Source organism: Dama dama, chromosome 2, assembly GCF_033118175.1.
Source record: "Dama dama isolate Ldn47 chromosome 2, ASM3311817v1, whole genome shotgun sequence".
Lineage (NCBI taxonomy): Eukaryota > Metazoa > Chordata > Mammalia > Artiodactyla > Cervidae > Dama > Dama dama.
This window is the reverse complement of record NC_083682.1, coordinates 5,276,265-5,348,146: the sequence shown is the minus strand read 5'-3', so window position 1 is coordinate 5,348,146 and position 71,882 is coordinate 5,276,265. Positions and strand designations below refer to the sequence as shown.

The following is a 71,882-nucleotide window of genomic DNA, read 5'->3' as shown; positions in this document are numbered from 1 at the left end:
AGGGTCTGAATCGCTCCTGGGCAGTGGCATCAACTTGGGTACCACTCTTTCTGCTGCCGGAGGTCCTGGATAACCACATCTCTGTCTTATGGAGAGGCAGGCACCGGCTTTGCCCCGAACTGATGGTCTGCCCTGCAACCTCCTCCTCCTTTCCTTTCTCCAGGAGACAGGTTTGACACTTGCTCAGGGACTTCTGAGAATTCCAGAAAAACATCTACTTCTGCTTCATTGACTATGCTAAAGCCTTTGACTGTGTGAATCACAACAAACTGAGAATTCTTAAAGAGATGGGAATCCCAGACCACCTTACTTGCCTCCTGAGAAACCTGTATGCAGGTCAAGAAGCATCAGTTAGAACTGGATGGAACAATGGACTGGTTCAAAAATTGGAAAAGAGTATGTCAAGACTGTATATTGTCACCCTGCTTATCTAACTTGTATGTAGAAAACATCATGTGAAATGTCAGGCTGGGTGAATCACAAGATGGAATCAAGGTTGTCAGGAGAAATATCAACAGCCACAGATATGCAGATGATACCACTTTAATGGCAGAAAGAGAAGAGGAACTAAAGAGCTTCTTGATGAGGGTGAAAGAGAAGAGTGAAAAAACTGGCTTAAAACTCAACATCAAAAAGCTAAGATCATGGCATCCAGTCCCAAACAGATGGGGGAAAAGTGGAAATAGTGACAGACTTTATTTTCTTGGGTTCCAAAATCACTGCAGATGCTGACTGCAGCCATGAAATTGAAAAATGCATTTTCCTTGGAAGAAAAGCTATGACAAACCTAGACAGAGTATTAAAAAGCAGAGACATTACTTTACCATCAAAGATCCATCTAGTCAAAGCTATGGTTTTTCCAGTAGCCATGTATGGATGTGAGAGTTGGACCTAAAGAAGGCTGAGCACTAAAGAACTGATGTTTTGGAACTATGGTGTTGGTGAAGACTCTTGAGAGTCCCTTGGATAGTAAGGAGATCAAACCAGTCCATCCTAAAGGAAATCAACCCTGAATATTCATTGGAAGGACTGATGCTGAAGCTGAAGTTCCAGTACTTTGACTACCTGATGCGAAGAGCTGACTCATTAGAGAAGACCCTGATGCTGGGAAAGATTGAAGGAAGGAGGAGAAGGGGACGACAGAGGATGAGATGGTTGGACGGCATCACTGACTTAATGAACATGAGTCTGAGCAAACTCTGAAGGACAGGGAAGCCTGGCATGCTGGGGTCAAAAAGAGGCAGACACGACTGAGCGACAGACTAGCAGTGACATGTGGGGTCTTCCTGGGGTTCACCCTCCCTTGTGATGCAATTCTCACACCTGCCGATTTCCAAAGGCCAGGGCGGGGGTATAGCCTGCCCTTTACTCCCCCAGTGTTTCCAATGGTTTTGCAGCCCCTGAGGGCCTGAGTTCAGTCCCTCTCTGCTTGAAATCTTATTTTCTTGGTTGAAACTTACCTAAGACAGAACCTGGTAAGGAAATAGTTGGGTGAAACGAACACAATCTACTTCAGTTAAAAAGAAAGGAAGTAGTTGGCGACACACCGGCTTTAGAACAGAAAAATCAGGGTTCAAAAACCAGCTCTGTCAGTTCTGTGGGTCTGTGGTATTTTGTGCGTACGTGTAATTTGACCCAGTCACTAAAGGCATCTTCTTCACTCAGAACATGCCAGGGGGGAGGTCCACTGTACAGGGCTGTGGGGAAAATCAGGATAAGATGACAAATGGGAAATGCAAGCCCAGTGCCAACATTTAAGTGACAGCAGGCAATCAGCTGTGATGATGAGGATTCCCATTTGGCAGATGAAAAAAGTGAGCCTCAGAGAAGTGACATCATGTATCCCAAACCACACAGCCAGGAGATGGCAGGGTGTGGATTGAAACCCAGGAGTAGCAAAGGCCCTTCCTGCTGCTGTGCATGCCCAGGCCTGCCGTGGGCAGCGTCCCACGGGAGGTGCACCCTCTGCCAGCTGTCCGCTGTTCTACCCTGGGGCCACCGAGTGGAGCTGGGCAGCCCTGGCCCAGGCCTGAGAGCTTCACAAGGCAGGGGAGGGAGTTGGCTGTTGGCAGAAGCTTGGAGCGGTCATTGAAGGAAGTAGTTGGGGACACTGGCTTTAGAACAGAAAAGCTAGGGTTCAAACCCCGGCTCTGTTTGTCTTGTGGGTCTGGGGGTTTGGGGCCCAGTGCTTGGCCCTGGGTCACGCAGCAGTTCAGTGACCTGACCACCAACCTCCAACCCCATCACCAGGCCTGTGCTACTTGCCCAGCACAGTAGCGAGGTGTTGAAGGCCTGGAGGATCTGGGCCACGGGCCCAGGTACCTGGGGTTGCAAAGCCGGCTGAATCCAACGTCCCCCCCACCCCCAACAGCCTCCCGGCTCCCCTCCTGCTGATGAAGCAACCCCGGTGGAGAGAGAGTGCCCCTTGCCTCAGGGTGCTGGCCAAAGTCCCAGAGTTGTGTTTTGTTGCCCTAACTTGGTCATAGTTCCCGGGGACAGGTCCTCTGATTGGCCAGCCCCAAAGTCAGGCAGGGATGTGTGGTCCACCCCGAGTCACATGAACTCAGAATGTTCCAAAGAAGGGGAATGGCCTCACGGAGGGGCAGGTAGCAAGTGACCCTGACAAGGCAACCAGGGCCCCTGCCTGTCCTGTCCCAGCCCTGCTGACAGTGGCTTCTTTGCCCCCTGGGCAGCAGGGGCTGGTGGACTTTGGAGGAGGCGGCCAAGACGTGCCGGGGCAGCTGACCGTCAGCCCAGGTCCGGGAAGCCGTGGAGGAAGGCATGTCCTCTTGGGGGAGGGCAGCATTTGGTCGTCTCCCTGCACACAAACGCTGAGTGCCCCGCCAGCCTTCGTTGCAGGGGCCTCCACCTTGGGGAAGGGGGACCTCTTCCAACAGCCAAGGTCTGGGGCTTATCAGGAGCTGAGCAAATGCCAGGCACCAGGCTAGGTGTGAGTCCCTGGCGGCTCTGACGGTAAAGAAACTGCCTGCAATGCAGGAGACACAAGCTCAATCCCTGAGTCAGGAAGGTCCCCTGGAGAAGGGAATGGCAACCCACTCCAGTATTCTAGAGGAGCCTGGCCAGCTACAGTCATGGGGTCGCATAGAGTCAGACACGACTGAGCGACTAACACTTTCACCTTCATGCTAAGTGCATGAAGCCAGTCCTCTTATTTAATCCTCCCCCAAGCTCCGCAAGCATCCGTTTTACAGATGCGGAAACTGAGGCTCAGAAAGACAAAGGTTGCAGCTGGCACGTGACTGAGCCCAGGCTCAGAGCCAGGTCTCTCTGACCCCAGAGCCTGGCTCTATGACCGGCCCCCCCAGGCCTCCCCTCTTAATATTTTTGAACATATCTTCCATATGTCATAAAAGCAGAGGTCGGGGGCCATGTCTGAGGCCTCTGCTCTTCGCCCCGGGAGGGGGCTGCTATGGGGGTGCGGTGAGAGGGTGGGAGGGGTCTTCCCTCTTGGAACAGCTGAGAACCCTACCAGCCCCTCCCCTAAAGGACACTTCCTCTGAGAAGCCTTCCCTGCTGTATTCACCACTGTCCCCTGTGTACCTTGTCCCCTGGGCCGCCCTCATCAGAGCCCCAACCAGAGAGTGTCCATGTGTGTGTGTGTATGTGTTTGTCTGTCCCTCTGTCTATCTGTCTGTGGACTAGGAGTTCCCTGGGAAAGGGCAGGGACAGGGGATTCCCAGGTGCCCAGGGTGGCTCAGCAAACACCCCACGAGTGTAGGAATGATGGTGGGAGGGAGGCATCGCATCACAAAGCAAAGGGGTCTGGCAGGTGGTCTGGGGCTGGCAGGGGCCAGAGTCCAAGATTAGGCCCTTCTCAACCCAGCTGACTCCGAGGCCTTTGGAAGCCACGTGGCCCATAGCTTGCTGCCTCCCTGGCTGCAGTCTGACCCAGGGCCTCAGCTCAGGGCAGCCCAGCCTTCCTCTTCTTGGGCTGAGAGCCAGATGCCAGCCCCGCCGGCCCCCTGTCCTCAGTCTGCCCACTGTCCGGAGGGCAGGCAGCTGGCAGGAGGGGCGGAACTGCCCCCAGGGCCTCTGGGCAGCCCGCCACCTTGGCCCCCTGTATTCCTTATCTCTGGGGTGGGCAGCTGAGGTGGCCCATCCTCTCGAGCGTCCAGCTTGGCTTCGTGGCCAGGATGCACTTTCTTCCCCGTGGGGAGGGCGCTTGGCCCGAAGAGAGAGAGTCAGGCCCTCCTGCCTGCCCTGCCCCTACCGTGGCAGACCGTGGCCTGCAGGGGCCCCTCTCTGAGCTTCCTGGCTGCCCCTAGGCTGATCTGGAAGGTTCGCTGAAGCTGGGTGAGGCTGGGTTTGTGAGCTCGGGGCTCGCAGGGCCGCGTGGGAAGCCCTGGGAAGCAGGTGTTTCTGTCTCCAGAGCTGGGGGCGGGGTGCGGCCAGGGGACAGCTTGTGCCCTACTCTCCTGCTGGCCCCGGCTGGCGGTGGCAGCTGTAACACGTGGAAGCGGAGAGGCCGTGGCCTCCGCCCACGTCCCTCTTGGCCAGCGGCCCCCCCAGCCCAGACCCGGGGGGGTTCCAGGCTCTGCTCCCCACCACCCCCGCCCCCCGAGGCCCTGCGTAGAGTCGAGCGTCCTGGGGCCACGTCTGCTTCGGCCCCAGCCCGGAGGGAGAGGCTGGCCCAGCGTCTCATGGCTGGAGGCAGCCTGAGGCTTTGGCTTTGTGTGTGTGTGTGTGTGTGTGTGTGTGTGTGTGTGTGTGTGTAGGGTAACCTGACCCCTGCCAGCCCTCCTATGGGGACAGGAAGTGGGAGTAGGTGGAGGGGGTGGAAACCCCTTCCATCACCTGTGTCCCCTCGCCCAGGCCTTCTTGGGGTTGATACCTGTCCGGCCATGGGGACCCCTTAAGGGTACCAGGGCTTGGGTTGAGCAGAGAGGAAATCAGGGTGGGGTGGGGGGCAGAGAGGGGTACAGGCCAAGGGAAAAGCAAGCAAAGACCGCCAAGGGAGCCCCAGATGGGACTGACAGAGTCCCACCCTGTCCCCATACCAGCGCCCCCAGCTCAACCAAACCTCAGCCTGACCCAGACTCCAGTGGGCTTTTGTGAAGCTGGTCTACTCAGCAACCCAGGCTCCTCCTCCTCCAGGAGGGCAACGAGGGCCCCCTGTTGCCTTTGTGTGTCTCTCCCAGAAATCCAGGAGACCCCGGGAGGCCTCACCTCCCCAAGGCCAAGGCCCACTCCTGCCTGGGGGAGGGGCAGAAGGCTGTGGGCCCAGCACTGGCCTGGGGTCTCACTACCCAGCTTCCCCACCTGCAGCTCCAGGGTTGGAGAGAGTTGAACATTAACCCCCTTGGCAACTGGCCCCGGCCAAACAAACACCTGTTATCACATGTCAATAGGAGCCGTCTCGATGGCCGGGCTGGCCGCTGACTCAGGGCACAGGGCAGCGGCCTGGGCACTGCCTACCGCGGCCAGCGTCGGGGCTGATCTGCCTCTACCTCCCCGAGTCCAGGTCCTGCCTCTGCCTCTTGTTTGCTGTGTGACCCCTGGCAAGGCACGGTCCCTCCCGGGCGCAGTGTTCCTCTCTGTAATGATGGCCTCCTGGGCTGCGGGGCCACAGGTGGGGCTGGGGTCCAGAGGAAGACTGAGGAGGTCTGGACTGGACCTGGGTCTGACCAGCTCCCTTATTCATATTAACTGTATCTCATTTGGCGGACATACAGGTATCCGCTCTACTCGTCTCGCGACTTTCTGTTTGAAGTTTTTCAAAACAGACATTTGGAACCACAGGGTCCTGGCTCTGCCATCTTCCTGCATGACCTTGATCAACATGCAGCATCTACTGTATTCCCTCAATTGTAAAATGGGGAGAATTGGACTCCAAGGAACCAAAGCATCCATCTGTTACCGATCACAACGCGTCTTTCTGCTCCATAAGCTGGAGCGTAAGTTCTCCATTTTACAGAACAGGAGACAAAGACTGGGAAATTAGGAAGTGGTGGAGACAGAATTTGCCCCAAGGATGCCTGACCAGAACACTGCCCACTCACCCTACCAGTGCCCTGTCTCCCTCCCACCCCCACCCAGTCTCCTCGGAGCTACGGGCTGGGTCCACCTCTAGTATTTCCTTGAAACTTTCTAGATTGGCCACACTGAACTGCTCATCATCCTTCCCGGAGGACACATTGTCCTTCCTCATCTCTAGGACTTTGCACGCATTGGCTGCCTGTCTTCTCTTTGAGTTTATGAACTCCTATTCACCCCCTCGGGGCCCTTCTTAATCTTGAGTCCTCCTTGAAGCCCGCCTTGATTCCCCAGTAGAAGTGGGTCCCCTCCTCTGTACTCTATCAGACTACTCACACACCAGTCAGGCACTTCTCATCCTGACTTGCTGTTTGCGTCTCTGCTGCTTGTGGGAAGGGCTGGGGCCCCATCACTCCTGTGCCTTTGGAGTTGGGGTTGGGGTCTTCATGTCTTCAGTGCTCAAGGAGGGAGGGGCGTCAAGGGAGCAGGTGGACCTGAGACCCTATGGAAGCCTTAGAGGAAGGGGGATGGATCAGGGTGAGCGAAGGGAGGAAGGACTGGGATCACCTGGCGCCATATTAACAGTGGAGAGCAGTGGACACCAGCTCCGGCCACCGGTGTTTTGAGGCTGGGGTGGAGGAGGTTGTGATTTAGGCCCTCTGAGCAGGGGTCAGTGGGCGAGGGGGCCTCTCCCGTGGCTCAGCGGTAAAGCATCTGTCTGCAATGCAGGAGATGTGGCAAGAGCCATGGGTTCCATTGCTGGGTCGAGAAGATTCCCCTGGAGAAGGAAATGGCAACCCACTCCAGTATTCCTGCCTGGGAAATCCCGTGGATAGAGGAGCCTGGCAGGCTACGGTCCATGGGGTCACAAAGTCGGACACGACTCACTCAGAGCCTAGACAATAACAACAGCTGGTGAGGGCAGAGGTCAGAGGCCATTGAGGGCAGGGGGTGACACAAAGGCTGTTGAGCTGGCACTGTTGCCTAGGGTGCCAGGCGCCACATGAAGGCCCAAGCGGTGTTCTCACTTAACCCTCAAGCATCCCAGAGCCACGTGTTACCCCCTGGTACAGGAGAGCGGAGGGCGCACGGAGCCAGGAAAGGGGCTGCCTCGGAGCCGTGTGGGCAGCCTGGGTGGTGGGCGGGGGGTGGGAGGCCAGCTGCGAACCTCCAGCTGTGACCCCAGACCGGGTCACTTCTAGGGCCAGCTCTAGTCCACCTGGAGGCTGGCAAGTCATCCGTCCCTCACCCTTGTACCCCAAGAGGAAAAATGCGGTTTAACTGGCAAGAGCAGGAAATCATCTTCTGTTTGGTTTTCTAGGAGAGCGACTGCGAAGGCCTCCTCCACCTGCCAGAAGTGGGGAGGGAAGGTAACAACAGCCTTGGACTTGAGCCCGGGGACCTCTGCCAGCGGCCGTGTCCAGCCCGCAGCCCCAGGGAAGGCCAGGGAGGAAGCACAGAGCCCGACCTCCCCAGGCCGGGGGGCCGAGCCCAGGCAAACCCGCCTCCTGGGTGGGCTTCAGACACAGAAATCAGCTTTCTGTCCTAGAATGGAGCCCAGCCGCCCAGGGCTGTCATCACAGCGTCCGAAGTCTGTCCCGTTAGAGGCCAGCTGCCCGTAGGATAGCACAGGTGTGCTTCAGGGAATAACACAGAAACCTGCTTGTCGGATCTGGTCCTTCCTCCCCACCTGGACATTTGTGTGCATTTGTGTGAGGTCATTGTCACCACTGCAATCACAGGCTTTCCAGGCTGGAGGAAACCCTGGACTTTTTCTTCTGCCGTCTGGAGGCATGTATGATTCACTTTTTCACATGCAGACAAGCCTGCACCCCTTGGGGGCCCTGCAAACTTGGGTGGGGGCCTCACCCACTCTGGGCAAAGGGGAGGTGGTCACCCCGCATATCTGCACGATAACCTTTGGACAAAGCTCTCCCGGCCCCACGGAACCACGTGGAAATGAAGGTAAAAAGCAGTGATTGCTATTTGTCAGCAGCCAGGGGAATTCTTAGGAAACAGACGCCTGCAGAATTAACCCGGAGAAGGTGGGGCCTCCAGACTCAGGCTGGAGTGACCCTTGGCTCTATGACCCTCACCGGCCAGCACGGTCCTGGCTGGACTCCACCTGGAGCGGTGTCCTGGGGCCACAGCGGCCACTTGCCACCAGCCACGTGGCCTCAGGCAGACTGATTCAGCCTTTCTCTGAACTGTGGTTACTGAGCACGTACTACCCCAGCTCTGGAGGTGGACAGGGAGAGTCCATGAGACGCCCCTACAGCCTGAACACGGTGCCCCCTCCCCGTGTTTGTACCCCCCCAGGCTCGGCTCTGTCTGGCTTCAGGAGTGCTTGCTTGCTTCCCAGGGCTCACAGACATGGCCATCTGCTGCCATCTTGGCTCCCTTGGTTCTGTTCAATGTCCTGGCGACTCAGGACCATGACACTCTCCCCCAAACCCCATGAAAATGCAACTCTTCCAGCCTCGAGAACCTGCCTTCCGACCTCAGGTTCTTGTCCAGCTACTGCTGAGCTATTCTGACCGCAGGAGTACCTCCAGGCCTTGGGGAACTCTACTTTCCCTGGCCAGGGGCCCACTCTGGCTGCAGACTCTTTTTCCCTAACCCGAGTGCAGGCCAGCCATCTTCATTCAAGCCCTTCCCCGCCCCCTGAAGCCTCCAGCCCTGCTGCCTTCTGAGGTCTCCCACCTGGCTGAGAGCCTCACCCCTGTGCTGAGAAGTGCTGCCACCAGCCTTGGCTCCCGTGGGTTCCTACAACACTGACTGGTACCTAGACTTCTGTGATGCTTCACACTGGGCTTCTGCAGTCAGCTCCCTTCCCCTTTCTTGATTTCAAATCTTCTTCATGCTCCTGAAGCTTTGGGCCCCTCATCTCCTCCCAATCAGATGACCTCACCTCCTGTGCTGTGCTGTGCTTAATACTCAGTCGTGTCTGACTCTTTGAGACCCCATGGACTGTAGCCTGCCATGGGGATTCTCCAAGCAAGAATACTGGAGTGGGTTGCTATGCCCTTCTCCAGGGGATCTTCCCAACCCAGGTCTTCGGCATTGCAGGCAAATTCTTTACCAGCTGAGTTACCAGGAGGTCTGACCTCACCTCCTCAGTTCAGTTCAGTTCAGTCTCTCAGTTGTCTCTGACTCTTTGTGACCCCATGGACTGCAGCACGCCAGGCTTCCCTGACCATCACCAATCCCTGGAGCTTGCTCAAACTCATGTCCATCGAGTCACTGATGCCATCCAACCATCTCATCCTCTGTCGTCCCTTTCTCCTCCGGCCTTCAGTCTTGCCCAGCATCTTTTCCAATGAGTCAGTTCTTCCCATCAGGTGGCCAAAGTATGGGAGTTTTCAGCTTCAGCATCAGTCCTTCCAGTGAATCAGACCTCACCACCTACTTCAGACCAAACAGAAACCTAGTTCTGGAACTGGCTCCCCCTTACACGGACCGTCTCTTTTCCTCTTGTTGCCAAGACAGACCTGTAATCCTAAGACCACCCCTCCTCACCGACTCTGAGGAAACCACACCCCACCACCAGCCTCACCCTGTGGAAGTTTTCTGTCTCCATGGTCAGACCTGCTGGTCCCCACCTCCTTCCTATCTTCATCATTTCCACCTTCAGTCAAACGTCCTCTCCGCCTGCTCTCTCCTCAGCCTGCCTGGCTCCTCCTGGAAGGGCGTCCCCAGACTGGGCTCCCGCAGGTCATGAGGACCACAGAGAGACTGCACCTGCCACTCTGGGCGGAGCCCGCTCAGGGGCTCAGACCAGGGCAGCCCTCCTGCACGCCTGAGCAGACCCAGCAGTGCTCTGCTTCCCCTTAGCAGGACAGGGTAGGTGACCCCCAAAAGAGAAGCCACTGTCCACTGCAACTAAGCAGGAAAACTCACTAATCTGACAAGGAGAAAACAGGGTAAAATAAAAACTTTACCAAAGGTATTTTGATGAGGCTGCAGACTCTCTTCTGTCTTCCAGGACAGCAGCTTTCCAACTGCTTCCAAGAACGAAAGCTTAACACCCTGGGACAGTGCGAGGGTCAACGTGCAAGAAGGCAGGTGGAGGGAGCTCGAGCGGGAGACCCTCCCTCCGCCTTCCCAATTCTGCCCATCCATGTAGCCTGCCCCTTCGGGAAGAGTCAAAACCCACTTTCCCTCTGGGCCCATCACTAGCAAACACAAGCGATGCCCAAGCTCTGTGACAGCAGGGAAGGAAGGAGGCTGGAGACCTTCTCGTCCTCCCTTGCAGGAGAGGTCACGCTTCCCAGTCCTGGGGTTTACCCGAGGTCAGCAGCAGGCTTGCACCTTGCTAAGTGCCACTCCGAATACCGTGGGAGCACGTTCAGTCGGCACTGGAGAAACAACTCACATGAGGCCTCTGGGCGGCAGGCCACTGGTTATGGAGAAGGAGCAACTTGCTTCAGGGCAGACAGCAGACTCGAGCCTCTGAAAGCAGCTGTGGATTTACCAGGCCACCTCTTAGCTTTTTGTCACACTGGGAACCCAAGTTCATGGCCTGTTTGCAACTCTCACGCTGACTGCCCGGAGAGTGGACGCGGCTCACCCTGCAGCTTAACTGGCAATAGGACCAGGTGTCCACGCTGACCTACAGGTGCTGCAAAGAGGTGGTCTGGGGGTGAACACCTTGCTCAGGGTCACCCACATGTTGCAGAGCTGGGCAAACTCAGGTTTCCTGATTCCTAAGTCAGTCTTTTCTCGACTAGGTTTTGCTACAGAAACTGGGAAAGAGGGACCCACACAGTCCTATTTGCGCCAGTTCTGTCCAGTTAAATGTGGGAAAAGACCAAGAAGTCAGGAACCATTAGTTAACTTTCTCAGGTTCAAGGGCTGGGAGGGTATGCAGTTTACAAGCGGTCTCCCCACTGAGAGGAACATATGCTCACCCCAATCTAAACCAAATGGCAAAAGAGCAGGAGATCAGGGCTCGGAAAACACAACATGCAGAGATACTGAAAAGCTTCAGCAAGTGTGATTTTTACAAATTCTACTCTAAATGAAAACCTTGTGGACAAAGTCACCACTTTGATCTTCTCAGATACAGTGAACACTGGCCAAACTGTTTTAATTTCCGAATTTATTAAAATGATTAACCTCAATACTGCAAGTGCATGTACAAAATATTTGTAAAAAATGTTTTTTAATGAAACGTTAAAGAACTTACCTCAAATGCTGAAAAAGTCCTTTTTTTTTTTTCATTCTTTCAGTACAAGGAATACATTGTATCTCAAAAGTATTACAACTCAGCAAAACAATTTAAAACAGTAATTTGAAAAATGATTGAAAATTGAATACTTTACATATATTTCTACGATCGTTTCCTAATTCTTACAATGCCACAATCTTTACCAGTCATTGCATAAGCTCAGGCTAGAAGTTTTATTGATTGCAACCTTTTCCAAGTGGTCGGCAGTGTGTGGACTTGGCCGTTCCACGCAGTCCTACAGCATAGGCAGGCCAACACCGAGGCCCCTCACTGTAAAAACGGAAGTCAGGTTTCCCTGGAAGGCGTCGGCCATGGCCGCCGAGCGCTTGTGCACACAGCCTCCCGAGGCAGTGACCGCCGGGCCTCACTGCTCCGGACCCACGGGAAGCTCAGCCCCCAAAGACGGGGCCTCAGTAAAGTTAAATGTCATAAATAAATTACTAAAGTTAAGCTTAAAAAAATGGAGAAAAGTGGGAAATGTGGTATTGTTACTTTTTCCTTTAAGACTGAAATTCCTGAAGTGGCTATTGTTGGTATTCCAAAAGAACGGTTCAAGATGTGGTCTCTGAACCTCTTCCAGACTGCAAACTAGGTGGGGTTCCCACCAATCAGGGTGACTCGCTGTGCTCCGGTGCCTCCCGGACGCAGGGTCTAAGCGTGACCTTCTTGGTGCGTGAGCCCCCCTGCCCCCTGCCCCCCACGGCCACCCGGAGACTCGGGAGGGCTGGGTGAGTCTGTAAAGTGCTCTGCGTGCTCGGGGACAGACCTGTGGGACCGCCCTATGTCGAGAGGTGAAGATGCTAGATGGAGTGAGCCGAGGGGGTGTGAGTGGGCGAGGTGGGCCGTCTGATCCCACGTTAATACCTGAGGGATGTAACTGCACCGTAACAAACAGGGACGAGACGAGAGAGAAGACCACGGAAGTCATTCCTTCAAGGACGGAAGGAGCGGAAAATTTTAAATTAGAGAACCTTTACGAATATTACCAATTTCTACTTGGAATCTACTAGCAACAGTTTTAAGGAACTTAATTTAAATTATCTCCTCAAGAACCTAGAAGCTGGCAGGAATCACGAAGTCCTAACAGCAGAGGTTTTCCCACTGGACTGCTCATTACCTGCAGAGGCCTTTCAGTATCTCAAGATATGGGCTACTCTTCTAGACACTACACAAATTCCCTAAATTGATTTTACTCAGGAACACTGTATATCCAAAAGCACATGTACACATTTCCCAGAAATAAAGAGACCCACTGGTGTCAAACACCTGCTACAGATTTATATTCTCAAATTCTTTTTCCAATGATTTGTAAAATAATCCAGAGAAATGGAAGGTTGGTATTGAACATAAAGTAGTAATCAAAAATTTGCTCATTAAGTTACTTAAACATTAATTTCTCTTTTCAAAGTGCTTCAAAAACAAATTAAATCTGACTCCTCTTTTTTGTTAACTGATAATATAGTAAAAAAAAAAAAAATCTTTGATATTTTCAAACATAAACTAACATAAGCCAAGAACTCCCACTGATGCAGTGCTTAAAACTATATATTTATAATTTCCTATTTTATTGGCATGAATATTTCTAAACTTAAAAACCTTCCTGGTAAGTTCTTTTAATTTCTTATGACAAAAATTTCTCACAACACAAATATTTACAACATATACACTGTTTTCAGTTCTTTACACTGAATTTCAAAGACGAACATTTTTATAGGTTACCACAGAACAAAAGCTGTGACTCATGTTTTTATTTCATAAACTATTATAAGTTAAAGTGAATAGTTTTTTTTTTAATATTCCTTGTAGCATTTTACAAGTGCAACAGAAAACTCGAAGACCCAAATTAAGAGAGCTGTAGTTCATTAGATAAATGTTGCTTGTTGTCGTCACATTGTTCACAGCAAATTTTTTGAAAAAATAAGCACCAATCATTCTTGCAAAGAACAATTTTATCTAAAAGGATTGAAAAGTGTTAAATACAAGGTCTTTTAATTTACATGACAAGCAATAAATACGCTGTATCGAAACTCATCCTGCACACTGCTACCCTTGTACATGTAATGTACTGAAAATTAGCTGTCACGCGTGTAATTGTACTTTTTTTTTTTTTTTAAAGAAACCAATTTGAGTCCCACCCAATGGTCTGCTATTTAACCAAGGTCACAAACAGTACACCTGGGCCAGCAAACAGTGTGAAACTGACAGAACTCCAAGGGGGAAACACCTAGCAAATAAATCAAAAAGCCAAAGATCATTGCTGGTGATATTAGCATATACTAGAAAACCTTAATATGCTGCTGCTATGATTTGTTTTAAATTATTGTTTAGTCATATATTAAAGAGCCAGTTGATGCTTTTAAAGTTAAAAAAAAGGAAACTGTGTAGCCACATTATTGGTTTCAATGTCCTGTGTGGAAAGTTGCTATCACTGTACAATTTTGCTTGAGCCTTTATTTTACAACAGGGCTTTACCTCTAACTCAGAATTGCACATAAGAAGGCTATTTAAAAAGTACAATAAAAATTTGCACAAATCAGACTTTTTTAAGAAGAGTCAGTACGCTGTACACTTTCTACAGTATTATGCTGATAAGTGATGAGACAATAGAAGTGCTGCCACTAAAACGTTTTCAGTTGAGGAATAATTGACTGGAATTTTTTATTTCTTTAAAGTAGTTATCCCGGGTCAAGTTAAGACCAAGAGCTTATTATGCGTTAAGCCTCAAAGACTGATCTTCTCTCCTCCTGGAAGAAATGTCAATATCTATAGAGTCTTTCCCAACTATGAGCCTCAACCGCTTGGCCGGAGGCAGAGGGATAAAATCGTCTTCAAAGTCATCGTCATACTCCTCATCCTCGTCGTCTCCCTCTGAAGAGGAGGAGTCGTCTGTGCTCTCCTCCTCGTACTGACTGTAGTCATCCACTTCCATACGCGACTCCAGGAGGGACAGGGGGTCACTACAGCACACCCCGTTCTCGTGAAGCCCCTCTGCATACGGCCCCCTACTTTCCTCCTCCCGCTTTAGCTGGATTTTTAATTTTGTTGAACTACTGCCTGATCCTGAGTTAAATCCATTGTTGAGCTTTGCTACATAGAGGTTATTATCATTTTCATGGTCTTTACTTAACTTGATGCTGATTTTTGAAGAATTCATCCCATCGCTCTCTTGGTCATTTGTCTTGCTGCTACTGTCATGACGTCTGCGAAGAGTCAACTTGGGAATCCCAGAGTTATTTTCCAGGATTAACTGTGCATCATACCTCGTGATCCGCCTCTTTTTTTTACTTTTCGCAGTTCGGAAGCCGTCTTTTGTTTTGAAGCTCTCTGATGTCACCAGGGATGCACTGACAGGCGAAGGGGCCCAGTCTGCATAGCTCCCGGGCACGCCCTCCACGCCGCTGTGCTCGCCGGAGTCAGGGTGGGCCCCCGCTGCCTCGGGCCCCGTGCCAGGCCTGCCCGGGGACTCATGCACGGGACTGGCTTCCTCTGCCTTTGCCAGCTGCCGCACCAGCTTCGCCGGCTGTGTCTTCTTTTTGGACATGCTGCTGTCGCTCTTAGGACACCTGGCTTCCCCCTTCTGTGCAGCTTCGTGGGCCAGCTCTTCGTCCGTCGCTGCGGGAGCGAGCTGCTCGCCACCATCTGGGCAAGGTTCTGTCAAGTCACTTCTATAGCCATCCAGCGTATTTGGTTCAAGCTTGATGTCGGAGGTCTCCTTCAAGGTCATCCTCGTCCTCATGGACCGCCTAGTTGTGTAGGTGCAGGGGGCGCCCTCCGCAAGCGAAGGGGTGCCTCGTTCCGAGTTCTGTCTGTGCTCTCTCGCCGCGTGTCTGGTTAAGCACCCACTGGCCACCGTGGCCTCCACTGGTCCCTCTGGCTCCTTCTCTTTTTTAATGGGCAAATTTTTGTAGAGAACGACTTTAGGCTCTTTCAGTACCAAGTTTCCCATTTCGAGTTTTCTCGAAGCACTCTTCGGCTCTAGCCGTTTGCAATGATTTCTTAATTTTATCTTTGATAGTAAAGGCTTTGCAGGTTTTTTCAGTTTCTTTGGTACCCTGGAATTATTTATAGGAGTTAGCTTAGATGAGGTAGAGTTGGAAGAAGCTGGAATTCTTGATATAGATTGCCTTGTTAATGTTCTGCTCTTGCTGTTCTTTTTTACACCAACTGAAGATTTTCGATTAGAAGCTGTAAAGTTAAAAGAAAAAATAAGGGTGAAAAACAGTCTTGGTAACCCAGTAATGTTCAACAAAACAATGCCAACACCCAGATGATTAGCTGTGAAGTGTTTCAATTCCACACACAGGTGGTACACAGGCCCCAAGTGAGCTTCTGTCTGCACACAAGCAATTCCTACAGTTTTTCTTTACGTTATCCCTCTAATTTCTGCCTCTAACTTAAGAAGCATTGATTCACGTTCCAGGGAAGTAAACTCAGGGTTAAAGGGTTCTTATAGCACAGCAAGGACCTATATTTCATTCTAAGCTTATCAGGACACTAGTCCAAACTGAGAATTTCTTTTCCTGATTTAATATTTTACTGCAGAGAACATCTGAAGTAAAGCTAAGCAAAACCAGTATTTTTTTCGTTCACAAATTCTTCTTAAACTCATCATTTAAAATGTTTCCATTATTCATTAACTCAGAGCATAGTACTTGACCAGTAATCCAGAACAGCAACAGGTGACTAAAGGGCTCCAGGAGACAAATTCTATTACAATGTCTTCAACTGAGAAAGAGATCCTAAGAACCATACGCAGAATGCCAGGCTGGATGAATCCCAGGCTGGAATCAGAAGACTGCCAGGAGAAATATCAACAACCTCAGATACACAGATGATACCACTCTAATAGCAGAAAGAGGAACTAAAGAGCCTCTTGATGAGGGTGAACAGGAGAGTGAAAACACTAAGACCCAACATTCAAAAAACTAAGAACATGGCATCCAGTCCCATCACTTCACGGCAAATAGAAGGGAAGAAAAGTGGACACAGTGCCAGATTTTCTTTTCTTGGGCTCCAAAAACACTGTGGATAGCAGCTGCAGCCATGAAATTAAAAGATGCTTGCTCCTTGGAAGGAAAGCTATGACAAACCTAGATAGCATATTAAAAAGCAGAGACATCACTTTGCTGACAAAGGTTTGTATAGTCAAAACTGTTTTTTCCAGTAGTCATGTACCGATGTGAGAGTTGGACTATAAAGAAGAGTGACTGCTGAAGGATTGATGCTTTCGAATTGTGGTGTTGGAGAAGACTCTTGAGAGTCCCTTGGACAGCAAGGTCAAACCAGTCAATCCTAAAGGAAATCAACCTTGAACATTCACTGGAAGGACTGGTGCTGAAGCTGAAGCTCCAATACTTTGGCCACCTGATGCAAAGAGCTGACTCACTGGAAAAGACCCTGATGCTGGGAAAGATTGAAAGCAAAAGAAGGGGACAACAGAGGATGATGGTTAGATAGTATCATCGACTCAGTGGACATGACTATGAGCAAAACATGGAGGACAGAGGAGCCTGGTGTGCTGTAGTCCATGGGGTCTCAAAGAGTTGGACACAACTTAGCGACTGAACAAGAACCACATACTGTCACTCCCAGTAGATATTTACCCCAAATATCACACTGTTGAAGCTGTTCCCTTCAGGGCTGTGAGCACCTGCAGAGACTCTGAGGCTGCAGGGTTTAGCACACCCCATCCCTCCAGTGACTGCCCACTGCTGACTAGACTGAGAGAAGGAAGAGTAACACAGCTGGAGTCACACTCGGGACAGGGGGGACCCAAATTCCTCCCTCTGGACAAGGATCCCAAAAGGCTGTAACAATCCCCATGGGGACAAAACCTGGAAACTAATATGACAGCTGAAGGGCTTCTCAAAAGGCTTACACGTGACTCAAGGCTAAGCTCCCTCCATGGTGAACCTCTGACCTTGCCGCTGACTTTCTGCCTTCTGTTTTTCTCTCTGCTTACACACTGGATCTGTATTTATAGTGTTTTACAGGCGCCCTTTTCTCCAAGACGTCGTCTGCTTCCCATCCCCCACCTGAAGACCTCTTCCCATCAAAATACCTCTTTAAATCATTCACTAGGGATGTTGAGATGACCACACTAATCCTCACCACCTCTTAGCAGAAAACAGAATGAAAACCAGTTTACTATGGGTAAGCCCAGTACATTTCCCAACAAGACTATCATTCATTCCATGCTGGGGGTCGCCCAGGGCAACTGCTGTTCCTTCTGCATGGCTGAGCAAGTTAGGTTACCATTAACCTAACCTATCGTTTTTATTGAGAGAGAAGCAAGAATGCCTAACAGAGTTCCCAAAGTATCAGACCATCAAGAATAGAAGTCTCTGTACTAAGGAACTGGTTCATAAGTGGCTTTGGGATCTCCAAACAGCAAAATCCCAGGAACAATATCCCCTGACTGAACTAAGAACACACTTCTCCCTGCAGGCTGCCACCAGCGAGGCAACTTATTTTTGGAATAGTAGTAGCAGTAAAGTTTGGTGCCACTCAACTTGAGAACCATGGTATCATGAACTGGAATTACCCAGAACTTGCCAGAAATAATTTTTAAAGTATAAGGATATCCAGGGAATCCTTTTGCTAAAAGATTTATTTATGCTCATAAGACTTCCTACAAGGTGAATGGAGGTGTGTTTATTGATGGAAATGCACCAGTGTGCTGGTGTTCGTCCTTCTCAATGTGGTTGCTGGGTGACCTCTCTCCATGGCTCTTCAAGGACCGTTCTATGATCAAGCTTCTCGTTTCAGACCTGCAATCACTCCTCTGCAATGATCACGTACTTCTTGTATCCTTGACAGCAATCCCCCTGCAGTTTAGATCCAGTTTATCGCCCTCAAGAGAGCGCTTTGGCCAATCTCTCTCACAGCCTCGTTGCCATGAAAACCCATGAAGATGTTTCAGCTGGGACCTTTGCTGTTTCTCTGCAGAAGGAGACACTGCTAGCCACTCTTCTTCCTGAACGGCCCTCCTTGGCTGTTCACAAGAGCCATCCCCTGGCTGTCCCTCTGCGTCCCTGGCAGGCTACCTCCATCTGCCCCATGGCCTGTACTCCGTGACCTGGACCCCTTCAAAACTGTCTCCCAGGGAAAAGTGGCCCCTCTGTCCCGGCTGTTCACAGTGACATGCTGGCAGTTCCCATGCCATGTTCTCTAGCCCAAATCCCTCCTTAATTAGATTCACCTTACCCCTTGGACCTTGATCTCCCTCTAAGGTGGTCTCATAAGCCCCTCACAAGCCAACATGCCCAAAGGGAACTCACCACCAAGCCTCATGCTCCTCCTCCTGTTCTCCATCTGGTTCAACACCACCACCAGGCAGTCAGCTGCCTGAGCAGAAACAGGGAGGTCATCCCTGATGCCAGCTGCCGCGTCTCAAGTTCACTCCTGCACTGTCGCTGGACCCACCTCCCCCTCCATTCCCAATGCCACCGTTTCCTGCCGTAACTCTGGCACCAGCTCCTGCCTGTCCCTGCCCCCTACTGCTTTCCCAGCATTCCACTCCCCACTACAGCCCAGGGTGATTTTCCTGGGACTTCTGGTCACCTCTGGGCTTGAAACCTTCCTGTAACCTAAGACCGAAGAATAAAGTCCAAAATCTTCAATTCCGGTCACATCCCTTCTCTTCCAGCCTTGATGACTCTATTGACTCAAATCCTACACTGGTCTTCATGTCCTCATTTGGGACGGTCCCTCTGCTCTGAGCACGGTCCGCTTGGCCAACTTCTCACCCCCTTTCAAGACTCAGCTCAGCAAACACCTCTCTCAGGAAGCCTTTCATGACTTTCTTGACAGGTTACCCTCCTACGACTCCTCACAGCACCTGAGGTTCTCCACACTCGGCACTTCCTTTTAAGCCCTGGATGAATCTCACTGTGTGGTGATTCTGAATCTCGGCTCTCCCCCTTGCACCCCTCCTTTCAGGAGGCTGTTAGCTGACTGCAGTGAACCACTGACAAAGCATTTTAATATGTCTGTGTTCTAAAGAGCACAACAGAGACTGTAGGCGATGCTACATCTTTTTGCCGTAGAGTTCACTTACATATATATGTATTTATTGGTGTATTCTCATTTCCTTTGAAAAGCATTATCTTATCAAAAGCCCAGCTCAAAGGTGTGCTCAAGTCAAAGGACAGAAATAGCACAGCTGGTAAGACAACTGTGAGTAACAGGACTAAGTGCCCAGGGCTCTTCACTGTCCCATGGAGGCGCCGCTACCCTCTATTGCATGGGGAGTGCCAGCAACAGCGGGCTGAAGGAGAGTCGCTGAACTAAGAAGAGTCTACCAAGAGACTAAAGATGCTGACACAGTGGAGGAGGGCAGGGCAGTGGCTCCCCTGGCTTCAGCACTAACACCCCATGTGGTACCCTTCCCTCATGGGGGACAAATCCCAACCGCATAAACCCAGACAGTGCTTTGGGTTGGAGACACACACCCTTAGCCGTTAGTATATACTAGGTACAGTGCAGGATGGCCAAATTAGTATGACCTGAATCCTAATAAGCATTCTTTGAGGTAAGAGCTATTTACCCTAAGTGAAAACCATGGTCACGTGGACTCATGTGCCTGTCAGGAGTGTCCATCTGGTAAGCGGCAGAGATGGGAATTGAACCGAGGTTTCTGGCTCGATGGGGACCACACTGTCAGGTGGCCTCTAAGGCACACCACAGAGCTGTCATGGGGCCAGTGCCAGCTCCTGGTAAAGGACCTGCGGTGTGGCCATCATGGCGACCTCAGGGTGCCCTCAGAATCATCAGGCTGCTCTGCGTGGGCCTCAAGAATGACAGCCAGAAACAAGTGCAGGGAAACAACGCCAAAGCACCCCTATGGTTTGGGCTGCATCTATGCTCTGCACTGGAAGAGCCCCAAAAACACACACAGTGGGACCAGGGGAACATGAGGCCTCACACAGCTTGAGATGTTCACAACAGGGGGTCTAAGGACTTCAGTTCAAGGAATTTATCAGGCACCACAAGCAGGCTCCACCTCACGGGACCACCATGGGCATGTCTGCCTGGAACAGGGTGTTGGAAAGGATTAGGAAGCAGCCTGTAGGCTCAGCAGAAAAGAGCATTCAGATTCACTAGTGATGTCTGTGGCGGGACAGAGAGTGACAAGTGGTGGCCCAGTCCGTCTCCAGGATGGGTGCTCCTCAGTCAAGCTGAATGAGATGATTCTGCTGGGGGGAGTCCTTTGGGACTTGCACTCACATCCTGAGGCAGCACTGTGGGGAGCGGCCTAACCACTGAGGCACAAGAGCCAAAAAACCCAGAATCTTCTAGTAACAGCATATAGTTCAGGTCTGTGGACTGATTCTGTGAAAATGGATCTCTTGTCTCCTCTCTGGATGCTAAAGCAAACAGTCAAGTTGTGGTTCTTGAGAAGACTCCAAAACAGGAGCTGCATGGAAGGAAGAAGTAATTTTTTCTTCCAACTAGGCAGAAATGTTTTAAGAAGAACATGTATGCTGTTCAAAGAAAGCAGTTCCTCTCCAGCTGTGAGCTGCTGAACTCTAAGCAAACCGTGGGATGAGAGGGGTACTTCCAGCCTGTACACCTAGGATCTGCCCATGCCACCCAGGAGAGAGGCTGGGCAGCTCCGGCCTCGCACCCACTGCAGACTCAAGGGTCCTCCTTTCAACAGGCAGAGGAGCACGGTCAAGACACAAACACCAAAAGAAATACAGCCTAAAAGAATACTTGGAAGAGCCTGAGAAATATTGCTACAAATATACTTAGTGAACAAGGTTCTCAGAGATGGCTGGAGTAAGCCTCGAGCTCCTTCAGAGCCCCCGGCCATGTCCAGTAACTGTCTCGGGACCCTCACAGTTACTAACGCCAGCTCTTGAATTACTCAAGACAACCATTCTGTAGAAAGGTAATCTGAATAAAGGAAGCACCCCAATATGAGCAGTCACAGTAAAGTGCTAGTTCTAGTCTGTAATGCTGAGACTACTGCTCAAAGGATTACCTGCTTCCTCCAGCCTTTAGGAAGTGGCATGTAGTCCTCAGAGTTACTGTGTACTGGTCCGGTTCTGGAGCTGAGGCCTGAAGTCCCTGACAGAAGGGCCTAAGCCTCACGCACTTTTCTATCTCTTTAACAATAGCAGACTTTAAACACGTATTTGGTTTATTAACATATATTCCCTAGATGGTCACATAAGAGAACACTCAGCACCTTCCAAAATTTTTTTCCCGTTTTGATTTTTTACACTAAGTGGTGTACTGAGTTCAGTACCTGCACATCAGTAACAGAGTTAATGCATCAGAACACGAAACACCCCAGCAACGCCACAGAGCTGTGTGGACAGCTTCGGGGCCATCTCCATTCGCGGGAGCGGCTCGCTTTTAAGTGTTATCATGTAGACACTTTATACAAGGGGCTTCAAAGTCTCCAGTTTCACCAAGGAACCAGACTCAGAAAACAAAATGTTGATTATGCTGCATTTATTATTAAAACCAACAGTCAACAGTGAATGACAAACTAACTGCTCTTTTTGGTTCACTCTGGACGTTAAAGACTGAAGAGGAACAGAGTGCTGCCTCCCGCACTACAGAGGGCAGCCCTGGCCTCCGACTCCAGCAGCAGGCTGATTCAGAAGCTCGCGGCAGCGACACTCACCATCACGGGAGACACCGTCCCTGCTCTCTGGGACTTTCTGTAGTGGAGAGCACCCAGAGGGGGCTCAAAGCATCAGAAGACAGGAAAAAAGTCTCCAAGAGTCAGACCTCAGAGGGTACTTACTGCTCAGAAGTATGTATAGACATTTATAGTGCCAAAATAGGCATATTCTGGGGACTATCAAGTTAAAACTTTAAAATTTTATTCCTATCAGAGACAAGACAGACTGAAGAGCCTACTGCTTTAGTGGCCACTAGAGCAAACTGGTGTCACCCAGATGAAAACCAGTAGTGAGCAGAATGGTTCCAGGATGTCAAAGCTCCACAAACATGATGTGTTTTCTTATGCTCATTTGGGATTTCTTCTTTCTTTTCTCTTTATTCTTCATTCTCTTTTTCCAGTTTCCATTAGGTTTTGCCCCCACAAGCCACTGGGATCTTAAAGCTTCTCCCCTTCTCCTTTCCATCTCTCTTCCCACTTTTGGCAGTGGCTATGACAACTCGTCACAGTACACTGACATTCAAACTGCTGCTCTACCACAACTCTGAGTCTGGGGACTGGTGGCTTGGCAACTGGGTCAGTTCATTCTGAAAATGGCAAGTGGGTAGTAAAAAGGTGGAAGCCTTGAGACCAGAAGCTATGAACCCCCCAAGTCCATCATCCATGCTAACAGACTGGTCAGTGCAGAACAGGCAAGTGCCTGTGTGCTGCTGCCCCGGTCTCTGTCTTCTTGCAGACCTAACAACACCGTTACAGAGACTAACACCGTGATAGCTTTCTGTCAAACATGACAACCCTGGAACACATGACGAAGAGATTCAATGTCCCGTTACCAAGTATTCAAGAAAAGCAGACAATTCAGTACCATCTGAAATCTGGAGGCATGACAGAGACTGCTTTGTGCTTGAATCACTTCTAGAACCTTGCAGTGCTGGTGAAGTGCACGAATCCCAGGGCTGCTCTCAATGTTCAAAAGATCAAAGCTACTAAAGCATGCTTTAGAAAGCAAACTCTGTGAAAACACTTAAGAAAAAAAAAAGATATGCTTATCAAACCTCCCTTACTTACTTGCATGGTTTTTTTCCTGAGTGGTATCTGCATCAGTGTTAGAGCTGACAGATTGACTGTCTGAATTTTTGCTGCTGTCACCTAACTTTTTAAGCCTATTTAAACGTTTATCTGTTTCTCTGAGTCCGTATTTGCTATTGATAACAGGAGCAGGCGCAGGCAGTCCCACTCTGGATTTAAAAGCACCAGTTCCCCGTCTGAAAAAGAAACAGCACAGGTTACACAAACAGCATACTCACTGCCGTCAGCCTGGTTGCTGAGAGCACCTGTCCACATCAGGTCAGCAGGTGAGATGAACTGATGAGGTTTAATCATCATTGCAAGCTGCCAAGTCTAGGACTCTCAAAACAAATTCTGAGATAAAATTAATGCCCCAAAGCCCCAGACTTAAAACACTGTTAAGACGATTGTCAATCACCTGAGAAGGTATTGGACCCTGCAGAATTTCAAGTGTAGGTAAAAATAACCCACCTGTTAATTATACCCTAGCTTTGTTCTGCATAATTTAATGCTCCATTACTAAATATTGAAAATGAAGGAATTAAAAGAGAAACTAGAGAATTTCCATAAACTAAGCCATTACTTAGAAGATAATGTTAGAGACAAATAAATTCTAACAAATTTTATATTAGGAAGGCTAGGCTATCTTAGTGAAAATCTCACTTCTGGAATAATGAAAACTGTAAAATTCCTCCTTTAAAGTTACTGGATGAACACCATTAAGTTAACAAAATGTTACTAAATAAGAGACATTTAAAGACCTGCTTTTACCACCAGCTAAAAATGATTTGTAACCTGCTTTTATTATTCCTATCGTTGTTTAGTCGCTAAGCCATGTCTGACACTTTTGCGACCCCATGGACTGCAGCCCTCCAGGCTCCTCTGTCCATGAGATTTCTCAGGCATGAACACTGGAGTGGGTTGCCATTTCCTTCACCAGGGCATCTGCCTGGCCCAGGGATCAAACCTACATCTCCTGCATAGGCAGGTGGGTTCTTTACCGCTGAGCTAAAAGGAAGCCCAAGATGGGCCATACTTAATTACAAAACAAATAATCGTGGGTAGAATTATCTGGAAATTAATTTTTTAAAGTAAAATGACTATTCACCTGCTTCTCTACTCCCCTGATTTCTTCTTTTTAACTTATGACAGTGATATGCGCTTGCTGCAACAGGTGAGGCCACCTCTGGCTCTGCCTCCCCAAAGCGGAAGTTCCCCGAGCTCCCAGCCATCTCTGTGTGCAGAGCCCCAGCACCTGTGTTAACCACTGCCTGCACCTCATCTGCTGCTCTGCCGCAAGCTACACACCTAGACCCACTGCTGCTTCTCCTTAAGTGAAAAAAAACCCCAGATAGGTAATACCACACATTCCACTCAGGAAGCAGCTTTCCTCCTTTCCTCCTACCCCAGCTCTCTTATCGCTATACTGTGCACAAGCATTTCTGAACTCAACATGTTTTGAAAGCTGTACCTTTTACACAGACTAAACATACCATAATCTATTCAAGCACTAGATGGTGATGACTGAAACCTGTCGGTATTTTGGTGTCTGCTTGCCACCATGAACGTTGCTGCTACGGTGCTCTTGAAACCAAATCCACACTAACTCGTGCTCCTATCTCCACAGGACAGATTCTTCCATATGGAATTGACTGCCAGATAAAAGGGGGCTATTATTTTGAACAAATATTGCCAGAAGGAGTTCCCAAAAGGTTAAAGTACCTACAGCCCTACCGGCATTGTGTGAGGGCTGGCCTCCCCACACCCTCAGCCGCAGCACAGAGGGCACTTTTAAGCGTTACCAATTTGACGGTGAGAACGAGCACCCAGCTGCTGTTTTACTTACCTCGTTTACAGCTGTCATTTTCTGTGTGGCACCCTCCATACCCCTCTCTTCTCCAGTGGCGTCTACCTCTTCTTTATGAGCTCAAGGAGCTTTTTGTCCTTAGGATATAACTTGGCCACATGTGTGCTTTTTCCTCCCTTCAAGTTTATCATTTATCTAACTTGCTTTTGGCTATTCAAAAATGTTCATATTCACCATTTCTTACACTAACTTCTTTCAGAAAATTCCACTACCCCAAGTTTAGACATAAAAGTCTCCTAAAATTTTTCTAATCATTTTACATAATTTTTAAATTTAAAATTTTAATCTATTTGGAATTTATCTTGTATATGGTATGAGATGGGAGGTGAGCTTGGTTTTCTTCCAGACCCATCATGAATTATACCACCACCTTTTATTAAAGAATTCATCATTTCCCTACACATGGTATTAAGATCTCATACACACCGAGCTCTGCTTCAAGACTCGTTCATGTCCTCTTACCTATTTGTTCCTATCTGAGCCAATATCATTAGGTTTTGAACTCAATTATTTCACAGTAATTTTTAATACCTATTAAAGCAAACTGCCCCTAAGTATACTTCAAAATGTGGTTGTCATCAGACATACTTTCATACACTTTAAAATACTTCGGTCCTTCGTATACTTTTCATATTTTAAAATACTTTGGTACTTCATATTCTTCAATCCCTCATTAGATTTATTCTTCAAATTCTCCAGTTACATTTGCAGTATCTACTTATGAATGAAAAGTATTACTATTGTGTCAGGATGGTTACTGCCCAGAAGCATGCATCAAATATCTTCTGGACACTGCACCCACGATGTCAAGGCCTGGTAAACACTCCCCTCTCCCAACCTCACCGGCCCCGTCCTCACCCCTCAGCAGCCAGCACACCGTGTGTCTCCCTTCACAGCACTGCTCTCCTAGCTGGCACTGTGCGAGCCTCGCTTACCCTGCCTGGACGAGGTCTAACCTGAGAACTATTCAGCACCTCGGAGATGAATAACTGAAAGAGTTCCTTTGACTGGTCTCATTCTCTCGCCTAATTTCTGCAAAGGCAGAAACAATTTGTTCCTGAGGATTTCAAGAATATTCCCAAAGAACCTTTAAATCAAACTCCCCAATAGTCTGATAATAGCTGTGCCTACTGTTCCATACAAGGCCTTTCCACTTAAAAGCGATTTGCACATTTCTATTTATTTCTTGCACTAACCCTGTGGAGTAGGCAGGAGCAGCCCACCTGACCTGTGAGAAAGAGTCTCAGGGAGAACTAAGCTGCCCAAGAAATATGCAGTCCTGAACTAGTGAAAGAGCTGGCTCACGGCTGGTGTGGATTCCTGTGTATGCGGTTACATTTTGTAGGAAGACTCCTAAACATATTCAGCGTATCATTTGCTCCATTCCTTCACTCACCAAACAGTTATCAAGCACACAGTTATCACTACATGTCAGGTACTGTTTTGGATGCTGGCAACATAGCAATAAACGAGAAAGATAAAAATCTCTGCCTTCATGGAACTTACATTCTAATAGGAAAATGATCAGAAACCACAAAATACTTTTACATCTAACACCTGAATATTAACTGTGTGTTTTATATACTTTTTGTGAGATAAATTTAATCCTCACAACAACCTTATGATACCCTAGTGTTATCTCCATTTCACAGATGGTGTAATTAAGGCACAAAAGCAGCTAAGCTGCCCAAGATCACATAGCTAATAAAATGTAGAGTCACAGGATTCCAACTTAGGGAGTCTGATGTCAGACCGGAGCTCTGTCTATACCACGCTGTCTCTACAAAATGGCTTTAAAGCATTATTCGACTGTAATTAAACGACTTCATGGGTGAAAGGGTCTTTCTGTTGACTGGCCTAAGATTTAACCAATGCCTGAACCATTTTTGTAATTTATAAAAAGATAAATTTTATCCTCCCACACTCCCAACCCCCCTTTCCTGCCGCCCTTTCAAGTCAAGGACCCGGGAGCTGGGAGAGAAACAGCTGGGGCTGTGCCACGGCTCCCCGCTCTGCTCTCACGACACAAGAGACCGCGGGCTGCCCAGGAAGGAAAGGAGGCCGAGCCCTGGGAAGCAGCACGCCTCCCGAGGCGGGGGCTGGCAGCAGGTGTCCACGGTGAGAGGGACAGCAGCGCCCCCCATCCTTGCTCCTGCGTCCAAAAAACATGAAGTGGCGAGAGCGCAGGCTCTGAGGCGGGCGGAGCCGGGCCTCTGCACCCGCAGCGCGGCCGCTCTACCATCCTCTCCCAGGACGGCTGAGGACCGAGTCCAGGAGGGTAAAGCACCCGGAACCTCACACAGCACATACAACGGGTTCAATAAACCTAGGTGTGCTCACCTGAAGAAGAATGTGTATACACACACACACACAAGTGTAACTGAACCACCGTGCTATACAGCTGAAACTAACATGACTGCGAATCAACTACACTTCAATTAAGAAACTAAAACAGTAACAAAAACCAAATGCAGGAGTGCTCCCCGTGGGGCTATGCCAACCCAGACAAGCCTGGGAAGCTGCCTCTGCGAGCTCTACAGACACATCGCCACCAGGAGATGAGCAGTGTGGACAAGGAGTCCTGCTCAGTCAGATGTGGAGGGTTTCCACAAGGACCCATCTTGATGTGTCACAAAAGGAAGGTCCTCATCAAGCTGCAGAACTCAGAAATCGTGAAGAGCATGTGCATCACAACACAGGACTTCCATAAGACACAGCCTGGGGTTTTTAAATGATTATCAGTGGTGAAGCTCACCTGCCATTCTGGAGCAACCCCACCCCGGAACTGTGTGTGTGTGTCCCTCACTCTCTCCTGAAGCATATCTATATTCTGACTCACTCATAAGGGGAACAGCTGGGAATGATTTTAACATTTTAAAAGGCCAGGCGCTCGTGCCCTTAAATAGTTCTGTCTTCTCTGGTTTTGCTCCTGTCTGCTGTCCTGGGTGTGATGCTACAGAACACAGAAGACTATCCCTGCCATCTAAATGATGAGAAGACAGCGTGCACTCATTCTCAGTCATCAGGCATTAATCGATACTTTACCTTTCACAAGTGTAACACTCGCAGAACTCATTGTTTTCTCCAAAAAACCCATCTCCATAATAGCAAGAAATTTCTTCTCCAGGTTCAATATCTCTTAGGGCCTTCACACATGCTGTATCTCGGCCAGTTGACACAAACTGAAATAAAATGAACTCATTAAGAAACGCATACCTGAAGCAAAGACAAAATACTTGAGATAAAGTATTTTTTATGCTTACCTTACAGTTAGGTCTGCAATCTGAAAAATGTCCAAAAGATAAAGTCAATTAACTGTAGATAAGATCTGAAACACGAACAATTATAGAAATCTGAAATAAGCTTTCCACATAATTTTCCCAATTTTTGATAGAAGTTTTTGATCTCGAGTTAAACTATAGGAATACTAATTTTCATAAGTTTGTGCAAAAAGAATTTTCATTTCCAACCCTCCTTTAAAGGAAGGCAGATAAGGCTGCTCTCAGTTATAGCAGCACTACCCGACACCAGAGCTAACGCCTCGGAAACAGAGCTTACCGTGGTTTATAAACGCAGCGGGACCAAGCCAGAGCTGGGCACAGTTTTTCCGTGTGGAATACATGACACTGAAGTCGTTTTCTCCATGTCTAAGCAGCATGTTCTCCTCAATTTCTGAAAGTTCGGCAATACAACCCACCAGTAATTCTATTTTGTCATTTCGTTTCCTATTTAAAATATGTGATGGTAAAAATTACTAGTAATTATAAATAATAAGGCTTCTTTTAATAAAATAAGCCTGTCCAATAAATACCAGGAATTGAGAAGACCTAGCTGTGCGTGTTTTAACTGACTCGCGTTGACCGCACCTGGATTTCATCTCCTCTTCCCTGGAAGCCCCACAGCCTTTCGCAGCTGCCTGATCCCTACAAGAGACCAGGAAGTCCTGCAGGCATCGTGCTACCTACACCTCTGAGGCCCCTGTGCCCTGCAGGCAGGAAGGACTCAAAAAGCCGCTGCACTGAACTCAGCTTGCTGACCCTGGAGAAGGACACAGATGAGCAGCAGCAAAGGGTCAGGAGCACCCAGAACTGGGGTGCCGCCCTCTGGAGCAGCACCAGCCAAATGCAGTGCGAGCCCGACACGCACCAATCTAGGGGCTGTGGGAAGAAAGCAAAGTCGAACTGGTGAAAGCACTTTCAGTAGAATGTTTTAACCCAATACAACCCAAATGCTATTTCAGCAGGTCATAAGCATGAAATATGAATGAGAAACACAATATAAAATCTGACATGTTTACCACAGCTGCAGCACTTCTCAACTCTTGAAGACCAGCCACATTTCAAAAGTCCAATAGCCACGCATGACTGGGGGCCACTGTCCTAGATGGTGCAGTTCCAGAACCCAAGACCTCAAACTTCACATCCATCTGCCAGGCAGGGAGCCACGAGAGCCCAGCAGCAGGCTGGGTACCATCCCACGGCAGACAGACACTCTTGCTCACGTACATACACATATTTTTTTCAAGAGGCCAAGAGTCAGGCTCTTTAACGTTCCATTTTCAGGTAACTGACCCTAACATTTTTGCTATAAAAAAATGTCGGGGGTCATATAAGAGGGGGGCTACAGGTTTCTTCTGGGAGGTAAGGCAGGGAATAGGCCTTCTTCTTTCTAATGAAGAAAGATATAACCACATACTCTTTCCTGTACAGATTTCATCCCTCCTACCTGGGGTCAACTGTACTACATTTATTTGAGCTGGCACACACCTGTATTTTTAGCAGGCAATGTGCTAGTAAGATTTTACACATGAAATTCCTTGGACCATTACAACTTCATACGTAACCTTTCTTACAGTCCAGTGAAGGACTGATTCTGGAAGCTAGGTCATCTAAGCCCCACACCCTTAACCTTCCAGCAGTCCCTGAACAGGCATCTGGACTTGTTCAGAGGAAAACACAAGCACCTGACTTAGAAGTAGGACCTGGTTCAACTCAGATTCCAACTCACCACTGTCCCAACCCCAAGTCACTGGGCTGAGGCGCTGGCCTCGCACTGGCTCCTTTAGGGCGAGCTCTGGTTTTTCCCCTTCCCACAGCTTTCTTAGCACAGGAATGGTAATTTGAGAGAGAACTTTAAACAAGATTATTTTATGGGTTTACACTAGTATAATAGTTACCACTCTTTCGTTGCAACTATTTTGGCTCCATTTTGTTCTGAAGAGTATCTATTACAAGGCAATATTTCAAATCCACTGTCAGTTGCAAACATTCGCAAATAAATAAATACCTAAAACAGAAAAAAATTTTTGACACTTACTTCACACTAAATTATTTATCTTGCCAGACTCTCAGAATTATAAAAGCAAACCACCACCATCAATGAAAAATTTAAGATTAAGTAATAAATACTGTTATTTTAAAATTTCACAAATTTGTATACATGGTGACTTGGCTATGTTACTCTAAAAGTTCACAGAAAGTTTCACTTCTAGACAACGTAGTTTTCTCTATGGATAATTATAAATTATCTTATGTGTTATTAGACCTTCATATTAATTAGTTTTATGAAAACTGGATTTAAAATTTCAGTGTTCACTAAAATTTACATTTTAGTTTCCTTTAATCTTATCCAAACAGATAAAAGTATTAATTTTTTCAATAAACTCACATGTTCCTTGAATAATTTCTCCTGCATTTTGTTCTTGTTGAGAAAATAGTGCCGTGCCCATTCTCCTGAAGTCAGACATTTGAAGGCTTTCTCCAAGTGCTCATCTTTCTTAAAACGTTCAATTACTTCTTTGAGTTCTTCCTGCCTTCCTTTAATAGGCCGAAATCTGAAAGAAATCAAAACGACAACGTTAGTTATCTTCCATCATCCCTGAGCCACTGCTAAAAGAGCTTGAGAAAAAAGTAACCTAAAAACAACAACCAGACCTAACAAGAGAACAATAAGTAATCTGGATAATGAGTACTAAAATAATACTGATCACCAAGAAATATAACTTCCCTTCCTCAAACTGTACTTTAGTATTTTTATTTCACTGTTATCTCATTAACCAAGAGGTGACCAGGTGATTAAAATGAAAGCTAATTCAGACTTTTAACTGTCATCTAATTTGGGAGATACAAAACAAGATATCTAGGATAGAGTTCATCTAATTGAGTTGGAAGGACAAGAATTTTTTAAAACATGAGGAATCAAGCCAGAAGAGTGCAGTGCACTGAGCTTTAGAAGAAGGATGAAGTAAACAAAATTATGCCATAAACAAAAACACCCTCTATGTACAGAGTTAGAAAAACCCCAAACTAAGCATCCTGACAGGTCTTGAAACACACCTGGATGTTCCACCAGCCACGTCAACGTAGTCTGTGATAACTGCATTCCAAGAACAAGCACTGTGCAAGAGTACAACTTGAGAAGTGGCGCTGTTGTGGCGGTGATGGGAGGAAAAATTGCTGGGGTAAAATTTCAGAAGGCATCTATGTAAAACCAGCTGTAATGACTTCAGAACACTACATGGCCAGGCACGTCAAACACACGACACAATCATGGCCCAAGTAAAACTTAAGTTTTACTCATTTTAAAGCTATGTTCTCAATAAAATGTGCACTATGACTAAAAGTTCTTGGAGCTTAACTTCAAAATTTCTTCTCATATTAATGCAGTTTATTTTTCAAAATAAAGCTTTTTAAAAAATTAACATCCAACAACAAAAAAAAAAAGGAATTACAGACTGCTCTTCAAGTAAAATACATTAAGATTCAGTAAGATTTTAAGCCACAATATTTCACCAAGATTACCTTTAGGTGCTGTGCATACAGGTGCTATGGTGAAAAATATAAGCTAGAAGACAGGGCTACTGTTCTACGGAAAATTTTGCTGGGACTGAAAGACATATCCGTGCATCAAACAGAGAAGCAAAGATCAATGTGCAAATACACATGACTGTGATACAAACAACACCGCTGCAGCACTCTGAAGTGTGGAGATTATACCTCAAGCAGGGTTTGGGGTGGACACTGATGTGGACAATGAAGAAAGTGGTGAATTTAGATTTCTAAAGAAAAAACAGATTATTACTAGAGGCAGGAAGGAATCAGAAGGAGGAAGGCAAAGGAGAGAAATTCTAAGCAGAGGACCTAAGCAGAAATTCTAAGGCTTGATTCAAAGAGATGACCAGGGCTGAGGGAGTCAGCCGGCAAGCAACAGGACAAGGAATGTTCTAGAACAAGGAAGTGGGACCATGCGAGGAACACAATAGGTATAATACAATTTACTGGGCAGGATCTTCAGAGGCTTTCAGGTGGGTGAGCACACTGACACCTCTAGAAGCTCATGAGCCCCAGACTCCAGGGTTAGGAAGCTCTCACGACTCCTAACAGAAGGATCCAAAGGAGCTCTAGAGATAGCCCATGAAGAAACAGTGCCTTATTTTATTTCCCATTTCAATCAGTTAGCACACCAGCCCTCACAGACAGATGAGTGCAAGTCCTCTGGACAATTCAGAATGTCTTTAACTAGACTGTCAGACTATGGTGTCAGGGAATCACTAAAACACAGATTTGCAGAACTGTGAAAGTATTCAAACTTCCACACAGTTATAGTATTAAACTACTTTCGAATTGCGGCCATCACAAGTGATTTTGTCAACACTGGGTTTCACTAAGAAACCCAAACTAAACCCTTCTGGCTGCAACCCTGCACTATGGGGTTATGTGCATATGAAGGACAGATAAGACCACCCAGCAGCTGTTAGCTTAGGTACACCACTCCAGGCAATACCAAATGACATTTTGCACAGTAAAGAGAAAAGCAAAAGTTCCCTCTGAGCAATAATCCATGATGTTAAGTGATGGGGCTACAAGCAATCTTCACATGTTCAATGTAGGACTGACCAATGGTAATACCTGTCAAGTAACCACATGGCTGCACACATCAGAGTCAGGACTATATTCACCTCAAGATCTTAAGAACATGACAAAAAGTAAGTCTCAGACCCGGAGCAGACATCAGCTACTCCTGACAGGTTTCATGTGCACTCCCCACTTTCTGAAACTTCCTATCTAAAGACACCTTTCAGCTATCCTTTTGTCTACTCTCTGCTCGTGCTGGAAACCCTAAATACTCATTGGAAGGACTGATGCTGAAACTGAAACTCCAGCATTTTGGTCATCTGATGAGAACAGCCGACCCACTGGAAAAGTCCCTGATGCTGGGAAAGATTGAAGGCAGAAGTAGAAGAGGGCATCAGAGGATGAGACGGCTGGATGGCATCACCAATGCAATGGACATGAACTTGGGCAAGCTTCGGGGGATGGTGAGGGACAGGGAGCCCTGGCATGCTGCAGTCCATGGGGTTGCGAGGAGTCGGACACAACTGGGCAACTAAACAACAAAAACAACATGATGCCAAACAATTTATATGCTAAAACCAACACACAACAACCACCGCTGGAGTTACTAATATTGTACCTTCCACACAACCTGTGACTTTCTTTTCTGCTTTCCTGACTTCTACTGCCTCAAACACAAACAAAACCCCCTAAACTATCCCTTGCTGCCCATTGGACAACAATCTCCGTTTTACTTAAAATGTAATTTACAGTCAAAACTTACTGTCATATTTGGCTGCTACAGGCATGAAATGATAGTGATGAGGAGGAGGAAGAAAACAGTACTGGGTGGACAGGAAGGGGAAGAGACAGCTGTTTTCGATAACCAGATAGAACATCAAAATCACCTGGCTGACAGTTCAAGTCAAATCCCATTGTAACAAAAACTGTGAGGAAATAAAAATTATTTAATAACAAGGCTGTTACAACTATCAGGTCCAAAGCAAAAGGCATAGGGGATCTTGGAAAAAATTATTTTTCTATTAAGAAAGATATGTTCTGTCCTCTCCTTAATACAATCACACTAAATCTCCCATACAAACCGCTTAAAGCTATTCTACACCATGGCTCCTAAAGGTAGAAGAAAATTTAGATGATCTAAAAAGTTATGTCTGGCTCCACAAATGAGGAAAATGAGGCCCAGTGAGGGTTAACTGCTGGAAGGAGGGGACTGTTGCCCAGGCCTTTCTTGGCCTGCTCGCATCTGAAGCATGAGCGCCCTCTTCTGTCCCTTCCCCAGGAGACCGGGGTCTGACTTACAGCTGAGCACCAGCGCCAAGCCCCACCCGAGACGGCGCTGCCTGGTACCCGCCTGGTACCCGGACAGCAGTGAAAGGCGTGGACACAAACTGAGTATGAGGGGGGGCGGGGGGGCGCCGGGCAAGAGAAACAGGTTTTTGGCATTTCCAAATCAACACGCCCCTCCTCCCTCTTAATATGATATTTGCAACTTTAAATAAACCAAACATTTATTTTTCTCTTCCCACACTTCTCTGATCCCATGGCCAGGATAGGAATTTTAAAAATATGGCATTTACAATTATTTACTATCAAAAGGGGCAGGGAAAAAACATATGAATTCACACTCCCACACACCTGTTCCCCACTCTTTCCAGAGACTGACTTCCCAGGTTTTCTTGCTATTTGGTTTTTCTGTTTCCAAACCCAAGAGACCACTGTGGCAATGAAGAAAAGCTGCAGGTGTCTATTAGCTGTACTACTGTGCCCTCCATTAGCATGTACAACCAAGAGCTGACTGGAGGGAGGGCAAAGAGGAGGGGGGACAGAAAAAGGGAGCGAGGGAAGGAGGGAGGAAGAGAGAGAAAAATGCTCAAATATTTAAGATATAAAATAAAACCGTGAGGCAACATTGTGAACACATTCCCCCTCTGAAGAGAGTTTAACTGCAAACTGACATTCCGAGATGCTGAGGGGGTTCCCGCTAGGACAGCTCTTCATTCCTTCTTGACCTGAAAGTAAACAACAACCAGAAACATACCTGGCTGAGTCCTGCAATCAGTGCTCAGCTAATCCCATGGAGTGCCTCCTGATCTTTGGATGAATGATTTCTCTTAAAATTACCCTGTTATGGAGTACAAGTTGTTTTTTAAATATAGCTAATACTAAGACCAAATTTTCAAAAGGTTTGCAAAATGTTCTAAAAATTGTGTTTACGCTGACACCTCCAATTACTTAACATAAAAAAACATTATAATGGCTGAAACAAGTTAGTTTGTGTCTTATTACTATTTGTAATGCTCTCTACCTACCTTACAGGGTTGTTGTGAGAAAAACTGTCAGATTTTGAAAAATGCCTTGAGCTCCTCGAAGGAAAGGCGCTATATAAATGCAAAAACAAACAACAATAAAAAACTATTTGTATAATTTGCACTTGTAATTTCTAAACAGACTTACAATATTAGATGGTAGTAGAAATCCCTAAAACGCTGTGATATCTAACAACTTTAAGAAGCCACAGGTTGGCTCGAAATGATAAAAAAGGCCAAGGAAGCTAAAATTCTTTCCTTCCCACAAAACATTTTATCCTTGATTATACTAAGTTAAAAGTTCAAAAAATTTCTTTATGCTTTCCAGTCAAACACTTGATATTAAAGTGACATTTTAAAGTGATTTATAAGTTCACATTCAACAGTGGATACAAATGATACAAAAGTGGACATCAAATATATAAATAATGAAAAAAAAATTAGATGGTTAGTGTAGTGGAATTAGGTAAGTGAGGACTGCGCAGGTGGAAGTCTGTGCCCTAAGAGGGCTCTTCCTATTTCTTCACAATGTGATGTCCCCCCAGCTCCTCAGGATACTGTGCAATCACTGATCATGTGGCCTGAGCAATGGGGCATCACTGACAACATCCATTCCTGATTCTCTTCATCTCTCCACTAGCTTTTTAAAAATCATTAGAGGTATTACTAACAACTCTATTTTCTGGTTAAAAGGATGAATTTAAGTTTTATAAGTGACAAAAGTCAACTAAATCAAAACATTTCCTGATAAACTGAAATTACTATTTTGCTTATGCTATTTCTAGGCATTCATGCCACAACTCTGATTGCCGTGTTAGTAAATACAGGGATAGGCTAAGGTTAAAATATAACCAATTCATAACATATCCAGTTTGGGAAAATCTCAAATAATTAAACATCTACTGTTTCTGAACAGTATTACTGAAGGTACAACTGAAGTAAGTAGAAGGCAGGACGAGGACATAAAAAAAGAAAAACTAAAATCAAATCACAGATCGATAAACATATGAACAAAGAAGCCACTTATACGTAACAGCCTGGAGAGTTAAAATCCAAGTTCCAATCACATCCTCCAGTCGCTTCTTTGCACCCCAAAGAAAAAGTCCACAAAATACTAATAATTTCAGAAATATGTATGATTATTTAAAGAAAACACTGCAGAGTTTCCTTACTGTCTATAAAATATCTTTGAAAATCGTGTAAGTGGCATTCTGGCAAATTCTCACTCAGAAGATAAAGAACTGTAAGTGATAGCTTTATTTTCAAATAAACCCACTAAGAATGAATGAAGGCTTCTAGTGAGGCGGACAGCACCGGTGCTGTGACAGGCACCAACGGCTCACCGCACTGGCCTAGGCGCTTACCCTGTTACTAAGCCAACGCAGTCTAGGGAGCAGCAGCATTAGCTACAGCATCAGTGGCTATTTTAGGAGCTGTTTGAGCAGAATCAAATGAAGCACTGGAAAATATGAACCTGGGGTACTTGGATATGGTAAAGATTTAAAGTTTTAATAATATCTGTGTGGTAATCCTAAACTTTACATTTTAGGACTACATGTCTTAAGATAAAGGAGTTTCTACCCACTTACCACATGGAGACAAGACTCAGCAGGCTCGATGGTTTGGGACTTTGCTTCCCAAGTGTAACTGGGAGTTTGTGACAAACGGAGACTCTCAGGCCCCACCTCAGAGCTACTGAATCAGAACCTGCATCTTAACAAGGTTCCCAAGTGACTCATATGTAAGCTGATTATAAGAAGCAGCTGTCCAGGAGGACTTTTACAGAAAAGAGAAACCAGTAACAGGTAACTCTTCAGCCTCGGGGACAGTCAAAGCATGAGGGCTTCAGAAGACATGGAGTTCTTTCCCAAGCCATTAAAACTTTTGTTGTAATTCTGATGGAAAACTTTCTAAAAGTGGTTTATATGCTTCCATATTTTAGGATACAAGGCATAATAAACATGATCTGTTTCTTGATGACTCCAGGCCATAATGATGGGCCCTGGAGGTAATATTCTGAATGCCACTAGACTCCTGGGTCACACAGTGAGCGCGTCACTTTCTCTTCCAGGCTGACCCGTGAGTTAAGTACTACTAGGACTCTAGTAGCAGGAGAATGAGCCCTGGCCGCTTCTGTTCACTGGGAAATAGGTGATGTGGACTCAGAGTAATACAAACTAGACTTTGGTCAGGCACTAGGGCATCCAATCCTGCTGATTTTAGAAAATCTATGCGCCCCTTTGATGGCAAGGAACCAGTGAAATAATCTCAAGTCCATTCCAAATTTCACTTCGTTTTACTAAGTAAAGATATATGATGGCAGGAAATTACATGAAAATACCAAAGGCACGTTTTAACCGGAATTACTTCTTTGGGAATTTAGAATATAATTGGTTAATGAATTATCTTATTTTAATTCTAACAAGGGACAGAATTAAAGAGGAAAAAACGAACACATGACTTTCCTCTAACCACCTGTCCCCAACTAATTACTGGTGACCATCTGCCTGGTGATCCAGTCCCTCCAGGGCCATCCCTGACACGGCAGTTTCAAAGCATCAGTGCTGGTATGACACAGCCAAGAGTGAACAGAGGTCCAGAATTTGCTCCATATTCTGAACCCCCACTATCCTGCTTTTCCACCAGATTTCAAAACCCTCTGGACATTAAAAGGCAACAAAAAGTTGTAAAGGTCTGACTTCAGTGCTTGGAAGCAGTTACTTATGAAATTATCTACAGATCTTTTTGGGAGCAAGATGATGTTTAAGACAATTAAAGAAATTTAAAATGTGACAGATTTCAAGAGTTATGTAGTATTTTATATATGTGGCATGAGATATTCAATAAAGCAGTTACAGATTTATTAATATTTTTATCTGCACACTGAATATAAGCACATCTTTACTTCTAATGACTAGCTGAGTCTCAAAGATAAAACATAATGGCAAACTTCCCTATATATACTAGCACTTATTTACAAGAAGAAAAGTTTGTAATAAAATCATGAAAAAAACTGATACAACCTAATTTACGTAGGAAAAAAATCATCCACATTTTCAAGATTGTACAGGATGCATATAAGCTATTTCTTTCAGCTAAGATAATTCTCATCAACATCTAAAACAGAATATAAAGATATGCCTCCAACTTTATATTTTAATAGAACCATCTCAAGATAAAATAAGAACACAGAATTAAAATACACAGCTCTTGGAAGCTTTTGTTGCTTTTCTTGGCTCACACTTGGAAAATTCTTCTGCAACAAAAACTTTCCTTTAACGTCACTTTAAATTTTGACTTAAAATTAACCATCCATTTTCTCAAGTTCAACGACATCATCTGTTCCACTCAGGATAAAGACTTAAATTACCTAGTATTCATTTTGTGTGTTTGAAAACCTAAATAGGGATCAAGAACCAAACTGGTTGCTAGGTCATCATTTTCACAGAGTTCCTTGGCAGACATTCCAGAAGATGGTACATATCGACTCTGTCCTTCGAAGCCTGGATTCCCATTACCTGTGAGAAGAAAAGAGAAAAAGTAACTCGCACTGAATACTACTTAAATCTACCTTAAAAACCTTTAGCCTCACTGCCCATTCAAGTTAGTAATTAAGAATTAAAACTGCTACTTCAATCAATGTTACCAATTAAAAACTGAGTACCCTTTGCAAAAACAGAAAAACCAAATACAGTAAATTAACTCAATTACTGAGAGCATTTTTGTTAGATAATATTACCAAGTTTCCCAAGAACAGGGTCTAGATAGCTGTGACACTCTGGCTCAAATGCCTCACTTGCCCATCCAAGCAAGAGTTGAGACATAGGAGACGGTAGCAAGACAGCATCAAGGGCCACTACAGACAGGGCTGGGGTGAGAAGGAAACAAGAGAACGCAAGACCCCTCTGCAGTAAGTGCCAAAAGGGTAGATCTCAAAGGAGCTAAAAAGGAACATCAAGGTGTTACACCTTCAGCTTCCTGCTTTTGAGCAGATGTATGATCATCATCCCCAATATGTAGGAAATTGAGGCCCAGAGGTTAAGAAACTTGCCTATGGTTACGGAGCTAGGTAGCAGAAGAGGGGAAAGAGGTAGAGAGAGACTAAGAGGCCTGTTTCTAACTAACCTGTTTGAAACAGGTTTTGAAGGAACGGATAAAAATAGGGAAGTGACTGAAAAAGGTACCTAAAGTAAATGGGTTTAACTGTGTAAGAAAAACAATGTAAAGAGAGGAAAGGAAGACTAAATTTGTACAGATGAAGCTTCATGAGTGCTGATTTAAGTTTGATGTACATGTCACTGAGTCTTCATGGAGACAGCACATGTAATTACAGAGGATACCAGCAGTGTAACTTTAAGCCTCTCAAAATTAAAAGGTGGAAGAATGAGAGACAAAGTGAGAGGTCTAACCATTTCATCCACTCTTCCAATAAATAAATAAACACTTACATGTAAGTCCCTGGCAAAGGGTATTTGTTTTCAAGTCAAACTTTTGCATGTAGGTATGTGTACAACTATCAAAGTTGTTATATTTCCTACAACAGCTTTATTAAAATTTAATTCACATACAAGTCACCCATTTACAGTATACCATTCAGAATATGGTTTTAAACGTATTTACATAATTGTGTAACCATCACCGAAATAAATTCTGGAACATTTTCATCATCCCTAAAAGAAACTTCATACCTACTAGGAGTTACTATCCATTTTCCCCTCCCACACAGCCTCCGGCAACCACTAATCTACCCGGTTTCTATGGATTTGCCTAGCTCTGAAAATTTCACATAGATGGAATCATACGACATGTGGTCTTCTGTGACTTACTTCTTTCAATTAGCATGTTTCCGAGGTTCATCCACATTGTACCATGCTCAGTACTTCATTCCTTATTAAGGCCAAAGACTATTTAATTGTATGAATAGACCACATTTTGTTTTTCATTCATCAGCTGATGGATACATGGGGGTTGCATCCATTTTGGGCTATGATGAATAAGGTTCTCATGAACATTCAAGTAAAGTTTTTGTGGGTACGTATGTTTTCCAACTCTCTTAGGTACATATCCAGGAATGGAAACTGCTGGGTCATGTGGTAACTCTATGCTCAACCTTTTGAGAAACTGCCAGACTGCTTTCCAAGTGGCTGCACCATTTTATGTTCCCAAAAACAGTGCATGAGGACTCTAAATTCAACCACATCATCACCAGCACTCGTCACTATTTGTCCTTTTGATTTCAGACATCCTACTGATTGTGAAGGGGTACCCTATGGTTTTGATTTGAATTTCCCTGATGACTAATGATTTTGAATATCTTTTCATGTACTGGCCATTTGTATATCTTTGAAGAAACGTCTGTCTATTCAGATCCCTTGCCCATTTAAAAACTTAAATTGTCTCTTATTATTTACTTGTAAGAATTCTTTTTACATTTATTTGGCTGTGTTGGGTCGCTGTTGCTGTGTGAGCTCTTCTCCAGCTGCAGGGTACGGGCTTCTCACTGCGATGGCTTCTCACGGAGCCTGTGGGCTTCGGTAGTTGCCACCCGTGGGCTTGACAGCTGCAGTTCCTGGGTTCTTGAGCACAGGCTCGGTACTGTGGCACACCACCTTAGCTGCCCCACCCCATGGCATGCGGAGACTTCCCAGGCCAGGGATCAAACTGTGTCTCTTGCACTGGCGGATGGACTCTTTACCACTGAGCCATCAGGGAAGCCCACAAGAGTTATTTATTCTGGATACTAGTCCTTTATCAGATGAAAACATTTTCTCCTATTCTGTAAGCTGTCTTTCCACGTTCTTGATGGTATTCCTTAAAGTTTGCAGCTTCGGTGAATTTCATATTATCCTTTTTCTTTTGTTCCCTGTGCTTTTAGTGTCATATCCAAGAAACCACTGACTAATCCAAAGTCATGAAAACTCATGCATATGTTTTCTTCTGGGGGTTTTACAGTTTAAGCATTTAATTTAGGTCTTTAGTCCATTTCGAGTTAATTTTTCACATATGGTCTGAGGTTCAGTCTAACTTCATTCTTTTGCATGTGGGTATACAGTTTGGCCAGAACCAATCGCTCAAAAGACTAGTCTTCCTCACTTAATTTCATTCTCACGTCTGTCAAAAATCAATTGACTACAAACATGAGGGCCTTCTCTGGATTCTCAATTCTATTTCATGAATATATGTCTATCCACTGCTGGTATAACACTGTCTTGATTACTGCAGCTTTGTAGTAAGCCCTGAAACTGAAAAGTATGAATCTTCCAAGTATGAGTCTTTTTCAAGACTGTTTTAGCTATTGTGGGTCCGCTGAATTTTCTTAAGAGTTCTAGGATCAGCCTGTCAATTTCTACAGAGAAGCCAGTTGAGGTTTTGATAGAGATTACATTCAATCTGTGGGGCTTCCCTGGTAGCTCAGCTAGTAAAGAATCTGCCTGCAATGCAGGAGACTGGTTCGATTCCTGGGTTGGGAAGATCCCCTGGAGAAGGGATAGGCTACCCACTCCAGTATTCTTGGGCTTCCCTGGTGGCTCAGATGGTAAAGAATCCACCTGCAATGCAGGAGACCTGGGTTCAATCCCTGAGTTGAGAAGACCCCCTGGAGGAGGGCATGGCAACCCACTCCAGTGTTCTTGCCAGGAAAATCCCATGGACAGAGGACCCTGGTGGGCTGCAGTCCATGGGGTCACAAAGAGTTGGACACGACTGAGAGACTAAGCACAGCACACACACGGGATGTCTTTCCATTTATTTAGATCTTCTTGAATTTTTCTTCAATAATGTTTTATAGTTGTCAGAGTATAAGTTCTACACTTTATGTTAAATGTATTGCTGTTTCTTTCTGATGCCATTGTAAACGAAACTGTTACTTTTATTTTTTGATTCTTTATTGAAAGTGTACAGACACACAATTGATTTTTGTATACTTGTATCTTGCAATTTTGCTGGACTCATTTATTATAATATTTTAGTGGACGACTTAGGACTTTCTATATACACAATCATGTCATCTTCAAATAGAGATTGTTTTACTTCTTTTCCAATTTCGATGCCTTTAAGTTCATTTTCTTGCTTAACTGCTATAGTCAGAACTTCTAGTACAATGCTGAACAGAAGTGATGAGAACGGATAAATTTCTGTCTTATTCCTGATCTCAGGAGAAACCATCCACCATTATATATGACATTAAGCATTATCAGGTTGAAGAATTCCTTTCTATTCCTAGTTTGCTGAGAGTATTTATCCTGAAAGGACGCTGGATTTTGTCAAACGCTTCTTCTACATCCATTGGGATGATAGTACAGTTTTTGTCCTTGATTCTACAGATATGGTATCACATCAGTTGATTCTCAGACATTAAACCAACCTTGCATTCCTGGGATAAATCCCACTTGGGCATGCCACAGAATTCTTTTCATCTGTTGCTGGATCTGGTTGACTAGTATTTTACTGAGGATTTTTGCATCCATATTTATTAGAGATATTAGTCTGTAGGTCTCCTTTTCTTATGATGGTTTTGGTACAAGGATAATACTGGCCTTTTCTTTGTAGGTAGTGTTTTCTGTTTTTGGTTTTAAATTTACTGATTCAATCTTCTTTACTTGCTATATATATATAGGTTTATTTAGATTTTGTATAAATTTCTAATTCAGTTTTAGTAATTTATTACTTTCTAGAAATTTGTTCACTTAATCTATTTAATTTCTTGGTATACAGTTTTTCATAGTATTCTGTTATAATTCTTTACATTTTTCTAAGGCAGTAGTAATGTCCTTCAATCCCACAGCTTCCAGAAGAACTGTTTCTTTCAAATTGTTGTGTTAGAGAAGACTCTTGAGAGTCCGTTGGATTGTAGGGAGAGCAAACCAGTCAATTCTAAAGGAAATCAACTCTGAATATTCGTTGGAAGGATTGATGCTAAAGCTGAAGCTCCACTACTTTGGTCATTTGATGCAAAGAGCTGATTCACTGGAAAAGACCCTGACCCTGGGAAAGGCTGAGGACAGGAGAAGAGGGTGGCAGAGGATGAGATGGTTGGATGGCATCACTGACTCAACAGACATGAGTGTGAGCAAAATCCACGAGACAGTGAAGGACAGGGAAGGCTGCTGTACCACCGTCCATGGACTAGCAAAGAGCTGGACATGACTTAGTAACTGAACAACAACCATAATGTCCCTTCTGCTGTTCATTCTCCAGTATTCTCTTTTTCTTAATCAATCCTGCTTAAAGGTTTGCCAATTCTTGTTGATCTTTTCAAAGAATGAACTTCTTGAACTTTGCTCATTTTCTCTGTTTTCTGTTTTGTTCATTTCTACTCTATTTCCTTCCTTCTTCCTGCTTTGGGTTTAGTTTTGCTCTTTTTCTGGTGTTTTAAGGTAAAAGGTTAGATTATTGATTGAAATCTTCCTTCTTTTTTAAATACAGGTGTTCACAACTATAATATCCCTCCAGGCACCGCTTTAGCTGCATTCTATAAGTTTTTGGTATGTTGTATTTTCATTTTCAATTGTCTCAGACTATTTACTTATTTCCTTTTTGATTTCTTCTCTAATCCACTGATTATTTAGGAGTGAGTTAATTTCCACATATTTGTGTACTTCCCAAATTTCTGTTATTCATTTCTCATCTAACTCCACTGTGGTCAGAACATATATTGTATGATTTCAATCCTTTCAATTTACTGAGGCTTAAAGTATGGCTTAGTCTATGTGGTCTATCCTGAATGCTTCATGTGCACTTGAAAAGAATGTGTGTTCTGCTCCTGTTAAGTGAAGTGTTCTATAGAAGTCTGTCAGGAAGAGCTGATTTAGAGTACTATTTGAGTCTTCTTTCCTTCATCTTCTGCTTATCTGTTCTATCCATTATTGAAAGTGGGGAACTGAAGTTCCAAATTATTGCTGAATCATCTACTCCTTCCTTCAGCTTTGTGAGTGTTTGCTCCATGTATCCTATGGTTCTGGTGTCAGATGAAGTCACTGAAGTCTTTTATCTAAGATGATGCATCTCCTCATCATTGACACTCTTTTTGCACCATTCCTGCCCAATAACATCCAATGTAATGCTGTTCATCTTCACAGGTTTACATTTATCCCGGGGCAATTCACTACTCTTAGAAGAGGCATGAAATATGGATCAAATCTACAATTTCTTGAACTCTCAATATGTAGCCTCATTATCAACCAAAAGATACTGAGGTAGAAAAGTAATTCATTGTCAACAGTCCTTCTCTGTTAGGATAAACTATTCACCCTAAATAAAAAGAAGAAATGATGAAAATTTTAAAAGCTGCCTTAAGTTCCACTTAACATGTAAATGAGGGCTGACTTTATCATTCATATTACTCTGCAAGTTTTCAAAGAAATACATACTTACATTTACATCAAACATAAAAAAACACAGTTTAAACTTAAAAGAAATTTAATAGCAGTCCTTTAATATTTTTAATAGAACAAAGCAACCATTCAGGTATAAATTCTACAGAAAATAATTTAAAGTTATGGATATAAAAACACTATATTAAGAATTAAACGAGTTGTACACAATGTTGGATGAGAATAAAAGTTGACACAAGTCTGAAAGAGTATAAGAACCACATTGTTAACTGAGAAGAGAATACATAATGACAAAGTGGAAAGAATTCCTGCCCCACATCACAGTTAAAAGAGCGACAGCTGAAGTGTGTACATACATCTGCTCGACCTCCTCTCGCCTGCGTTTCTGCCAGTCTTCACGCTGTCCTTTCCCGCGTGCTGCAATTTTGATTGATTCTGCTGATGGTCATTAGACAACTTGCCTCCATGTCTCCTGCCATTCACCACCATGTTCTTGGATTCTCCCAACCACTTCATACCCACAGACAGCCTGACCCAGGTGCATTTAGTCACTTTCTTCAAATAGCTTAGAGAATAATTTCAACGTTCTCTCCTAACAGAAACAAAACACGAAAAACAGAACAAAATGGGTAGATAAATACATAAAAGACCATGCTACACAGACCCCTGAGCAATTTTCAGAGTATTAATAGTAACTGAACAATTAGTGTTTCCACTCTTCACAGACTGTCTTGGCTCCCCCTCCTCCCATCAGGCTGAGGCCTACAGAGCCCCCAGACTCGTTCTGCCTTGCTCCTCGCTTGTGCTCCTAATAGAGACTGGTAACTAGTAAGTGTTCAACAAATATTTATCTCTCAGTTACCAATAAGAATCATCTTTGCTTCCTATTACTGTGATATCAAGGTATAGCTAGATATCAATAACTTGCTCAAACTACAAGTTTTGGAAAACTGTATTAACTCTGTGAATAAATTACAAGAAAAATTGCTTCTTCTCTTCTTGAGGAGCTGAAGAAAAGGCATCTAAGTTAAGCTTTCTCCACAAGAGTTTTGTCAGTCTGCAATCAGCATTAAGGGTATTTAAGAGACCAACATTCAAATATCAAAATACTGCTCATCATGAAACACCTGCCTTAGCTTTCTTTACATTGGCAACAAAAATTGAAATTATTATATTTGCTAGTACAGTGGTTTCCCTCACTATCTGAATTTTAACTGGCTGAATTTGGGGACAAAATGACGAGGACAGTGAGTGATGCTTATCATATGTAAGAACCTTTGGAAAAGAAGGTATACTAGATGGCATTTGCTGGTAGTGAAATGAGAGAGGATGTCCACATCATCACCTCATTACAAATTACGCTTTAATATAAATCAGACTAAAAAGGCTCAAGGAAAGTACAACAACAGAGCTAAGGGAATTTTAAGATTTCAGTACAACTCTTTCAGCGTGCAGAGGGTGCTGAGGCAGCACACCCAGAGTCCCCCAGCCTGCCTGCAGCAGCATCCGGAGAGGAGCCCAGCACTGCTGCCCAAGGCTCTCTCACTGCAGCAAAGGGCATCTCCCCTCACTTTTCCCAAACACACAGAAAAGTACACGATAAATTATTTTTAAGAACTCCCAGAAATGTATAGCTGGAGATAATCACTGATATCCAACACAAATATGAAATATTAATTTTTACTTGACCTCCAGTCTCTCTGACATCACAGGAATTCTGTGTGAATTCACAGTGAGGTAGAATGTGTGTTAGAGCAACATGCTTAGGTGTAAGAAGGTAAAAATCAGCAGATCCATATCAAGAATACTTTTAAATTGTTCTCAAAGATATATTTTCTCTTAGTTCCTTCACTATTTAAATTCAATTAGTCTACAGCTCTTATTGTACCGATCTTTTGATTGTTCCTGTAGGCTTCACTAAACCCAGAAAAATGCCGCAGCTTAAATAGATAAAGGCAAGTAAAATAGTGATACACCAGTTACAAGCTAAATGTTTTTGAACTAATATACTTTATTAAATAAAACGGTATCTCCTAGCAATGACAGAGTATCTTATATTTACACTTAGACAACTGGTCTTTTTGTCTAATTTCTACATGTTCCAGGAAGTCTTCCTTGACCCTCATTCTCAAATCCAGGTAGACACCCTACTATAAAACTGGGTGAAAGCCCTTATGTCACCTTATAGTGAAGGCCTGTCTGCCACCTCCAAAGCTAGTGGAAATGATGGAATTCCAGCTGAGTTATTTCAAACTTAAAAGATGATGCTGTTAAAGAGCTGTACTCAATGTGCCAGCAGATTTGGAAAACTCAGCAGTGACCACAGAACTGGAAAAGGTCAGTTTTCATTCCAATCCCAAAGAAAGGCAATGCCACAGAAAGTTCAAACTACCTTAAAATCATGCTCATTTCACAAGCTAGCAAGGTAATGCTCAAAATCCTTCAAGCTAGGCTTTACCAGTAAATGAGCCGAGAACTTCCAGATGTACAAGCTGGATTTAGAAAAGGCAGAGGAAACAGAGATCAAATTGCCAACATCTGCTGGATCATAAAAAAAGCAAGGGAACTGCAGAAAAACATCTACTTCTGCATCACTGACATCCTAAAGCCTCTGACTGTATGGATCACAACAAACCGGAAGATTCTTAAAAAGATGTATACCAGACCACCTTACCTATTTCCTGAGAAACCAGTATGCAGGTCAAGAAGCAAGTTAGAACCAGACATGGAACAATGGACTGGATTCAAAACTGGGAGAGGAATATGTCAAGGCTATACATGGTCACCCCGCTTATTTAACTTCAATGCAGAGTACACTGTGCGAAATGCTGGGCTGGATGAATTACAAGTTGGAATCAAGATTGCCAGGAGAAATATCAACAATATTTGATATCAAATATCTCAGATACACACAGATGATAACACTCTAATGGCAGAAAGCAAAGAGGAATTAAAGAGCCTCTTGATGAGGGTGCAAGAGGAGAGTGAAAAAACAGGCTTAAAGCTCAACATTCAAAAACCTAAGATCATGGCATCCGGTCGTTATCACCTCATGGCAAAGAGAAGGGGGAATCGTGGAAGCAATGACAGATTTTATTTTCTTGGAATCCAAAATCACTGCGGACAGTGACCACAGCCATGAAATTAAAAGACGCTTGCTCCTGTGAAGAAAAGCTATGACAAACACACACACCATATTAAAAAGCAGACCTTTGCTGACAAAGGTCTGTATAGTCAAAGTATGCTTTTCCACTAGTCATGTACAAATGTAAGAGTTCATGAATGTGAACTATAAAGAAGGCTGAGCACTGAAGAATTGATGCTTTCGAATTGTGGTGCTGGAGATGACTCTTGAAAGTCCCCTGGACTGCAAGGAGATCAAACGAGTCAATCCTAAAGGAAATCAACCCTGAATATTCATTGGAGCGACTGAAACTGAAGCTAAAGCTCCAATACTCAGGTCACCTGATGCGAAGAGCCAACTCATTGAAAAAGACTCTGATACTGGAAAGATTGAGGGCAGAGGGAGAAAGGGCCAACAGAGGATGATGGTTGGATGGCTTCGCCGACTCAATGGACATTAATCTGAGCAAACTCCAGGAGATAGTGGAGGACAGGGAAGCTTAGCATGCTACAGTCCATGGGGTCGCAAAGAGCCGGACAGGACTGAGGGACTGCACAACAACAGTCTCCCTCTGTAAGGGACTAAGAGCTCCTGAAAACAAGAACCTACGTTTCTTTTCCTTAGCACAGCACAAAGTAGATCAAAGGCACTCAACTGATGAAAGAATAAATAAATGAGACTGTGATCTAAATCACCTCACAGGAGCTGGCACGTCCGTGTTTTTTAGACTGTAACTTATAACCTGACCTCCAGTTCTCTTCTTCCTCAAGGTGCCTGTCCTGGCACCGGCGGCTGGAGCAGGGCTGGCGCAGGCAGCAGCCCCTCCCCACCAGCAGCCTCCCCAGCACCCACCGCAGTGCTTCCGGGCTCACCCCTGACCCTACCTCCAGAGAAAACAGTGAGAAGGAAGTTCATCTCAAGAATGTCCACGTATGCCGATAACACATGACCTACAGATAACGATCAAAGAATGTGTTTTTAAGCCTCTTTTAGAAGTCCTAATACTCCTCAATGATAACTAAAGTTAACTATATGAAATAGAAAAGAGAAATGTGGCTTTATATAGAATTAAGAGACAAAAGAACAGCAAATCAGCTCCCCAGAAAACCCTTCAGCCCCAACCAAGCTCCCAGTCAGAGGAAAAAAGCAGAAAACCTGGGACAAGGCCCAGCAATCTGAGTTTTAGTAAGTCCTCCAGGGGATTTTGATGCAACTCCAGCATCTGAACTACTGTTCTAAGTTACTTGTTCATCTACTAGGGCAAAGAACAGATATCAAATTTTTAAGGAAAATTAAAGAATAAAAAATTTTAATTTGAGGAAATTATACCTACCAACCCAATTTCTCCCAAGAATTCAGAAAGTTCACCAATAAATCATTTTAGTAGTACACTCTGACTCAGTTCATGGAGAACAGACTGAGATCCACTCTAACTTACACATAATTTCAATTAAATGTAGGTTAATGACTAAAAAACAGGAGCAAATCCGTAACCCGGGGTGTCTGAATTATACTGCAGTCAACTGATAACTATTTTATTTGAAGTTAAGGAACCAAAGCGTAACAAGCACTCTGTCAATCAGAAGACATGGCTGAATTTCACTAGAATGAACACACTGCACGTATGTCTGGGTATATTCCATATTCTAGCAGAGGCGCCAATACTCTCCACTCGTCTGGATAACAACAGTTATCATTACAGCAAAAGGCTTCAGCTCACAATGAATATTCTGTGAAAGCAGTTTTAGTAAAGCTAGCAAAGATGGGGGGCTATGTATAAATTTTTAGCTCAAAATAAACATATCCTCTACTAGTCATCAGCTGCTCTGCCCTCATGCGTGCAGGATCTGCTCTTGTTTGCATGATCGGTCCCACAAGACGATGAGCTGGAAGAACACTTTCATATTAAAGGTGGAGATGGAATTTGAAAAGCTAACACAAGTAGGTATTTTCACAGGAGAAACAGGAGCTGAAGACATGGGGTGGCTCCCTCTCCCAACAGAGGAGGGGTGCAGTCTCTCTGGCCTGGAACCCAGCAGGCTCACATGGAAATACTACCATGGTCTTGACTTGGTGGACAGTATCTGAGCTGTATTTAAAAGTTAAAATCACCTCAAATTTATCCCAAAATTGGCAGAAAAAATTTTTTAAGAAAGGAGTACTGGCTACTCCTTAAATGGCCTAAAAAGTTACAAATCACTCTTTGTTCTGATTTCACAATTAAAAAATCATGAAAATTATTACACATCTACTACACTCCAGTCACTGAGGATGCAGCAAACAAGGTTTCTGTCCTCATCTGTGCTTAAATTCTAATGAAGAAAGCTCCAGGAAATCACAAATTGGCAAATAAACGCCAGCACCTTGGAGAAAATAAAACCACTTCTAAGTGGAAGGGGGTGTTCTAGGTGGAACCCAGGTGGCACAGGGCGAAGCACTGGGGCGCACAGGGGAGTGAGCACAGGCAAAGGGCAGGTACAAAGTCGGGGGGGTGGGGGGAGGACCAGCAGAGCCCAGTGTGGCTGGAGCGAAGGAAGGGGGTCAGAGGGGCAGGAGACAGGCCAGAGAGGTTCCCAGAAAAACACAATGTTAACACGGGGCTTCCAAACCCTGGCTGAGACCTAGGCATTAACTCTCAGTGAGAAAGCAGTAGGGATGGGAGTTGAGTGGTAAAGGCCTCTGCTGGCTGCTCTTATGAAGAAGAGCTTGAATGCGTTTGGAAGAGCAATACTAATCAAGCAACTAACAATTTGGGAGGATGAGAGAAAAGCAGTTAAGAGACCACAGCAATAAACAGGAGAGATGGACACTGGCGGCCCGCAGCAGCAGAGCGGGGGAGAAGTGGTCGAGTTCAGGGATCCTTTCAGAAGGTTTTGCTGACAGGATCTGCTAACACTGTGTGGAAGAAAGAGGTCTCAGATATGCTTGCAAATGGAAGAAGCGACTCAGAAGTTATGGAGGTGACTAAGACCACAGGAAGGTCAGGTTTTGGTAGGGGCCAGGGGGCAGGAGTTTGGTTTGGTCGTGTTTGAGGTATCTGTTAAAAGAGTCCAAGCAGAGATGTCTAGGCAGCTGGACAAAAGGCCCTGGAGGGCAGGTCCAGGCTGGATGTACACACTCGGGAGCTGAGGACTAGTGAGAGGTCAAACCACAGGACCAGGTGAAATCACCTAGCGAGGAAGTACAGAGGAAAGAAGTCAAGAGCCAAGGGGGCCCAGGTATTTAGAGCTCCAGATGATGGAACAGCAGCTGAGGACACCCAGAGGAGCAACGAGTGAGGAAGCAGGCGAAGCAAGAGTAAATCAGGGCTCCACATGTCAGGAAGGAGGCCGGCTGGGCACAGGCTTCAGGGCTCATCAGGCAGACCTCTGAGGGTCTGGGCCGCTGTGAGCCTCTCATGGCAAGGACAGAGAACTTCTGAAATGGACATAATGTCTTGAAACATGAGCTCACGGGGAAAGAACTAGATGGCAGAAAGGAATATAAAGAATCATGAGTAAAGAGACTCCTAAGTTCTTTTCATTTGCTTCAAAGAAGAGAAAAAGAGTCTAAATTTCAGGTGTCAGAAAAGATACCTGTAACATTCAGAGGGTGACGATAGGTCAATTTGAGACCAGCATGCTTTGATAGTTTCTAAGGATCTTTGTTTCGTTAAGTTTTTAAATGAACAGATTTACTAGTTATCAGGAAGGGAGTATGCTGATGGACAGAATTCCGAAGTGTCTGTACAAGGCTTTGCCCCCTCTGTTTTTATAGGTGTCACAAAAATGACCCAACTGGGCTCTAGAGAAATGCAGTTGTCACTGTGCTCTGGTATGGGACACCTTCCCCCACTCCTACCCGCCCCTGAGGTTTCTTGCTGTTATTCAGGCTCCTCCTCCATGGGATTTCCCAGCAAGAATAACCAGTGGCTTGCCATTTCCTCCTCCAGGGGATCTTCCCCACCCAGGGACTGAACTTGTATCTCCTGCACTGGCAGGTGGGTTCTTTACCACCAAGTCACCAGGGAAGCCCAGCTGGGAGTTTATCTGGCACTAAAACAACAGGAAGGGTTTCACTGGGTCAATACAGGTGGGGAAGGATGCCCCTACTTCAGATTCTACTCTCAAATGTAAAGGGCTTCCCTTGTAGTTCAGCTGGCAAAGAATCCGCCCGCAGTGCAGGAGCTGCTGCTGCTGCTGAGGCGCTTCAGTCGTGTCCGACTCTGTGCGACCCCATAGAAGGCAGCCCACCAGGCTCCCCCGTCCCTGGGATTCTCCAGGCAAGAACACTGGAGTGGGGTGCCATTGCCTTCTCCGCAGTGCAGGAGACCTGGGTTCAATCCCTGGGTTGGGAAGATCCCCTGGAGAAGGGAAAGGCTACCCACTCCAGTATTCTGACCTGGAGAATTCAAATGTAAACAAAAGGGCACACAACTTGTGATAATACAAAACATACCAGAAAATTGCTAAAACAAGAGATGCATTTAAAGAGGAAAGTATTTAATGAATTCTTTAGAGCTGTGTTTAAAGAGGAAAGACTGATCACATTTTAATACCACTAAGGTAAAACACACACACACACACCATCATAAATTCCAAATCATCAACAGACAGCAACGGCTGTTTTGGGAGAACGGGATTAACATCAAAAAAAGACTTTCCCCCAAAACACTGACAATGAACCTATTTCTTTATAATTGGGAAAAAACAAACAACCCACTCCCCCCAATACTTGAAATTCCAGTTTCCAAAGAAAGCACAGAGGTGTTTCATAGAAAATGTGCCCACTCTATCTCCAGTGACGGACCCTCAACAAATGTCAACATGCTCCCAGCCTCCCACTTTGAGAGTGTCCTTTATGGACACTCACACGGACCATAAGCTGTGCCTTTGAACTCAGCTGCTCATCTCCAATTTGAGAACTCTGGTTTCAGTTCTTTTTCACTTAAAACTTTTGGACAGGAATTTTTCATTGATTATCCTAAATACAAATTGGGATTTAAAAAAAATCTGTTATAAAAAATGAAAACATAGATTCTGAAAGACTACCAAAAATTTTGACACACTTCTGATAACATCACCAAGAACTCTCTAACCAGTTTCCAACTGAACTTGTCTGAAGGTAGTTTATTTTAGAGAAATTATCCATTGACAAGGAAACAATTCCCCAAGTGGCTGAAATGAAAAGGTTAACACATTTTTAAAAGCAGGCTCTAGCTTGCTAGAGGACTTTTTAAAATCTTTATTGAGAAAAAGCAGAACAAACATTTTTCAAGTGATTCAGTTACAATTTGCTGAGAAAATAATTCAATACACCAAACAGTTAACAGTCTTATCTTGGAGAAAGAGATTACAAGCAATTTTTTAACTGTTACATGACATACTCTTCAAAAGGTTTGACTTTTCAAGATGAGCATATATCACTTTTGTAATAAAGAATAAGTTTAAAAAGGAAAATAAAACAGATTTCACAAAAATCCTTCTGCATCATCCATATGTATGTAAGTTAAAGCCAATTTCTAAAACTTTACTCACAGCAATTAAAACCAGACTTCTAGGCAGATGGGAAGTGAAAAAATGTCATTGAAATCCTTCTACAAGTTTTCAATGCTTGTGGACTCTGATGCTCACACTGTCACAACGCCAGACTCCCAGGAACTTTGTATTTAAAATAAGCACAAGATGACAAACACAAATAAAAAGCATAGAAATGAAAGAAAGCACTGCCCAAAGAAGAAACAGCAAACAAGACGCACACCCCAAAAGAACAAACAGCACACCCCGGGCTTTGCCCGTCAGAGCGCCCACCTCCCAGTCCTCAGCCCAGCAGACTGCCATGATACATGCTTTAATATTTCTCCTTCACAGTGCTCATCACAACTGTACTCACTTCTTCATGTATTACTTGATGACACTTGCCTTTCCCACACAGCATAACAAAGATAAGGTACACTTTCATATCACTGGAACCCATCACAAGGCCCAACACACCACAGGTTCACTCGTATCATATCCCCCTTTCCAGTCTCAAACCTAACTGCTACATTATAGATTATCAGTTCTTTCAAGTCTCAAATGACAACAGGACTCTATAACATACGTACCAAAGAATTCCTGTCCATCTCTGTCAATGACTATTCCAAATTCATCCGCATCCAACATATAGCCAAGGTTCCACGGACTCCTCCAGTAATAACTCACGAAATGAGACCAGCTGAAGCCCCGCAGAGCCACCAGAAGAACATGGCATCACTACTCCTCCATTGTTAAGACTCTAATGCAGTTTGACAGGGTAACTGTACATTGGCAATTTGTTAGAAAACTACCATGAAAGCTACCACACCTGTAACCTTAAAACTTGCTCCTGTAAACACGGCCAGGAAAAAAATCTCATTCAAGAATTCAGATGACCTGTCAGAGTTCAACCAGTGCTAGTGCTAGAAGTCCCAGGGATGACTCTTCCCCTTAATTCAGCAGAAAGCCCTCCCCCAGGGCAGGGCGCTGCTCCGAATCTGGAGTTGTCAGCAGATTGCGTGCTCACGGGGCATCTAGCACCAAACTTTAGAGCCAAAGAACAGGTCTTTACACTTGGAAAAGAGCTACTGAAAAAGTATCATTTCTGCTTTTCTCTTCCAGCTTTTGTACAAACTCATATGCATCTTGCTTCAGTCAATTCAACAGCTTTCTCAAGCAGTCTCAGGAGGCAAAGCCCCACTCAGACCAGCAAGAGGATGGTGCCTGAAGACAGCAGTGCCTCACCAGTGCACAATGATACTCCAGCCACCCCGTAAGGATAAAAGGATGGCTACAGACGGCGTCACTAATCCCGCTAGTGGAGTCAAAGTCGCTCAGTCGTGTCTGACTCTTTGTGACCCCATGGACTGTAGCCCACCAGGCTCCTCTGTCCATGGGATTCTCTGGGCAAAAACACTGGAGTGGGGAGCAGTTCCCTTCTTCAGGGGATCTTCCCACCCAGGGATGGAACCAGGTTATTGGTTGCAACAATTTCTCGAAAGGAGGCTGGAAAACGGTTCCCAAAGATAGCTATCATGTCTTAAATCTGGAACCTGTGAATTTTAGTTTACAAGGGAAGAGGTCTTTGGAAACATGATTAAATCAGATTTTTGAGATGAAAGAGATTATCCAGGTGGGCCGTAAATGTCATCACAAGTGATCTTAAAAGGGAAGGGCAAAGGGAGATTTGACACCACATACACTTTGACATCATGGCATCTGGTCCCATCACTTCATGGGAAATAGACGGGGAGACAGTGGAAACAGTGTCAGACTTTAATTTTTTGAGCTCCAAAATCACTGCAGATGGTGATTGCAGCCATGACATTAAAAGACGCTTACTCCTTGGAAGGAAAGTTTTGACCAACCTAGACAGGATATTAAAAAGCAGAGACATTACTTTGCCAACAAAGGTCCGTCTGGTCAAGGCTATGGTTTTTCCAGTGGTCGTGTATGGAAATGAGAGTTGGACTATGAAGAAAGCTCAACACCGAAAAACTGATGCTTTTGAACTGTGGTGTTGGAGAAGACTCTTGAGAGTCCCTTGGACTGCAAGGAGATCCAACCAGTCCATCCTAAAGGAGATCAGTCCTGGATGTTCATTGGAAGGACTGATGCTGAAGCTGAAACTCCAATACTTCGGCCACCTCATGCAAAGAGTTGACTCATTGGAAAAGACCCTGATGGTGGGAGGGATTGGGGGCAGGAGGAGAATGGGACGACAGAAGATGAGATGGCTGGATGGCATCACTGACTCCATGGACATGGCTTTGAGTAAACTCTGGGAGTTGGTGATGGAAAGGGAGGCCTGGCGTGCCTCCATTCATGGGGTTGCAGAGAGTCGGACACGACTGAGCGACTAAACTGACTGACTGCCTGACACGTTGAGAAAAAGACAAAAAGACTGGAGAGAGGCAGCCACAAGCAAAGGAATGCCATGGACACCAGACACTGGGAGAGGCAAAGAACAAGGCTCTCCCAGAGCTTCTGGAGGGGGCCCCACCCAGACCCTGACTCTGGTCCACTGGAACTGAGAGCAGACACGTCTGCTGTTACCAGCCACCCCCTGTGGTATTTTATAGCGCGCACAGAAAACCAACACAGAGACCATGAAAAAGTAAACCAAAGTAAAAACACATTCCTGTTAGACTCCAGAAACACATAAACTTTCAACACATTACAGGACATGTTAAGCACCTTTAAACAGTTGTTTAAATACATTTTTAAGAGTCACTTCCCCCTTCAACTGCAGGTATCAACATGGCTACAGAGAGAGCTGTATGGATTGTGAAGATACAACTGGTGTCTCAATTCAACATCTAATTACTCATGCACCGTGCTTAAGCACAGTTAACCAAAACCTTCCTTAGAAGCATCATACGGAACATTATATATTTATATATGTTTACCACAAGAATTAAAAATTAAAACTATTAAATTTTTCATTTAACAGACCATTTTAAACAGCAAAAGAGCCACCACTGGAAGGTCTACAATCAGATGTTTACAACACTTAAACTTATTTGGCCACTGATCTACAGCTGAGCATGTAAAACTCCTCATTACAGAAAATACTGCTTCAAAGCATCTTTTTACATACACCATACGTACACTAGTATGTATCACAACAAAGAATTCTATGTAAGAAAGATCTGTGCCTCCAACTGTCTCAGCAGATCTCTCTAAAATAAAGGTCTTAGCTGATGTGGTTGCCGAGGGAAATTCTGCCCCCAATCTCCTTCCCTATTTCTCCACATTTGCTCCACCTGCTCACCTAGGAGCGCCCATAAACAAAATCAAGGACGCTTCCTTTGTTACCCTCCTCTCTGGGACCCAAACAGCATTTTACTCTTCTATCAACAGATGACACCTAGTGGCAAGACCCTGTAAGTACAGCCCACAGTTCCCGAGAAGCTCTGAGTGAAGTGGAACAAAGAATCATCAATTCTTATGGGCAAAGACAAGGGTGAGAAAAACCTACAAAGTGAATCCTGGGCTGAGTCCGAGCCTTGGGCCAAGACAGAGTCTGCGGGTGGCAGCCTGTGCCGAGGGCAGCGCACACCCTGGGTCAGGCTGTGGCTCGGGAGGGGCAGGGCGCCCGGGGCCCACTCTGGCTTCACTCACTACTCTCCAGCAACGTGACCATGGACAAGTCACTCAACCTAGCTAATGTCTCATTAGTAAAAGGAAGAGAAGCCTGGCACAAGGATTAAATGAGCAGAAACTGTTAATAAAGGTCTCCAATTATCTCCTCTTTTCATGTAACTAAGGAAGAAACAAAGAAAAGAAGACCAGGCACGCTGATATATCATTCACAAAACTGTCGAGAATCAAATAGAAATTCCCTATTCCTCATCCTACCATAATTCTCACAGGGAAAAAAAAAAAATCACATCACCTCATCCATTAGAAAAAGTACAAAGTTTCAAGGGAATAAAAAGGAGCAAGACGCTCATTTATGATAGAGTTGAGATCAGCTCTGCTTTTCCTACTGCTCCTGAAGAGAAGCAGTGTGTTTTCTGGCACCAATGTATAATTAAACATCACTGAATATACCTCACATGTTAACAGAGGAACTACAGATTTTGTTGTTGTTTTTTTTTTTTTTCAGTTTATTTTTATTAGTTGGAGGCTAATTCCTTTACAATATTGTAGTGGTTTTTGTCATACATTGACATGAATCAGCCATGGATTTACATGCTTACCAGTGCCCAACACACAGCTAAGCAAGTGTCCACTCAGACATGAATGAAGAACTGAACGCCACAGGGACCACCTGGCTGCTCGTATTATGATCCAACAATTGTGCTAATAACTTCATATATATCATATCATTTACCCATATCACAGTATCTTAAATATACAATAGATCTTTAATATTCATAAACATACAAAATAAAATAGCAAATTATACGATTATATAATGTATCATAAAACATTAAAAATATACAATAACTTATACGACTATCATCACCCTCATTTCACAAATAAGAGGAAGCCTTAAAGAATGAGAAAAAAACCATGCTGAAAGACTACATATACACTTTTGACCATACAAGAAAGCAATATAAGCCTGACTCAAACAAAATTTTAAACATATTTTGCCTCATATTTGAAGAGCAAGGCCCTAAAACAAAATAGACATGGATCCTGATTTCACAGAGCTCAGAGTATAGTATGAGATGAGAGACAAACAGGTATGAAACAGTAAGTTCTGGTAAGAGCTATAAAGGAAACAAGTAGGATACAAGGACAGACTAATGTGGGGACAAACTTCCAATTGAATAATCAAGAATAAACCAAAAAGCATAAATACAGAAACCCAGTCACCTTTTTGGATCAAAAACACTCCTGATCTATCTACACCCACCCACCCACCATTTTCTGAGGCAACTGGCTTGGTCTAAATCCTCCTCTGAATGAGGTGTCTTTTTCTTTCTCTTTTTTTCCTTCATTTATTTTTATTAGTCGGAGGCTAATTACTTTACAATATTGCAGTGGTTTCTGCCATACACTGACATGAATCAGCCATGGACTTACATGTGTTCCCCATCCTGAACCCCCCTCCCACCTCCCTCCCCATCCCGTCCCTCGGGGTCATCCCAGGGCACCAGCCCAGTGCACCAGCCCAGGGCACCAGCCCAGGGCACCAGCCCCAAGCACCTGTCTCATGCATCCAACCTGGACTGGCGGTCCGTTTCACACTTGATAATATACATGTTTCGATGCTGTTCTCTCAGATTATCCCACCCTTGCCTTCTCCCATAGAGTCCAAAATCAGACTTTTGGGCTTTTTGTCTCTTTTGTGAGGGGAAGGGAGAAGCAGGTTTCTATCTGGTCTCTCTAGCTCCAGCCTCTACTGGCTCACTGGCTGAAGGATCAGCCGCCTTTACTCTTCAGCAGGTGGGAGGGGGGAGGGGGTTCCATCTTCCTAATAGTATGCTAGTTTTCTTGCTGAAAATACATATCCCTTCACAACATGCAACATAAGGGCTTTTCTTGAAAATGAAAATACTCTTCAGAGGTTAAACTGTATCAGATATTTCAACCTTGTTAAAAAGCAGACAGACAAAATGAATCATTCTGCAGACCGAGAAACAACTCAATTCAATATTTGTCAAGAAACTGCTGGGAGCCTCTAGGCACTGTTCTTGGTGCTGGAATACGGCCTGCGTCCAGGAAACACTAGAGGGCGCACGAGAGTTTCCGCTTTCGGGAAACTGCACAAGGCAACTACGGAGTGGGGGACCTTTGCAAAACCAAAGGGAAGCCTGTGAAAGCCAGGTATCTGCTGAGCAGAGCAGCAGAGCACAGAGCAGCAGCAGCAGGACCTTCACTGGAAGGGTGCTTCTGCCTCAGACCCGAGCGGCAATCCGAGCGTCACAAGAGATCTGCAGACCTGGTGCTCCTATAAAGAGGCCCCAGCCCGGTGTTTGTTCCATCCTAACACACGTACCAAGGGTTCCCCAGATTGGCCACGCTATGAGCTAGGTGAGACAGGTATTATCACTACAAATGAGATGGCTGAAGCTCAGAACGAAGTTGCCTTCCTGAAGTCAGGCTGCCTTAAACAGTTAGCCTGGGTCTAGAACTCGAGCGTCCTAGCTGAAGTCTGGAGGCACACGTGTATCACCCACAAAGAGGCTTCTCACGTGCTCTTGTCTTTGTGTGCTCTCCTAATACAGAAGATAGGACATCCCGCAGAAATGCAGCTGACAAGTAGGAGCCACAGAGACGTGGAAGCCACACAGACCTTAAGAATCAAACTTCTGGGATCCCCATCTCCAAGTTCTAAAACCCAACTGACCATAAGCTGTGCGTGTGTCCTCACTCAGCCATGTCCAACTCTTTGCAATTCCATGGACTGTAGCTCACCGGCTCCTCGTGGGATTTTCCTGGCAAGAATACTGGAATGGGTTGCCACTTCCTTGTCCAGGGGAATCTTCCTGACCCAGGAATTGAACCTGCATCTCCTGCATTGCAGAATTCTTTACCACTGGGCCACCAGGGAAGCCTGATTGTAAGCTGTACCATCAACTTAATAATATTTCAAAACAAGGAGGAAAGACTATGTGAAATACACAGATGAACTATGTAAACCAATTGGAGAGATGGCAAAGTGATTAAGTTAGCTCTTAGAAGTGAGAAAATGGGTGGTGATTAAGTGTAAAAGAGTATACTCTAGAACCGCACACTTGCGGTTAATGTTTAGCTATTTTACAGATGAAGAAACTAAGGCTTGGCCCCATCAATGCTTTAAACAAATAAGGAGCAGACTGGAACACGGGTATTGAGTCTTACTCCAGTGGTCCTTCATCCAGCCCCATAATTGTATGTATAATTATACTATAAAATTATGTATATCCTTAGAAAAGACTGTGCAGTGTTTGAGTCTGTCTTACACAAATACTAGCCAGCCCCCAATGTGGCTGGCATGGGAGACAGAGGCAGTGAGTGATCAAAGTGCCCCAGTGGTCCTAGGAACCCTTTAACCTAATGGAAGGAAAATCATGAAGCAAAACATAATTCAGAGCATCAATGACTATGGAAATCAGTGACTTTTTTTTCCATTCTGTGAGAATATTTTAGAATTAATGCAAACAGTTCTGCTTCCGTCACCAACTATATAAAGACAATATATCCATTGCCTCTGAGCAACATGGGGATCAAAAGGAAAGTGTGGTGTTTTTTTTTTAAAACTAGACATACTAATGTGGGTTTAGAAAAACAAAGTAATGAGTCTTTCCTGCACAGATGGATTCTCTCTATTCCACAACTTTAAAATAGTAAAGTCCTATAAAGCAAGTAAAGTAAGATGTGCATGACTAAAATGAGGACGTGTCTGTTGAATAAAACAAGATACATTGTTGTAAGTGAAAAGTTACTCAGACTTTCTGTAATCTGATTTGGACAAAGAGAAACTCCAGTCACATTAGTAGAAAAATACAGAGTTAAGTTATTGGTTAAACATGACATTTCCTCTCAACCAACACTTCTAATCTTCTAGGAAACACCAAATTACGGGGAAAGAAAGGGCTTACAGTAAGAACTAAAGTAAAACCAGATTTGTACAGGGTTTCTTTTTTTTTGGGGGGGGGGGGGTTGGGGGGAACGGAATGTAGAGTTGATAGAATTTAAAGAAAGTTGTGAAACTTGCTAAGCCCAGTGGAACTCCTGACTTGTTCACTAGGACCCTTCCTTGTACAGCTTGTTCCATGGAGCTCCCTCATGAAAACCACAGGGTTCAATCACATTTCATACTTAAGAGCTTCAGACAGAGTATGTTTTTTAAGGTTTCAAAGTTGACAGACTATGCAAGAAAAAAGTTACTTTTCAAATCACTGTTTTAATGGTTAGAACTCCTAATACTTGCAATTTAAAGTGCATTGGCTAGTTTCACGCACTAGTAAATTTAATGTGTGCTTTTTATTGCAATTAAAACCATCCCCTACACCAAGACACATCAGCAAATACATTTTCCCTCCAAATAAAAAGTAACTAAAAATCAGGCCCAAAAACTGAGTTACATCTTTACACATAAAACTTCTACTGCACAGAGCTCCACCTGAGACACAGCTGTCTATGCTCTCTGCCTTCATTTCCTCAGTGTATCTGTGAAACTAATATACACACTGGAACAAAGACACACATCCCCATCTTTAACACTGTGTGGAAAACTTAGCAGTTAGTGTGTTCCAGGGCTGACAGAGACCTGTAACTCCTGCCCACCGAAGGATTTTACGAGAGGAGAGAAAGTAAAGCTCATACATGGCAGGCACAGGATAATTAATCGACACCACTTGTCTGAAAGGATTTGCTTTCCTAAGCTGTGGGAAGGGCATTCCTGTAGACAGGGAGCTGCTACCATGCTACACACACAAATAAATGACTGTGCAACACAATCAGGCCACACGCTCCTGTCCTACAAGGCCACAAACTGACACTCAAACTAAGAGAAACCAGATTCAATCCCAGATATATAGGACCCAAGGGAAAATTTGTAAACCAACATGCCCCACCCACAAAACTCAACGCTCAAAGACACAAACAACCTGCAGCCACTTCCTTCACATGCATATTCTGCTAGACCCCCACACTGCCCACTGCAATTTGCTTCCGGCGTGGAGAGTTCAAAACAGAAACACTTCAGTGTGCACAAGAAGACAAATGAAAACACAGGCAAGACAGCACTTGGAAATGACTTCGAGTTTAGTTTCAAAGTTTATGGGTAAAAAAATTAAGCCCTACTCTCTTCTCCCCTCGAAGAGTAAATATCCCCATCACTCCTTTTGCTCTCAAACTAAGTGGTTATGTTAACGACAGCAATGCTGTAATAACAGTAGAACGCAGGTATTTTGAACAACTACATATCAGCAAGCTCTATTAATAAATGAGTATTTTTCATCAAGTGTCTATTGAGCACCTGCTCAGAGCAGAGGAGATAACTCAATAAGCTAGCAAGAAGACGGAGGAGATGAGCAGGTAAATAGCCAAATACAATATAACAACTGCTCAGAGAACACACAAGAAGCGTGCCTTCTCCTGAGCGCTCAGTCTCTGCACGTGTGTAAGAGTTCTGTGCGGTGTGGAAGAGTTACCCAGAAGGTCACTCTCTCATGAGGCCCTTCCGAAGAGTGTCATTCCGGGGCCGGGAGCGCAGGAGTGCTGGGCAAGACATGACCAAAAGACAGCAGAAGGGAAACTGCTGGGCCCCGAGCTCGGACGTTAGAAGAGAATGCTGAGTGATTAGAAACTGGAAAAGGGACCCGAGTTCCCAAACGTGCTGGGATCAAAGCGTTTGTGGACTTTAATCTTGGAATCTAGCGAGCCCCACAGTGACAGGACCACACCTGTGGTGAAGGCGCTAAACATGTGGCTACAAGGTAAACTTGTGTCTATACTAAGTAACTCTTCAATTTCCTGGTAGGTACAAATTATCTGTGATGATTTCAGGCAAAACTGATTTCCCCTTCCTTCTTCAAAATGCTTATACTTTGACAATTAATCACCAAAAGTTATAGGCGTGTTCTTACTATTAAAGACCAAAGGGGGAAGGAAAAAAGCTTCAGCTGGCAACTGTTTCCACCAATGATCTTATTAAGCCATCCTCCACTGTACTTTACATCAAAACGCTTTAAATCTAAAAAAAGATCCTGATGAAAAGAAGCACAATCACAACCAATCAATTCTTCTGCCTCCTACTCTAAATAAAGATTCCCCTCCCCCCCCAAGAGAATTTCGTTTGGCAAGTTCTGAAAAACTTAAATTTCAAAGAACACACGTTCGCCTCCTCAATATTCTTAAAAAAACTTTCCCCTACTCAATGGGTCGGAAGCCAGAGCTCCAAAACCGGGTCAAACGAATCCAAACCGACAAAGAGTGACTTTCTCTGCGTCCCAAGTGCTTCTATACCATTCCAGCAAGTCGGGTCCCGTTGTCACCTTCTTCACGTTTCCCCCACTCTCACGGTTGGGGGTGACGCGGATCATCATCTCTGGGGATGTGGAAGGGGACCGTGTCACTCTGGGAGGACCGGCGCGTGTCCTCGGGACCCGAGACGCCGGCAGACCGAGGGGGACCGGGCCGAAGCGTAGGGGGCGGGGGGGCCCGGGGCCAGGGAGGCCAACCCGGGCCAAGGTGCTGGAGCCGCCGTCAGGAGAAGGCACGGAGCGGGGCGGAGGACCGGCCCGGGAGGAGACCGGGAATGAGGCTCGAGCCCAAACAAAAACAACCCAAAGTTGAGCGCGACGGAGAGAGCAGATTGGGCGAGACCGTTCACGGCTGCCCATTGGAGAAGAGGGAAAACAGAGTCCCCCAATCGCGAGCGGCGGGGCTGCTCCCCTCGTGCGGCCGCGGGCCGGCCCGGCGCTGCCCGGCGGCCGCTACCGCTCCCTTCCGGCCGCGGCGTCCACTGCAGGGCCCGCGCCCCCCGCCCGCCGCCGCGCCCCTCCCCCGACCGTCCCCACCGCCCCCGCTGCCCCGGCTCCGGTTCCCCCCACCCCTGGCCCGGCCCGGCGCCCCCCGCGCTCCCGCCGGCCCGCCCCCAGCCCGCCGCCCGCGTCCGGCGCCCCGCCGCCCCCCGCACGCCCGCGCCGGCGTCCGCCCCCCTGCTCACCGCCGGGCGCTACCCGTTCCTCCTCGGGGAGCGTCGAGGCCCAGCCGCCTGGGCCGCTGGGGTTGGGGGGGGGGGGCCCGCTCTGCCCGGCGACACTTCCTCGTCCCTCAAGAAAATTAATCACCAAAAATAATTCCACAGAAAAATGGGAAGAGTAAAATCCAAGATGGCGGCCCCGGCCGCAGCACCGCCCGCTCCATCCGCTGTCGGGAAATGAGTCCCAGCTGCGGCCGGAGCCCCCCGCCCCCACCGCGCCGCGCCCCCCGCGCCCCCGCGCCGCGGGCCTCACCTCGCCTCTCGCGCGGCCTCGGGGAATCCCGGAGGCAGCCGCTGGCCTGGCGACTCCGCGCCCCGGGTCCTGGCGCCGCGCGTGCCGTCTCCGGTGCCCGGGTGTCCTCACCTCATAGCCCCGGAGCCTCGCCGTCCGCGCCGCAGACGCGTCGCCGCCCCCGGTGAGCCGCTCGGACGCCGCCCGGGAACGGTGGAAGGACACGAAAAGGAGTACCCTCGGCCGGGCGGAGGGACACCACTTCAGCTCACGCCTCTTCGGCCGCCTCTGTTGCTTTTACGGGACTGGGGGTTGGGTGGGGGTTGGGGAGGCGGAGAAACCCGAGAAAGAAATGAGTTCCCCCGCCGGCTGCTTCCAGCGGCGGAGGGACAAAAAGGCTAATTTTGAGAGGACGAGGCCAGTCGTCGCTGCGCTTAGCTCGCGGCGGAGGGATTCGTATTGAGCTGTCGGAAAGGATCCCTCCGCCCCTCGCTGCCCTTTAAATCGCGGCTGGAGGCGGCGTCGCCGCGCGCCCCTCGGGCGCTACCTGGGACCTGGGTCTCTACGTGCGCTCGGGGCTCGCGAGTCTGTCTTCCAACCCTCGGTCCCTGGCGCAGCAGTACCCACCGGGGACCGCTTCTGAGTCAGGACGGGGGTCAGCCGTGGGGGACGGTCAGGCTTCTCGCCCGCTGCACCTCCCGGCTGCGCCGAGAAGAGGTGGCCCCCGTGGAGGCGAGCCTCTTTGTTGTGGGAGTGGGTGTCGTTGGGAGCAGATAACACACTGCATAGACCGTGTGGGCAGCCCGAGTTCCACCGCCTCGTGTGGGAGGGAGCGAGACGAGAGCCTGAATCAACCCGGCCACTAGCTGCCTAGCATCAGCCGGCCATTTCTTGCGCACCTACTGTGCGTCGGGTTTTCGGAGAAACGGATTTTGCCGATTCACTCCCTCGTTGGGCAGTGCCGGTACCCAAGGATGCGAGCCCCCTCCTGGGTCTCAGGCTGGTCGGGAATTTGTTGAGAGGCTCCCACGGGTCGGGCGCGCGGCCTCACCCTCTGGATCCTGCCTGCGAGGTTGACGATAATGGCTACAGAATAGCAATCATGAGAGGAACAGTCTTTCCTGGATACCAGGCGTCATCCTCAAGCTTTGGTTCCCTATCTCGTTTACAACGACTCCCAGGAGGTGGGGACCGTTTTTTCCCACTTTATACGTAGGGAGACTGAGGCATCAAGAGGTGAGGCGACCTCCAATATCAGTCAGGGCTTGAAGCAGAGCCCTTATCCTGGTAAAAAGCGCAGAGGCCAAGAAGTTGAGGTTGCCACAAGCGGGCAGATGGCATGGTATTGGTGCCTAAATGTCTCCGCCACCCGGAAGAGTGGATATGGGTATGGAAGGAAAAGGGAGTGGTTGAGAAAGGTGAGCCCGAGAAGTGCAGAAGCCCTGAGGCTGGAGTGGGGGAGGAGGTGGTAAAGAGCCCAGCTCGGTCCTGCAGAGGAGGCAGGCTGGGCAGGCGGGTCCTTCTATTCCAGGAAGAGCCCCGGGCCTTCCTTGGTTTCCTGCCATTCCCAGGGCCTGGCACAGAGTAGGCATGCCAGAAAGGCGGCTTCCGTGGACAGTGTCGATGACCACAAGGTCTGTGGTCCACCAAACAACCACCACCAACACGACTGCTTACCTGATTTTCTCTCCCTCTTGACCTTGAGTGGCAGACATAGCGCCTATTATCCCCTTTCACAGATGCGAAACTGAGGCACAGTGATTGGCTGAGGACATGCATCTACAGAGGTGGAGGCGGGACTAGATCTTAAACACCAGCGCTCCTCCCACTGACCCTCACCTTTCCTCCTGGGGAAGCCCACTGGGCGGGGATGGGGCCGTGCCGTGGTCTCACCACCCCTCAGGTGAAGCCCATCGACTTAGGAACCTGCACGCTCGCTCTTTTGCTCTGAAAGCCTCCGGGCGTCTCTGACATCAGAAGCTGCCTTGCCACGTTCCTCTCTGCTAGCACAACTAATGAATGATTGCTTCAGTTTCATTAGCTTCAGATTTATGGCTAAACTTTCCAATATTTTCATAGTGCTTGGCTCCAAATCCCCAAATTGCACCCCACTGAGACTGCCGTTGCCACCCTGTCTCCTCGCTGGGTGCCCAGAGAGGAAGAAGCCCAATGGGCACCACAGTCCTGTGTGGCTCCCCGTGGGTCTCTGTGCCCAGGCCCCAAGTCCAGCCATGTCCGGGCAGCCCCTCACAGCCCCAAACATCTGTCTTCCCCACTCGAAGCTTTCCAGAGTCCATCCCGACAGCGCGCCCTGCGGCTGACACCAAAATCCGACCCTGACAAGTCCCCAGACTCCCAAGACGCTGGCTTCATCCACTCCCGGCCCAGCGCCAAGTATTCCTGGCGCAGGGGAGGCAGATGGGTGACCCCAGACACAAGTCCCTCCGGGTCCCCACTTCTGAGCCTGTCTCCACCCCCCACCCGCACCCCGTCCCCCCTGTGCTGCTGGCTGCTCTTCCAGCCTCCGCTGAGAGGCCCTCAGGGTGGGCCGGAGCTCTGAGCTGGCCAGAGGCCACAGCCCAGAGCAGCTTTGCTGGGGGAAACTGGAAATTCGACTTCCCCACAGTGAGCGTGGCCAGCTGGAGGCCGCCTCCTGCCAGCTGGCAGAGGAGGGGGGTGGGGGACAGGAAGTAGTGTGGCCAGGCACCTGCCCAGCCCCCCACGTGACAGGAGCCACCGGCATTTACAGCGTGAAGCCGCTGGATGCCCCAGTGGAGGTGCTAAGCCACAGAGGCGGTGGGGCCCCGCCAGTCCTGGACAGAGGGAAAGATGTTAACAACTCGAAAGGAAGAGTGAGTTGGCGGAAGGAGCCTGGGCCAGCCCCGGAAGCCCTGGAGTGCCAGCCCAGCCCGCAGCTGACCTGGGCGCTGCACCCCTGCCAGGGGATCCGTTCCAGTCCCCCCAGCAGGGGCGAGGGGGCACTGCAGAGACCCAGCTGAGTCCCACCAAACCTGCATCCCTCTCACACGCCCCTTCTTCAAATACCAGGTTCACCCAGCCACTGGCTAGCAGGGATTTGCTTGCTGGGATCCTGTGCCCACAGGGAGGGCCCACAGGTCCTGCTGAGCCCAGAATATCAGGCTGGGTGGCAGGTGGCTTCTCAATGTAAAGTGATACCTTGGCTTTCAGACTCTGCTTTCCTGTCTCCCCTTTACCCCTGCCGACCCCACCCCTGCCCAGAAGGCAGGGCTGCTCTGATGGGAGCAGGTGCCAGAGTGGGCGGCGGGAAGAGGGCGGGGGACATACCCAGGGTGATTCCAGTGACCTGTCTGGGCAGCTCCTGGCTCCTCGACCACCCGCCTGAGCATCGCAGCGCCCCCTGCATTGTGCTTGCCCCTCCACTGCCCAGTTCTCCTTTGGTAGAGGAGGAAAGGTCAAGTGACCTGCCCAAGGCCAAGTCAACAGCAGCAAGACTCCAGGGCAGCTGTGATTAGGGCCTTGACATAAGTCTGACCTGGGTTTGAATCTCAGTTCCACAACCTAGCAGCCATGTGATTTGGGCCCAGTGAGGCAGCCTGTCTACATACCTGCTCTCTCACCTGTGCAAAGGTGCCAGTCCTGATCCTGCCCAAGGAGTCCCCTCTGTATCTCCAAAACAGCTTATGTACCGAAGATGCCCACCTTCCCATCCCCGCCTGCATGTCTCTGAACTTCTGACACCACCACTTAGGTGTTTCATAGGCATTTTAAATAAAGCGAGGTTAAAATTGAAAACATACATGCATGCCAAATTCCACTCCCCAGAGAGAGACCTTTACCATTTGCTCGGGTCCAGTACCTAGCTTTTAGTTTCCCTTAATGGCCTTTGTGTTTGGTTTGGTTGGTTTTCTCCTTAGCACACATCACCATCTAGCATCCTGTGTGTGTGTGTGTGTGTGTGTGTGTGTGTGTGTGTTGCTCTATCATGTCTGACTCTTTGCGACTTCATGGATTGTAGCCTGTCTATGGAATTTCCCAGGCAAGAATACTGGAGTGGGTTGCCATTTCCTCCTCTAAGGGAATCTTCCTGACCCAGGTTTCAAACCCAAGTTTCCTGCATTTCGGGCAGATTCCTTCCCATCTGAGCTGCCAAGAATCCCCCTAGCGTCCTGTATCTTTCACTTATTCATTGCATCTACTGACCGCATCTCTCTTCCAGGCTGTATGTTATTTAAGGACAGGGGGCTTTGTCTGCCTTGTTCACTGCTCTGTCCTCAACATCTGGAACAGTGCCTGGGGCCCTCGTGCAGAGGCTTAATTCACGAAAGATAATGCTAACCTTCCAGGGTTGCTACAGGGATAAAACGAGTTGTAAGCAAGTTTCTAACCACTCTCCTGTTTCCGATGCTCAAGCTCCAGTCAAGGAGGTTTCTCTACCACCCACCCCTACACGTGCACAGACTTCCCTGCCTTTCAAGCTCAGGAGTGCCCTGAGCTTCGTGTCTGCCTAGGACAACCCACAGGGTCCCAGAAACAGCCCCATGCTGAGGGCTGGTACTCCTTCTGGTTCCCACCAGCACCAGAAAGGAACCCAGGCATAAAATAGCCACCTTTGTCCTCTCAGACACACCTGGGATAAACAAAGAGAGGATCAGTGGCTGCTGAAAAACTGGTTTCCTCAAGGGCAGGGAAAGCGTCCTCTTATTATTAGTCAATAATTTCAAACTTACAAGAAGGTTTCAAGCATAGCACAAAAACTTCACTTTCCTAAGCTGTAAGTTGCTGCCGCGATGCTCCAAGACTTCTGAGCAGAGTTGGGTGTGTTTTCCGGCAGCTAGAGGGCCCCCACAAAACCAGGTGATAACAATTGAGACATTTACACAGGTGGGTGGATGCTGTTTCATCACCACACCAGACTCATGTTTTCCCAATGACCCTAGTAATGTCCTTTATAGCAAGGGAGCTTGCCCAGAGCCCCCAGTTACCTCGGTTGGTGATGCTTCAGCTTCCTCCATGTGGAGCAGTCCCTCACCCTTCCCTTTAATTGCATGATTTGGGCAATCATGAAGGTTAGATTATCACTTTAGCTTTTTTCTGACAGCTCTCCGTGATTAGATTAAGGTCAAGTACCTCTGGCGGGAATGTCGCAGAGTGAGGCTGAGTTTCTGTCACTGCATCCTCTCAGGTGGCAAAGCATTTCAATTTGACCCGTAACTGATGATGCTCACTTGGGTCCCTTGATTAAGGGGTGTGTGCCAGGCTTCTCCACGGGAAAGTCGCTTGTTGAGAGTCTGAAGATTCCTTATAATAAGTACTCTGTGGAGATGAACTTTAGGAGGATATAAACATCTGATTCTCATCAAACTTTCAATGTATTAATATATATTGTATCGGTATGGATTGATGGGCTTCTATTTAGTTCAGTTTAGTTCAGTCGCTCACTCATGTCTGACTCTTTGCGACCCCATAAACTGCAGTGTGCCCGGTCACCAACTCCCGGAGTTTACCCAAACTCATGTCCACTGAGTCAGTGATGCCATCCAACTGTCTCATCCTCCATCATCCCCTTCACCTCCTGCCCTCAATCTTTCCCAGCATCAGGGTCTTTTCAAATGAGTCAGCTCTTCACATCAGGTGGCCAAAGTATTGGAGTTTCAGCTTCAACATCAGTCCTTCCAATGAACACCCGGGACTGATCTCCTTTAGGATGGACTGGTTGGATCTCCTTGCAGTCCAAGGGACTCTCAAGAGTCTTCACCAACATATAGTTGGAGAATCTATGTTCCCGTTTCTTCCCCTCTCTCTTCTCTCTCCCTCCAAAGATATTTATGGCAGCTATATTTATAAAAAGCCCCAAATGGAAACAAGGCAAATGCTAACCAACAAAAGAATGGATAAAGTGTGGTCTAGCTACGTGATGAAATACTAATCAGAAATAATAATGAATGAGCCACAACAAAGATGAATTTCAAAACCATTATGTTGAGAAAAGAAGCTAGAAACCATAGAGTATAAATTGCTTAGTTTCAAACATGTGATTTCCTAGAAGAGAAAGAAACTCATCTATGGGGATAGAAGTCTGAAGCATCGTTTGCCTCCCGGCAGGTGGTATTCACTAGGTAGGGACACGGAGAACTTTCTGGTGTCATGGAAACACCCTATATCCAAGGCTGGCTACCTGGGTATGTACAGTTTAAGTGTGAGTTCTGTGCAAATTACTGAATGTCAGTTATACCCTCAAACAAGAGAGGAACAATCTGGGAAAAAAGTGAACTGAACTGGCTTACTGCACGATGAAGACCTCTCCAGTTTTTCCAAGACTTGTGGTTGAGCAAACTGCAAAATAGTTGTTCCTTGGCTCTTCCATAAGCATTGCTTCTAGGAATGACCCAGGTTCAAAGTGCACAATCCAGGTTCCAGGTGCAGGTGAGGAACCTGAAGTTTCTTGCTCTGCCATCTGGCCTGTTAGAGCTGGCTCTTGCTGTGTGATGCTTAAAGAGGTGGGGGGGGGGGGGGGTGGTCGCTGCTCTTTCCTCCACCACCAGGTGAGTTTCCAGGCTGCAGGCCCTAGGGCCATCCCAAGATGCTGTCAGACATGCACAGAACTGGGAAACTCCAGCCAGTTTTAAGTTGACCCTGGTCTTCTCTGGCCAGGACATGTGAGCTGCACAGAGTCAGTTCTCTGCTCCATCACAACATCCGAGATTCCCTTGTCATATCCCATATGTCCTCTTTGGGCTGTTGGCTTGTCCCCTGGTGAATCCCTGGGGGTGGTGTTTCCTGAGTCAAAGGTAGAGTTGATTTCCAGCCTGGGTGGTCAGGCAGACAAGGGGACTGGGGCCCCGGCCCTGGCATTTGGAGTGGAAACCCTGGCTTCAGAGTTGGAGGCCCCAAGGGTTTCAAGAAGGCCTTAGGATGGTGAAGGGAGCACTCACCAAGAGGGAAATGAGGGGCTTCGACTGTCTCTGTGGGGTTTTTCCTGCTCTTTAATCAAAGAGTAGAAAACATGACAATCTACCCCTCACACCTCTGTGAGCAACATGAAGTGTGGGCCACAAAGACACAGAATCCTCATTTCCTTTGTCCTTACTGTCCACAGACACACAATCTGCACGCAGGACCCCAGGCCTTGCCCCTGCATCCCCAGGCCTCAGGGGGGACCTTCAGGAGACTGGACATTCTGGCAACCTTGGGCTATGGTGGAGCCCAGTTTGGGACAGCAAAGTTTCAGAGACTGATGAGAATTTGCTGGAGAGATGGAAATTTCCAGGAGAAGGCCCAATGGACTTATAGATGCATCCAAGGATGGAGAAGGCAAAGGAGCCCCCGGATTGCAGGAGCAGGATAGTCCCTCCCACACACGGGAGGCCACGGCCACACCCCCGCCGGTTCAAGGGCCCTGCACCCTGCATCCCGGCCTCTGGAGGGAGACCCGGATGTGGGGATCTCCTTCTAGCCTGACCCCAGCTCAGGCTCTTCACAGGGTCCGTCTGTTTACAAAGGGCTTTAAATCAAGCAGAGAAGAGTCATTCAACCCGGAAAGGGCTCGGCCCAGAGGCAGGGGACCGTCTTCCCATCTGTGTAAGTTTCCTGTGGCTTAAAACAACAGAAAATTGTTCTTTCCCAGTTTGGAGGTCAGAAGTCCCAAATCAAGGTGTGGGCAGGGCTGTGATCCCTTCGGGGGTTCCAGGAAGGATTCTTCCTGCCTCTTCCAACTCTGGGGGCTCCAGGCATCCCTAGGCTCGTGGCCTTGTCCCTCCAGCCTCAGCATTCATCTTCCCATGGCCTCTCCTCTGTGTCAAATCCCCCTGTCCTTTCCCTAAGACCCTTTTCGCTGGATTTAGACTCATCCAGGTAATCCATTGGAAAAGACCCTGATGCCGAGAAAGATGGAGGGCAGGAGGAGAAGGGGGTGACAGAGGATGAGATGGTTGGATGGCATCACTGACTCAATGGGCATGAGTTTGAGCAAGCTCTAAAAGATAGTGAAGGACAGGGAAGCCTGGAGTGCTACAATCCACGGGGTTGCAAGTAGTTGGACACAACTTAGTGACTGAACAACAGTGAAGTCAGCCCAAGTGGGGACCAAGCTCTGATCCTTCCTGGTTGTTC

General features: G+C 46.4%; 1 protein-coding gene across 6 annotated transcripts; it reads right to left on the bottom strand.

Annotated features, from left to right (window-relative positions):
- Positions 1–13,155: 13,155 nt before the first annotated feature.
- On the bottom strand, positions 13,156–64,082 carry KMT5B (lysine methyltransferase 5B). Of its 6 annotated transcripts, none has more exons than XM_061162081.1 (11): positions 63,813–64,082; positions 44,646–44,881; positions 38,328–38,475; positions 34,961–35,029; positions 30,466–30,631; positions 29,975–30,084; positions 28,357–28,523; positions 28,062–28,081; positions 27,844–27,980; positions 22,932–23,128; positions 13,156–15,409 (listed from the first exon to the last, which is right to left on the bottom strand). In XM_061162081.1, the coding sequence occupies exons 2-11, from the start codon at positions 44,803–44,805 to the stop codon at positions 13,932–13,934; spliced, it is 2,652 nt and encodes an 883-aa protein (XP_061018064.1). In that variant the 5' UTR covers positions 44,806–44,881; positions 63,813–64,082; the 3' UTR covers positions 13,156–13,931. The 6 variants fall into 6 exon arrangements, with proteins under 6 accessions (XP_061018064.1, XP_061018093.1, XP_061018074.1 ...); XM_061162110.1 differs by having other exon boundaries at positions 63,924–64,082; XM_061162091.1 differs by lacking the exon at positions 63,813–64,082 and adding an exon at positions 63,524–63,656.
- Positions 64,083–71,882: the final 7,800 nt, after the last annotated feature.

Bases quoted from the DNA above. Each gene is read 5' to 3' on its own strand.
- KMT5B (XM_061162081.1), bottom strand. From the start codon at position 44,805: ATGAAGTGGTTGGGAGAATCCAAGAACATGGTGGTGAATGGCAGGAGA. The intron at 38,476-44,645 runs GTATGTACACAC...TTCTTCTCACAG, and splicing joins CGAGAGGAGGTCGAGCAGAT to GTAATGGGAATCCAGGCTTC. The intron at 28,082-28,356 runs GTAAGCTCTGTT...GACATTTTTCAG, and splicing joins CGCTGCGTTTATAAACCACG to ATTGCAGACCTAACTGTAAG.